We start from the raw sequence: 72089 nt of genomic DNA, 5'->3' as shown, positions 1-72089 counted from the left end.
CCCCGAAGTCTGGAGTCCAGAATGGCGCGTATCCTATACGCCGGGGACCCCCCAATGTCCAGCGGGGGGGGGGAACCTCCGGCACCTCACCTTCCTGCATGGGACCAGCCACCACCGGCCTGAGGAGAGACACATGAAACGAGGGGTTAATACGGTAGTAAGATGGAAGTTGTAATCGGTAACACACCTCGTTTATCCTCCTCAGGACTTTAAACGGCCCTACACACTGCGGGCCCAGCTTCCGGCAGGGCAAGCGGAGGGGCAGGTTTCTAGCCCAGAGCCAGACTCGATCCCCTGGTGCAAACACAGGGGTCTCACTGCGGTGCTGGTCAGCGCTCTTCTTTTGCAGTCCACTCGCCTTTGTGAGTGCGTCCTTGACGGCTCTCCAGGTGTCCTTCGAGCGCTGCACCCAATCCTCCACCGCAGGAGCCTCGGTCTGGCTCTGGTGCCATGGAGCCAGGACCGGCTGGTAGCCCAACATGCACTGGAACGGTGACATGTTGGTAGATGAGTGCCGTAGAGAATTTTGGGCTATTTCTGCCCATGGCACTTATCTCGCCCATTCTCTGGGCCGGTCCTGGCAATACGTCCTTAGAAACCTACCCACCTCTTGGTTCACCCTCTCCACCTGCCCATTACTCTCGGGGTGGAAACCCGAGGTCAGGCTGACCGAGACCCCCAAACGTTCCATGAATGCCCTCCAAACTCTGCACGTGAACTGGGGACCCCGATCAGAAACGATGTCCTCGGGCACCCCGTAGTGCCGGAAGACATGGGTAAACAGTGCCTCCGCAGTCTGCAGAGCCGTAGGGAGACCGGGCAACGGGATGAGACGACAGGACTTCGAGAACCGATCCACAACGACCAGGATAGTGGTGTTCCCCTGAGATACGGGAAGGTCAGTGAGGAAGTCCACTGACAAGTGTGACCACGGCCGCTGTGGAACGGGGAGGGGGTGTAATTTCCCTCTAGGCAGGTGTCGAGGAGCCTTGCTCTGAGCGCACACCGAGCAGGAGGAAACATAGAACTGCACGTCCTTACCCAAGGTGGGCCACCAGTACTTTCCCCTCAGGTTCCGCACTGTCCTCTCAATCCCAGGGTGACCCGAAGAGGGGAGATTATGGGCCCATCGAATCAATCGATCACGGAGACCAAGCGGTACGTACTGAACACCTGCCGGACACTGCGATGGTGCAGGTTCCGACCGTAACGCCCGCTCGATCTCCGCGTCCAGCTCCCATACCACCGGAGCTACCAAACACGACGCCGGAAGAATGGGAGCCGGATCGATGGCCCTCTCTTCGGTGTCATATAGGCGGGACAGTGCGTCGGCCTTCGTGTTCTGTGAACCTGGCTGATAAGAGATCGTGAACCGGAAACGGGTAAAGAACATGGCCCACCTGGCCTGACGCGGATTCAGTCTCCTAGCTGCCCGGATGTACTCGAGATTACGGTGGTCAGTCCAGATGAGGAAAGGGTGCTTAGCCCCCTCAAGCCAATGTCTCCACACCTTCAGAGCCTTGACCACAGCTAACAACTCCCTGTCCCCCACGTCATAGTTCTGCTCCGCCGGCCCCAGCTTCCTAGAAAAGAAAGCGCACGGGCGGAGTTTGGGTGGCGTGCCCGAGCGCTGTGATAGCACGGCCCCCACCCCAGTCTCGGACGCGTCCACCTCCACCCTTTTTCTTCACGAAAAAGAAACTCGAGGAGACGGGTGACATGGAGGGCCGTATATACCCCTGTCTCAGAGATTCCGTGACATATGTCTCCATAGCCAACGTCTCCTCCTGTGACAATGGGTACACATGACTCCTGGGAAGTGCAGCGTTTACCTGGAGATTTATCACGCAATCCCCTCGTCGATGAGGTGGTAATCGGGTCGCCCTCTTTTTACAGAAGGCGATAGCCAAATCGGCATATTCTGAGGGAATGCGCACTGTGGAAACCTGGTCTGGACTCTCCACCGTCGTCGCACCGATGGAAACTCCCTTACACCTGCCTGAGCACTCCTCTGACCACCCTCTGAGAACCCCCTGTCTGCACGAAATATTGGGATTGTGATTGGCCAGCTAGGGAATCCCCAGCACCACTGGAAACGCAGGAGAATCAATGAGGAAGAGACTAATCCGTTCCCCATGATCCCCCTGCGTTACCATGTCCAGTGGCACCGTGGCCTCCCTGACCAGTCCTGACCCTAATGGTCGGCTATCTAAGGAGTGCACGGGGAAAGGTTGGTCCAACGATACCAGGGGAATCCCTAGCCTTAATGCGAGCCCACGATCCATAAAGTTTCCAGCTGCGCCTGAATCGACTAGCGCCTTATGCTGGAAAGAGGGAGAAAACAAGGGGAAAGTTACTAAAACGAACATGTGACCAACAGGGGGCTCTGGGTGAGGTTGGTGCTTACTCACCTGAGATGGACGAGGAGTGCTCCGCCTGCCATCCCGATTCCCAGAGGAGCTCCCCCAGCACCGGTCGGTAGTGTGTCCTCTCCGACCACACTGGGGACAAGGGGAGCCTCCTCCTCCGGTTCCCCTGGACGCGGCCCCCCCTAGCTCCATAGGTATGGGAGCTGGAGGACCTGGAGGTGGAACCAACAGGGCACCGTCTGGACGCCCGCGCGCAGCCAGCAGATTGTCGAGACGAATGGACATGTCGATCAGTTCATCTAGTGACAGGGTAGTGTCCCGACAGGCTAGCTCACGGCGGACGTCCTCCCGGAGGCTACACCTATAGTGGTCCATCAGGGCCCTGTCGTTCCACCCCGCTCCAGCAGCCAAGGTCCGGAACTCCAGAGCAAAGTCCTGTGCGCTCCTCGTCTCCTGACGCAGGTGGAACAGCCGTTCACCCGCCGCCCGGCCTTCTGCTGGGTGGTCGAACACGGCCCGGAAACGGCGGGTGAACTCGGGGTAATGATCCCTTGCCGAGTCTGGGCCTAACCACACTGCGTTGGCCCACTCCAGGGCACGTCCCGTTAAGCAGGAGACGAGGACGCTTACGCTCTCCTCTCCCGAGGGAGCTGGATGAACGGTAGCCAGGTACAAATCCAACTGTAGCAGGAACCCCTGGCACCCAGCCGCCGCTCCATCGTACTCCCTGGGGAGAGCCAGGCGTAGGGCTCCGGGTCCGGACGTCGGTGGAGGGGTAGATGGTGGAGGGGGATTTGGTGCTGGGGATGCGGTAGGGAGGCCACTCCTCTCCCATCGGTCCATCCTTTCCATCATCTGCTCCATCGCTGAGCCGATTCGGTGGAGGATGGTGGTATGGTGAAGGACCCGTTCCTCCATCGATGGGAGAGGAGGGAAGGCTGCTCCTGCTGACTCCATAGCTGGTGCGGGATTCTGTCACAGTGTTGCTAGGAGTGGTGGTAGGAGTCAGGCGCAGAGAGCAGAGTTACAGAACTTCGTGTTTATTTTGAACAAAAAAAACAACACGATAAACGCCAACACAAACGGCGTGGGAAAATTGCCAAGTGCCCAAAACAGGTGCACAGCATGCAATTAATAATAAGTAATAAATCGCCAGCACATCCAACGATAAAATACAACCTGACGCTAAAATAATCCCGCACAACACTGGGCGGGCTAACCAGGCTTAAATAACCAAAATCAAAAGACCAAATGAGGGACAGGTGCAAACAATAAGACATACCAAACGAAAAGGAAAAAAGGATCAGCGGCGGCTAGTAGGTCGGCGACGACGACCGCCGAGCGCCGCCCGAGCAGGCAGGGGAGCCACCTTCGGTGGGATTCGTGACAGTTTGTTCTGTCTTCTATCAGTAACCTGTGATGTTTCAAAACCTTGTTCTGTCTTCTATCAGTAACCTGTGATGTCTCAAAACCTTGTTCTGTCTTCTATCAGTAACCTGTGATGTCTCAAAACCTTGTTCTGTCTTCTATCAGTAACCTGTGATGTCTCAAAACCTTGTTCTGTCTTCTATCAGTAACCTGTGCTGTCTCAAAACCTTGTTCTGTCTTCTATCAGTAACCTGTGATGTTTCAAAACATTGAGGAGCTACATTATACAGGTCCTGTACCATGTACCTTTATCTATTTATCCATCACTACAGAGACATACAGCATTCAGCCCACCATCACCACAGAGACATACGGCATTCAGCCCACCATCACCACAGAGACATACGGCATTCAGCCCACCATCACTACAGAGACATACAGCATTCAGCCCACCATCACCACAGAGACATACGGCATTCAGCCCACCATCACTACAGAGACATACAGCATTCAGCCCACCATCACCACAGAGACATACACTATTCACTGGAAGAGCAGTGTTATATAGACACACACATGCAGTACACATTTATACGCACACGTGCTCACACAATGTGTGCAAGCATATAATATAGTAATCCTAAATACACACAAACACACACACACATGGAAAGGAACAGTCATTCTGTTCACACTGGACTGGCAGGTGTATCAACATCCTGTCTTGGTACTGTAAGTGCCCACGTTCACCTCTCTGTTCTTCAAACCCTTTTTCTCCTAAAGCCTTCTCTTTGTTCTGGCCGCCTGTCACCAACCTATATTTATGTTTCCTCTAACGTCCATTTCTAAAGGCTGATGGGACAGCGTCACTTTGCCACCACGTGAAAGGCAGCTGCAAGAAGGGTCTTGCCACTTCCTAGGTCTGAGTGTAACAGAGACACATCCTTTCAGTGTCAGCCCGCTGTGCCTCATATCAGCAGGCTGCCCCAGCGGGTACAGTAACAGTATAGTATACTACACCTTCCAGTACACTTGTCAGAATGACCAACAGACAAACAGCATCCTGTAATGGATCTGGCATGTCATTCAGCCACAGGCAACACCTGGGCCACAGGGATCCTCAATGCAACAACACTTACCAGGCCCAACACCTGGGCCACAGGGATCCTCAATGCAACAACACTTACCAGGCCCAACACCTGGGCCACAGGGATCATCAGTACAACAACACTTACCAGGCCCAACACCTGGGCCACAGGGATCCTCAATACAACAACACTTACCAGGCCCAACACCTGGGCCACAGGGATCCTCAGTACAACAACACTTACCAGGCCCATCACCTGGGCCACAGGGATCCTCAATACAACAACACTTACCAGGCCCAACACCTGGGCCACAGGGATCCTCAGTACAACAACACTTACCAGGCCCATCACCTGGGCCACAGGGATCCTCAATACAACAACACTTACCAGACCCAACACCTGGGCCACAGGGATCCCCAATACAACAACACTTACCAAGCCCAACACCTGGGCCACAGGGATCCTCAATACAACAACACTTACCAGGCCCAACGCCTGGGCCACAGGGATCCTCAAAACAACAACACTTACCAGGCCAAACCCCTGGGCCACAGGGATCCTCAATACAACAACACTTACCAGGCCCGACACCTGGGCCACAGGGATCCTCCTTACTGTAACACTTACTTAGGCTATATGTCCACATAGTTTTTGTTGATACATTGTTAACAAAGTTACTTTTGACACAGTGACTCTCTGTGGTCACTAAAGGATCCCATGGCACTTATCGTAAGAGTAGAGTTGTTCACAATCTGGCCCTCATACCATCATGGCCACTTAATCATCCCCAGTTTCCAGTTGGTTCATTCATCCCCCTCCTCTCCCCCGTAACTATTCCCCAGGTCGTTGTTGTAAGAATGTGTTCTTAGTCAACTTACCTGATAAAATAAGGTTTAAATTAAAATAAATAATTGTACTTTTCTAAAATGGTAGGAAGGGAGAGATGGTGAGGGTGACAAAGAGGGGGAAAGAAGGAGGGAAAGAGGGGGAAAGAGAGTAACTAGAAGAGGGATAAGACCAGGCGCGAGCTGGGGTGAGTCCAGCGGAGGCCAAGTATAATTGAATGATCTTGTAGATGGCAAACTGGATACGGTGTCACTCATAATGACCCTTAACCCTGCATGGCTTAATCAGTCATTACCTTGTGTCAACTTCTCGGTGTAGCATTACCCCTCCCCCTCAGGTGTGCCAGCTAATCTCCTCCTGAGCTGATAAGAAGATAAGATAGACTTTCTCTCCTCCTGTCAGATAAACAGGTCGGCTAACCTGTTTCTCTGACAGCTGTGGACCAGTCAGTCTCAGCATGTTTGACATCTGTCAGACAGAAAGGGGCACTGGAAGGGTAGTGGAGTAGATGGGTAGAGAGGCCTCCAAATTTAAAGGGGCTTTTAGTGAATGGGGAGGACACTGTCTGTATGGATGTCTGCTTGGCTGGTGAGGGGATTAGCAGAGAGCAGGTATCGCTTAGCCTGTTTGCTCCTAGAGAGCAAGAAGCTGGTTCTTCCAAGAAGAGGCTGAACATAACACATTTGACTCATTGTATATGACTCACCCTGTCTCTCTCTCTTCACTCCTTCACAGCCCCACTATTACTGTTGTTCACTCTCCTTCACTCTCCATCAATTTAAATGGAAATGCTACAATTGAAAATCCCAGTATTAATGGTAGACACCCCCAAGCCCCTCTTTCTTTACCAAAGGAGGCAGAAATACCTCCAAGCAAGCAATTGAGGTGGGCTTGCCTTGCGTGTGAGGGAGGCAATCCATCCTCCTTACAGCCATTCGTATGGATAGTGGCTCCATGTTGAGTTTTAAAAGGATAGCGGGGCCAGTGGCCTAAATTATTGATGGCCCCCCTGCAGCCCCATGGCTGTGTTCCAACCATTGTGACAAGACTGTTTGGATATTGTGCAATTGCTTTACAGCTTGAAGTTAATAAGATCAAACACACCTCATATAGCAACCCGCTCTGGAGACGAGAAGGGCTGGGGGAGGGGGATTGAGGGGGTTGGGAAAGGGGAGGAGGGGGATTGAGAGGGGAATGAGAAAAAAGGGCAAAAAAGAAAAAGCAAAGAAAGAGAGGGAGAGAGAGGATGGGGGTTTGGCTTTGTGTGTCTATAGGGCTGACAAGTGTCTTGCTGGGCTCTCATGATCTAAACCTCCAAACCTCACAACGACAGCAGCAGCCTATCAGCCTAACCCACTGTAGCCATCAGCCGCCCTCGGAACACTGCAACTACCCACACTGCCTTTCCTCTGCTCCAGCTCCTACATTGATTAGACCAGTCAAACGGTTTCCTCTACGATGACGACCCGGTAACATACTCTGATGACATCTGACAGTCCCAGGCCAAGTCTGAAATTGCACCATATTCCCCATATAGTCCACTAATTTGTCCAGAGTCCACATGGGACTCTATATAGGGACTCTATAGGGAATATAGGGAACAAGGTACCAAGTTGGATGCACCCAAACCCATTTCCAAGGCCAAGTGCCTGTCCCATGTTCTTCCTCTCTCTGTCTGTCTTTCTGTCACCTGTGAGCTACATGTTTATCAGGTTATTAACCATTCGTTTAATAATACAGGGGTCTGTGATTCAGCTGGAGGAAACTGGGTGCATGCCAAAAGACAGACAAAGCCATATCGGCTCCACTCCAGCCACCACTCCAACCACCATGCCAACCGCCACTCCAACCACCACTCCAGCCACCACGCCAACCACCACTCCAACCACCAATCCAGCCACCACTCCAACCCCCACTCCAGACACCACTTCAACCACCTCTCCAGTCACCACTCTAGCCACCACTCCAACCACCACTTCAACCACCACTCCAACCACCACTACAGCCACCACTCCAGCACCACTTCAACCACCACTCCAACCACCACTCCAGCCACCTCTCCAACCACCACTACAGCCACCACTCCAGCACCACTTCAACCACCACTCCAGCCACCTCTCCAACCACCACTCCAATCACCACTACAGACACCACACCAGCACCACTTCAACCACCACTACAGCCACCACTCCAGCACCACTTCAACTACCACTCCAACCACCACTACAGCCACCACTCCAGCACCACTTCAACCACCACTCCAACCACCACTCCAGCCACCACTCCAACCACCACTCCAGCCACCACTCCAACCACCACTACAGCCACCACTCCAGCACCACTTCAACCACCACTCCAGCCACCTCTCCAACCACCACTCCAACCACCACTACAGACACCACACCAGCACCACTTCAACCACCACTTCAACCACCACTCCAGCCACCTCTCCAACCACCACTCCAACCACCACTACAGCCACCACTCCAGCACCACTTCAACCACAACTCCAGACACCTCTCCAGCCACCTCTCCAACCACCACTCTAACCACCACTACAGCACCACTTCAACCACCACTCCAGCCACCTCTCCAACCACCACTCCAACCACCACTACAGACACCACACCAGCACCACTTCAACCACCACTCCAACCACCACTTTAACCACCACTCCAGCCACCTCTCCAACCACCACTCCAACCACCACTACAGCCACCACTCCAGCACCACTTCAACCACAACTCCAGCCACCTCTCCAACCACCACTCCAACCACCACTACAGCCACCACTCCAGCACCACTTCAACCACCACTCCAGCCACCTCTCCAACCACCACTTCAGCCACCACTCTAGCCACCTCTTCAACCACCACTCCAGCCACCACTCTATCCACCTCTTCAACCACCACTCCAGCCACCTCTTCAACCACCACTCCAGCCACCACTACAGCCACCACTCCAGCCACCTCTTCAACCACCACTCCAGCCACCACTCCAGCCACCTCTTCAACCACCACTCCAGCCACCACTTCAGCCACTACTCCAACCACCACTTATAAGATCTACAGAAAATACAGAACTGCCAATGGGGGCGGTGTTGCTGTTTATATTCAGAACTACATTCCTGTAAAGCTTAAAGAAGATCTCATGTTAAATACTGTTGAAGTAATATGGCTACAGGTTCATATGCATCACCTAAAGCCCATTCTGGTGGGAAGCTGCTACAGACCAAGTGCTAACAGTCAGTATCTGGATAACATGTGTGAAATGCTTGATATTGTATGTGATATCAACAGGGAGGTGTATATTCTGGATTATTTAAATATTTAATTGTTTTCATCAACCTTCCCACTCAAGAGAAAGCTTCAAACTGTTACTAGTTCCTGCAACCTTGTTCAGGTTATCAGTCTACCTACCAGGGTAGTTACAAACAGCACAGGAATGAAATCATCAACATGTATTGATCACATCTTTACTAATGCTGTAGAAATGTGCTTTAAAGCAGTATCCAAATCCATTGAATGTAGTGATCACAATATAGTAGCCATATCTAGGAAAACCAAAGTTCCAAAGGCTGGGCCTATAGTTTAGAAGAGGTCAAACAATACGTTTTGTAGTGATTATTATGTAAATAATATTTTCTGCTCTGTGGTGTGTAATGAGGAGCAACCAAACGCTGCACTTGACACATTTATGAAATTGCTTATTGCAGTTACTAAAAAGCATGCACCCATTGGATTGATGAGGAATTGAAAAATGGTATGGTTGAGAGGGATGAGGCAAAAGGTATAGCAAATAAGTCTGGCAGCACAACCGATTGGCAAAGATACTGAAAAATTGAGAAATCATGTGACTAAACTAAACTAAATAAAAAATAAACTATACTATGAAACAAAAATAAACGTGTATGTCTTGTGTACAGTACTACGGCATGCTATTTTTCTGTTTCCTATTTTGCATGTTTGTTTGACATATTTCATGTGGAAGTGTTACGGAGCGTACAGAATGCTCCTGGTTTGGAACCTAGTTCCAGCATGTCAGCATCCTCTTCAGAACACAGCGAGGTAAACACAGCACCTCTGACATGGGGAATGGGGCCCTGTTAAGACATGGAGGTGTTCCATTCTCTTTCTCTTTCTCTTTCTCTTTCTCTTTCTCTTTCTCTTTCTCTTTCTCTTTCTCTTTCTCACACACACACACACACACACACACACACACACACACACACACACACACACACACACACACACACACGCGCGCGCGAGCGAGCGTGCACACACACACACACACACACACACACACACACACACACACACACACACACACACACACACACACACACACACACACAAAAACAGCCCAATAAATAAACAGCCAGAGGTGTATCTTCTTAGCCAACACTAGGTACTAGGGACAGAGGGTACCAGGGTATGTGCGAGGGGGGCATCAGACCCACCACTAAGCCCAAACCTCCCACGCTGCTCTGGGTCACCCCACAACCACAAACGTCCCTAGTTCCACTACCACACACACAGAAGAACACACAGACACAAATGCAGACACACCCCACACATGCACGCACGCGCACTCACACACGCCTCCAACCATGGTGGATGACATAACATGGCTTCAGTCTGCACCTCCCAACCGTGGTGGATAACACAACATGGCCTCAGTCTGCACCTCCCAACCGTGGTGGATAACACAAAATGGCCTCAGTCTGCACCTCCCAACCGTGGTGGATGACACAACATGGCCTCAGTCTGCACTAGAGCTCCTCTGACAATAATGAGATACTCTGACAGTAACTCCATTGAAGAGGAAAGGTACACCACAGGAAAAGTACTATAGATCCAATTGTGCAATGTCTGAGTGCATTAGGAACAACTATTTACTGTCTGGGTGCACTAGGAACAACTAGTTACTGTCTGAATACACTATGAACAAGTATTTACTGCCTGGGTGCACCAGGAACAACTATTTCCTGTCTGGGTGCTCAAGGAACAACTATTTACTGTCTGGGTGCACTATGAACAACTATTTACTGTCTGAGTGCACTAGGAACAACTATTTACTGTCTGAGTGCACTATGAACAACTATTTACTGTCTGGGTGCACTGGGAACAACTATTTACTGTCTGAGTGCACTAGGAACAACTATTTACTGTCTGAGTGCACTATGAACAACGATTTACTGTCTGGGTGCACTGGGAACAACTATTTACTGTCTGAGTGCACTAGGAATAACTATTTACTGTCTGAGTGCACTATGAATAACTATTTACTGTCTGAGTGCACTATGAACAACTATTTACTGTCTGGGTGCACCAGGAATAACTATTTACTGTCTGAATACACTAAGAACAAGTATTGACTGTCTGGGTGCACTAGGAACAACTAGTTACTGTCTGGGTGCTCAAGGAACAACTATTTACTGCCTGGGTGCACTATGAATAACTATTTACTGTCTGGGTATACTATAAACAACTATTTACTGTCTGAGTGCACTATGAACAACTATTTACTGTCTGAGTGCACTAGGAACAACTATTTACTGTCTGGGTGCACTAGGAACAACTATTTACTGTCTGAGTGCACTAGGAACAACTATTTACTGTCTGGGTGCACTATGAACAACTATTTACTGTCTGAGTGCACTAGGAACAACTATTTACTGTCTGGGTGCACTATGAACAACTATTTACTGTCTGAGTGCACTATGAACAACTATTTACTGTCTGAGTGCACTAGGAACAACTATTTACTGTCTGAGTGCACTAGGAACAACTATTTACTGTCTGAGTGCACTATGAACAACTATTTACTGTCTGAGTGCACTATGAACAACTATTTACTGTCTGAGTGCACTAGGAACAACTATTTACTGTCTGAGTGCACTAAAACAAATATTTACTGTCTGAGAGCAACTAAATGTGTAAACAACGGTTTACTAGCTTACTTATTGGAATTGCTAGACAGCTAAACTAGCACTTTGTGCATTTCATGTGGAAAGAACGACAGATCATTACTTTATTATGTTCTTTTGATGTGCAAAGACTCCATATTCTACATTTCATATTCTGACATTGACAATTTCATATTCTTTTCATATTTTCACATTTACATTCAAAAGATGAACTTATAAAGTTAGACAAAGTTTTGGTAAAATATATACTTTATTTCTTCATACAAAGAAATAGTATGAATGTTCAGCATTTCATTATTTAAAAACATTTCTTCCATTTTGCTCTTTCACTGTGTAAAATTCCTTTGATGTAAATAATACCACAAAATACTTGATGTACATGTTCTTTTTCATTTTTAAACATACAGAATCTGCTAAACCTTATGAACCATATTATATGCAGACGGGGTGGGAAAGACAAACAACACTAGCATTATATTTTGTAGATCTCTAAAAGGGTTGAATAAAACTCAACCAGAACGGATGCAGCAGCATGGATCGTGACCATGAGTAAAACTCAACCAGAACGGATGCAGCAGCATGGATCGTGACCATGACTGCAAGCTTTTGAGATAGGGTTTCATTTCAGACAGATCCTATTTACTATAAAGTGCACTATTTTTGACCAGAGCCCTGTAGGCCTTGGTCAAAAGTAGTGCACTAAATAAGGAATAGAGTGCCATTTGGGATGCAACCCTACTCTCTTAGTAACATGAATAACACCATAATTCCAATGCATTAGTGGGACTGTAAATGTAACAGAGGGCAACTGCCCCAGTCTCCTTTACTCCAACCGTTACAGGGAGAAACATTGACATTACTCAGATTCAGAATTTCCTGCTCTATACAAAGACCATTTTGAATGCTTTCAACAAACATTGCACTATAAGGAGAGAAGGGGAGGTTGAGGCGTTGTCCATATAGGCATGATAATTGAAAATAGGTGTAAATTCCTTGGTGGTAAAAGCCACTATGTGAATAAGGGACCAGTAAAATGCAAGGACAAGCCCTCATCTCCACTAATACCATCCACTGGTTTGAGATATAAATCAACCTTCAGAACTGGTTCCACACTGTTGAATTGAGACGGAGGCTGGGTATTTGAATTAGACTGGGTGGTTTAGAGGCGCAACATTTTCTTAAAACTTGAAAAAAGTACCATACTGTCACTTCTTTTTTTATATACTTTTCAATGGCCAATAGTCAGTGACAGACACTTTCAACTTTGCATTTGATTGGAGGGAATTTAATGTGTAGTATGTAGGGGAAAGGATGTGCATATTCACTCTGGGTCCCTCCACACTCAGCCGTTTTAGGCTTACCACCCAAATGGTCTCCTATTCCATATGGGCCCTGGTCACAAGTAGTACACTGTAGGGAATAGGGTGCATATTCAGCAGTCTTACAATCCAAAGAGGATAGGATGGCTTTGAAGTAGCCCTTACCTGCGAGAGTATGGGCAAGCATAACTAGACTGTTTCTCATATGAAGAAAGTTTTCAGAGTCCTACCTCAACTCATGCCAAGCATTCTCACTGCACCATGAAGACAATGGGTGTCCCAAATGGCACCCTATCCCCTTTATATTTCACTAGTTTTGACCAGGGATCACAAGGCTCTGGTCTAAAGTAGTGCACTCTATAGGGTAGTGTGCCATTTGGGATGCATTCAAGGACTATACTACAGTCCGCCCTGGATCCAGTATGTCCTCCCCTCTCTGTCTCTTCAACAAATCAAATGTCCCTCAGAGCAAGTTTGATTGTGTATGACCTTTGAACATTGGCTCTGAGCCAACAGTGTCTTGTAATGGGAGCAAGAGTATAGCGGAGAGGAGACCTGAATCAATGGGCCTCAGTAACGTTATTCCATTAACATCATGTCAACATGGAGCCATATCAATGTAATGCGGTCAGAAATAGGATTTAGACCTTTGGTGGATGGGCCATTCATTAGAACAGGCTATAGGAGCACTAGAAAAGGAAGGCCACACATTAAGCATGGCTGACACAATGAGCAGCAGTTAGGCCTATTGATCCACCTGTTATTAAGTGAAAGGGACATCAGATTAGCTGGTTAGGCCAATGACAGGGCAGGAGATCAGCTGGTTAGGCCAATGACAGGGCAGGAGATCAGCTGGTTAGGCCAATAGGACGGTAGGATAATAGGTTGTGTATGGGGGTAACCGGTGATAACTGAAATGTCCTAATTTCAATGAAACACAGTGTTTGAATGGATGGAACAGAAACCTATAGGAGTAGATAAGGAGAAATGCGGGGGGGAGGGTCTGATGATGGCTATTGAGGACGGGTCTGATGATGGCTATTGAGGAAGGGTTTGATGATGGCTATTGAGGATGGGTTTGATGATGACTATTGAGGAAGGGTTTGATGATGGCTATTGAGGATGGGTTTGATGATGACTATTGAGGAAGGGTTTGATGAAGGCTATTGAGGAAGGGTTTGATGATGACTATTGAGGAAGGGTTTGATGATGACTATTGATGAAGGGTATGATGATGGCTATTGAGGAAGGGTTTGATGATGACTATTGAGGAAGGGTTTGATGATGACTATTGAGGAAGGGTCTGATGATGGCTATTGAGGACAGGTTTGATGATGGCTATTGAGGAAGGGTTTGATGATGACTATTGAGGAAGGGTTTGATGAAGGCTATTGAGGAAGGGTTTGATGATGATTATTGAGGAAGGGTTTGATGATGACTATTGATGAAGGGTATGATGATGGCTATTGAGGAAGGGTTTGATGATGACTATTGAGGAAGGGTTTGATGATGACTATTGAGGAAGGGTCTGATGATGGCTATTGAGGACAGGTTTGATGATGGCTATTGAGGAAGGGTTTGATGATGACTATTGAGGAAGGGTTTGATGATGACTATTCAGGAAGGGTCTGATGAAGGCTATTGAGGAAGGGTTTGATGATGGCTATTGAGGAAGGGTTTGATGATGGCTATTGAGGATGGGTCTGATGATGACTATTGAGGAAGGGTTTGATGATGACTATTGAGGAAGGGTTTGATGATGACTATTGAGGAAGGGTTTGATGATGCTATTGAGGAAGGGTTTGATGATGACTATTGAGGAAGGGTTTGATGATGGCTATTGAGGATGGGTCTGATGATGACTATTGAGGATGGGTCTGATGATGACTATTGAGGAAGGGTTTGATGATGACTATTGAGGAAGGGTTTGATGATGACTATTGAGGAAGGGTTTGATGATGGCTATTGAGGATGGGTCTGATGATGACTATTGAGGATGGGTCTGATGATGGCTATTGAGGAAGGGTTTGATGATGACTATTAAGGAAGGGTCTGATGATGGCTATTGAGGACAGGTTTGATGATGGCTATTGAGGAAGGGTTTGATGATGACTATTGAGGAAGGGTTTGATGATGACTATTGAGGAAGGGTCTGATGAAGGCTATTGAGGAAGGGTTTGATGATGACTATTGAGGAAGGGTTTGATGATGCTATTGAGGAAGGGTTTGATGATGACTATTGAGGAAGGGTTTGATGATGACTATTGAGGAAGGGTTTGATGATGACTATTGAGGAAGGGTTTGATGATGCTATTGAGGAAGGGTTTGATGATGACTATTGAGGAAGGGTTTGATGATGGCTATTGAGGATGGGTCTGATGATGACTAATGAGGATGGGTCTGATGATGACTATTGAGGAAGGGTTTGATGATGACTATTGAGGAAGGGTTTGATGATGACTATTGAGGAAGGGTTTGATGATGGCTATTGAGGATGGGTCTGATGATGACTATTGAGGATGGGTCTGATGATGGCTATTGAGGAAGGGTTTGATGATGACTATTAAGGAAGGGTCTGATGATGGCTTTTGAGGAAGGGTTTGATGATGACTATTGAGGAAGGGTTTGATGATGGCTATTGAGGAAGGGTTTGATGAAGGCTATTGAGGAAGGGTTTGATGAAGGCTATTGAGGAAGGGTTTGATGAAGGCTATTGAGGAAGGGTTTGATGATGACTATCGAGGAAGGGTTTGATGAAGGCTATTGAGGAAGGGTTTGATGATGACTATTGAGGAAGGGTTTGATGATGGCTATTGAGGAAGGTTCTGATGATGGCTATTGAGGAAGGGTTTGATGATGACTATTGAGGAAGGGTTTGATGAAGGCTATTGAGGAAGGGTTTGATGATGGCTATTGAGGAAGGGTTTGATGATGGCTATTGATTATGAATGTTTAAATCAGAATGCACATGAATGGAGTATGCATTACTATACCCATAAAACAGGGCCTTAATCAATATCCCTCTATTCTTACTTAAACTATACTGTTAACATGAGGGACCATTTTAACTCTACTGAGTTGACATGAGGGACCATTATAACTCTACTGAGTTGACATGAGGGACCATTTTAACTCCACTGAGTTGACATGAAGGACCATTAAGTGAAGAATAAAGAAAAAAAACATTAAAGGTGGAATGTAAAAAATATAAAACAAAGTGTGGGCCAGATATTATGCATGTACATATATGGTTAGGCAGCTTAGTGAATTAATTGCTTAGAAATAAAAAATAAATTATTATAAAATAGATTTCTGTACATTTTACACACACGCACACATACATGTACATATATATATGCATATATATATATATATACATATATATATGCATATATATATATATACATATATATATATGCATATATATATATATATATATATATATATACATATATATATATATATATATATATATATATATATATATACACATATATATATACACACATATATATAGCAACATCTCCCATGTCTTATTTGCCATTCATTGAATTACAGAGAAGAAAATAAACAATGTGTTCTCCCAAATTCACATCCATCAATCCCAACCAAAGTTATGTCCCGTCATCTGGTAGAACTTCATGTTGAAAGGCCTGTAGAAGTCCCGTAGCCTCTGCACCACCTCTGGGTGGATGTTGGGGTGGGTCCGCCCTTTGGTTTTGCCCAGGCAGTGGGGCTTGCTGCTGCCCTCAGCCTTCTTGAGGCAGGGGAAGCCCTTGGTCTGGTTGAAGTAGAAGTGTTTGTCTGTGATGATCCTCTTGAGTCCCAGGAAGTCCTGCACCCGGCCCAGCTCTCCGGCCGGGTCGCTGATCAGACGCTCCCCGCTCACGAACAGAATCTGGCCCATGGGGAAGTACTGCAGCCAGTTGTCCAGGTGCTTGGCATAGATGCCGATCTGGATGGCGCTCCAGGATGTGTCGATAAGCCCCGTAGTCCTGTTTTTGAAGGTCAAGCTCTCGAAGGTGGGAATGTCTGGGTTCTTGGACAGCGTCTGTGTGTAGTCAGAGATGGCCCTGGTGATGGGGTCCCTCACCACCACAATCAGCTTGGTGTCCCGGGACATGACGGAGATCCGGGCTGGGGCCTCTCTGGTCACAAAGTAGCTGGGGGTCTTCTCCATGGTGATCTGGCCCTCCAGGGTCTTGGGCATCAGCTCCCTGAGCAGAAGGAGGACAGGGTTAAAAGAAAATCTATGACTCATGACTATTACAACTATGAAATATTACATTTTAAAGCAATCAGAGAGAGAGAGAGAGCGAGAGAGAGAGAGAGAGAGAGAGAGAGAGTGAGAGAGAGAGAGAGAGCATAATCTTGCATATAGTTATCAACCAGATGGAGAGCAGTGTTCTACAATCAATGAGCCAGTCAGTCAGAGAAGGCCACTTCTTACCTGGGCAATAGCAAACAGAGAAGTGCCCGGTCTCATCCCTCTGTCTGTCTATTTGTCTGGCTGTGCCAACTACCCTAATGGTCCAGTGAGGCTGGGCTAAGTCTAAATCCACCCTGCCTCTTCAAACCATTAACCACTTAGGCAGCAAAGCTTAATCTGCCTTTCACTGACTCAGCTAGAGCCCTCTGTGGCATGCCCATGGTGGAGTGCTGCTTCAACAACAAGACCTGGAGCAGTCTGAAAGGAGATGCGACATGTTTCAGACCAGCCAATGTTTCTAACAAGGCCCGGGCCAGGAAAGGGTGGCTGTGATAGGGGGAGAGAGACAGACATGTAAAACCTATAAAGTAAAACCTATAAGAACAACACATTTTGAATGAAAAGTGAATGTGCTCTCCACTGCGGTTTCGTGTTTCAGAAATGGTAGCCAATCATAGAGAGTGGATTATGGTGAGGCGATAAGAGGGGCTTTGAAGGACACCGGGACACAGATCCCATTTCCCTCACTGGTGGAGAACCCCTGGAGCCTCTGGCAGAAAACCCTGTATGTCTCTGATTTCTACATGTGATCACATGTGTTTCTGATACCCGCTAGCTGGAGGTGAGGTGGTCCTGCTATAAACAGGAGATTACAGGAACTAGTACTCCTGCTTATACATGCTCATTAACACACACACACACACACACACACACACACACACACACACACACACACACACACACACACACACACACACACACACACACACACACACACACACACACACACACACACACACACACACACAAACACACACACACACACACACACACACACACACACACACAGCCTTCATACAACCCTGCAGGACACATAGCCTTGATACAACCCTGCAGGACACACAGCATTGATACAACCTTGCAGGACACACAGCCTTCATACAACCCTGCAGGACACACAGCCTTCATACAACCTTGCAGGACACACAGCCTTCATACAACCCTGCAGGACACACAGCCTTCATACAACCCTGCAGGACACACAGCCTTGATACAACCCTGCAGGACACACAGCCTTGATACAACCCTGCAGGACACACAGCATTGATACAACCTTGCAGGACACACAGCCTTCATACAACCCTGCAGGACACACAGCCTTCATACAACCTTGCAGGACACACAGCCTTCATACAACCCTGCAGGACACACAGCCTTGATACAACCCTGCAGGACACACAGCCTTGATACAACCCTGCAGGACACACAGCCTTCATACAACCCTGCAGGACACACAGCCTTGATACAACCCTGCAGGACACACAGCCTTGATACAACCCTGCAGGACACACAGCCTTGATACAACCCTGCAGGACACACAGCCTTGATACAACCCTGCAGGACACACAGCCTTGATACAACCCTGCAGGACACACAGCCTTGATACAACCCTGCAGGACACACAACCTTGATACAACCCTGCAGGACACATACGCATAAATGGACACTAGAAGCATGATATTATCTTGTTTGAACCCTGATCAAGTGCAGCAGTGTGCAGTAACAGCAGCAGATTTTTCTGCTACAAGAAAAGGTTAACAAGTGAGTCAGAAACACCAATGGAAATACAACCCATATTAATCTGTTTATTTATTCCCCCCTCCCCCCATTTACTGTTCATTTTTTTTTTTTTTATTTCACCTTTATTTAACCAGGTAGGCAAGTTGAGAACAAGTTCTCATTTACAATTGCGACCTGGCCAAGATAAAGCAAAGCAGTTCGACAACATACAACAACACAGAGTTACACATGGAGTAAAACAAATATACAGTCATTAATACAGTAGAAAAATAAGTCTATGTACAATGTGAGCAAATGAGGTGAGATAAGGGAGGTAAAGGCAAAAAAAGGCCATGGTGGCAAAGTAAATACAATATAGCAAGTTAAAACACTGGAATGGTAGATTTGTAGTAGAAGAAAGTGCAAAGTAGAAAAAGAGTTAATGGGGAGCAAAATAAAATAAATAAAATAAATAAATACAGTAGGGGAAGCGGTAGTTGTTTGGGCTAAATTATAGATGGGCTATGTACAGGTGCAGTGATCTGTGAGCTGATCTGACAGCTGGTGCTTAAAGCTAGTGAGGGAGATAAGTGTTTCCAGTTTCAGAAATTATTGCAGTTCGTTCCAGTCATTGGCAGCAGAGAACTGGAAAGAGAGACGGCCAAAGGAGGAATTGGCTTTGGGGGTGACCAGAGAGATATACCTGCTGGAGCACGTGCTACGGGTGGGTGCTGCTATGGTGACCAGTGAGCGGAGATAAGGGGGACTTTACCTAGCAGGGTCTTGTAGATGACCTGGAGCCAGTGGGTTTGGCGACGATTATGAAGCGAAGGCCAGCCAACGAGAGCGTACAGGTCGCAGTGGTGGGTAGTATATGGGGCTTTGGTGACAAAACGGATGGCACTGTGATAGACTGCATCCAGTTTGTTGAGTAGGGTATTGGAGGCTATTTTGTAAATGACATCGCCAAAGTCGAGGATCGGTAGGATGGTCAGTTTTACGAGGGTATGTTTGGCAGCATGAGTGAAGGATGCTTTGTTGCGAAATAGGAAGCCAATTCTTGATTTAACTTTGGATTGGAAATGTTTTGATGTGAGTCTGGAAGGAGAGTTTACAGTCTAACCAGACACCTAGGTATTTGTAGTTGTCCACATATTCTAAGTCAGAACCGTACAGAGTAGTGATGCAGGACAGGCGGGCAGGTGCAGGCAGCGATCGGTTGAAGAGCATGCATTTAGTTTTACTTGTATTTAGGAGCAGTTGGAGGCCACGGAAGGAGAGTTGTATGGCATTGAAGCTCGTCTGGAGGGTTGTTAACACAGTGTCCAGAGAAGGGCCAGAAGTATACAGAATGGTGTCGTCTGCCTAGAGGTGGATCAGAGACTCACCAGCAGCAAGAGCAACATCATTGATGTATACAGAGAAAAGAGTTGGCCCAAGAATTGAACCCTGTGGCACCCCCATAGAGAATGCCAGAGGTCCGGACAACAGGCCCTCCGATTTGACACACTGAACTCTATCAGAGAAGTAGTTGGTGAACCAGGCGATGCAATCATTAGAGAAACCAAGGCTATTGAGTCTGCCGATGAGGATGTGGTGATTGACAGAGTCGAAAGCTTTGGCCAGGTCAATGAAAACGGCAGCACAGTATTGTTTCTTATCGATGGCGGTTACGATATCGTTTAGGACCTTGAGCGTAGCTGAGGTGCACCCATGACCAGCTCTGAAACCAGATTGCATACCGGAGAAGGTGCGGTGGGATTCGAAATGGTCGGTACTCTGTTTGTTGACTTGGGTTTCGAAGACCTTAGAAAGGCAGGGTAGAATGGATATAGGTCTATAGCAATTTGGGTCAAGAGTGTCCCCTCCTTTGAAGAGGGGGATAACAGCAGCTGCTTTCCAATCTATGGGAATCTCAGACGACACGAAAGAGAGGTTGAACAGGCTAGTAATAGGTGTTGCAATAATTTCGGCAGATAATTTTAGAAAGAAAGGGTCCATATTGTCTAGCCCGGCTGATTTGTAGGGGTCCAGATTTTGCAGCTCTTTCAGAACATCAGCTGAATGGATTTGGGAGAAGGAGAAATGGGGAAGGCTTGGGCGAGTAGCTGTGGGGGGTACAGTGCTGTTGACTGCAGTAGGGGTAGCCAGGTGGAAAGCATGGCCAGCCGTAGAAAAATGCTTATTGAAATTTTCAATTATAGTGGGTTTATCGGTGGTGACAGTGTTTCCTATCCTCAGTGCAGTTGGCAGTTGGGAGGAGGTGTTCTTATTCTCCATGGACTTTACAATGTCCCAGAACTTTTTTGAATTTGTGTTGCAGGAAGCAAATTTCTGCTTGAAAAAGCTAGCCTTAGCTTTTCTAACTGCCTGTGTATATTGGTTTCTAACTTCCCTGAAAAGTTGTATATCACAGAGGCTGTTTGATGCTAATGCAGAATGCCATAGGATGTTTTTGTGTTGGTTAACGGCAGTCAGGTCTGGGGAGAACCAAGGGCTATATCTGTTCCTGGTTCTAAATTTCTTGATTTCTAAATTTCTTTCATGTCCAGTTGTTGTTGGTTTTTGTCATTGTTTTGTTTTAATTTTTTTCATTTGCATTGGCAATGTAAACACGTTTCCCATGCCATTGGAGCCCTTTGAATTGTATTCAGATAACCCATGCAGGCAGGCTGTCAGGGTGCATACACTGACCGAGATAAGGGTTCCTGTTAGCCTATTGTCGCCTGAGTATCAGACTGTTTTGTTGTGCAGGGGCAGAGTTACACAGCATGATAAAAGGCCCTGCGCTGTGCAATCCCACAGTGAGTGTTTACACACCCGGACTGCTGTTAAGGTGACTACAAGCTTCACTCAGTTGATCTACATGTGTGTTTGTGTGCGGAGCGGGATTTTTGGAGCATTGGACACTTTTTGTTAACATGATATCCCCACCAGTCCCACTCCCATTCACGAGGTGGCAACGTTTTCTTGTTATGTCTTTTCATTTGGTGAAAGCAAGGAAGAGTTGCTTTCCCTTGCTAGTAGTAGCTAGCTGGCAACCTGGCTAGCTGGCTTTAGCCTGGCTAAAAACATAGCAAGCTAGCTAGCCTTTTTAGCTTCCCACATTCAGTCCATGTGAAATAATCAGATGTATAATTGTAAAACATACTTATATACTTGCCGGCTTGTGTATTCTCTGTCTAATTCTTTCTTACTTTCTCTCTCTCAGAGGACCTGAGCCCTAGGACCATGCCTCAGGACAACCTGGTCTGATGACTTCATGGGGTCCCCAGTCCACCTGGCCGTGCTGCTGCTCCAGTTTCAACTGTTCTGCCTGCGGCTATAGAACCCTGACCTGTTCACCGGACGTGCTACCTGTCCCAGACGTGCTGTTTTCAACTCTCTAGAGACAGCAGGAGTGGTAGAGATACTCTGAATGATCGGCTATGAAAAGCCAACTGACATTTACTCCTGAGGTGCTGACCTGTTGCACCCTCGATAACCACTGTGATTATTATTATTTGACCATGCTGGTCATCTATGAACATTTGAACATCTTGGCCATGTTCTGTTATAATCTCCACCCGGCATAGCCAGAAGAGGACTGGCCACCCCTCATAGCCTGGTTCCTCTCTAGGTTTCTTCCTAGGTTCTGGCCTTTCTAGGGAGTTTTTCCTAGCCACCGTGCTTCTACAACTGCATTGCTTGCTGTTTGGGGTTTTAGGCTGGGTTTCTGTACAGTACTTTGAGATATCAGCTGATGTAAGAAGGGCTTTATAAATACATTTGATTTGATATTCATTCCAATATCAGCTAAAAATAGAACATTGTGTTTTGGTCATGAAGAAAAAAAACACATGGATAGCTAGCTGGCTACAGCAGGTTCTAATTCATGGACATGTACTTCTGGTTAAGACTACTACAACTGATGGCTAATTCATGGACATGTACATCTGGCTAAGACTACAGCATCTCATGGCTAATTCATGGACATGTACTTCTGGCTAAGACTACTGCATCTTATGGCAAATTCATGGACATGTACCTCTGGCTAAGACTACTGCACCTCATTGCTAATTCATGGACATGTACTACTGGCTAAGGCTACTGCACCTCATGTCTAATTCATAGACATGTACTTCTGGCTAAAACTACTGCACCTCATGGCTAAAACTACTGCACCTCATTGCTAAAACTACTGCAGCTCATGGCTAAAACTGCTGCACCTCATTGCTAAAACTACTGCACCTCATTGCTAAAAGTACTGCACCCCATGGCTGATTCATGGACATGAACTACTGGCTAAAACTACTGCACCTCATTGCTAAAACTACAGCACCTCATGGCTGATTCATAGATATGAGCAATTGGCTAAGACTACTGCACCTCATGGCTGACTCATGGACATGAACTACTGGCTGGTCCCTTCAATGAACTACTAGACATGGTGTATAGTGCAAATTCCCTTTCTGAGAGAGAGTGCAAGTAAGAGAGGAAAGAGAGGGGGTGTTGGAGAGGGAAACAGAGAGCAAAACAGAGACCTCCAGCCAAATGTATGACCATATTAGAGACACATATTTCCCTCAGATTACACAGACCCACAAAGAATTTGAAAAAAAATCAAATTTTGATAAACTTCGATATCTATTGGGTGAAATACCACAGCGTGCCATCACAGCAGCAAGATGTGTGACCTGTTGCAACCAGATAAGGGCAACCAGTGAAGAACAAACAGTATTGTAAATACAACCCATATTTATGTTTATTTATTTTCAATTTTGTACTTTAACAATTTGCCCATCATTACAAAACTGTATGTAGATTTCATGTGACATTTGCGATGTCTTTATTGTTTTGGAACTTCTGTGAGTGTAATGTTTACTGTTAATTTGTATTGTTTATTTCACTTTTGTTTATTATCTACTTCACTTGCTTTGGTAATGTTAACATATGTTTCCCATGCCAATATAGCCCTTGAATGGAGAGAGGGGGCGTTAGAGAGGGGGGGGTAGAGAGGGAGAGAGAGTGATGAAATAAAAGAGACAAAGCCCAGGAGGGTGTGAGGTAACTAGTGAAATGGCAGATATGTGTAGTAGTTTCAACAGAGTATTTCAAGAGCCAGCCATTGATCTAATTCTGATTATAAACTGGGTGGTTTGAGCCTTGAATGCTGATTGGCTGACAGCCGTGTTATATCAGACCATTTACCATGGGTATGACAAAACATTTATTTTTACTGCTCTAATTACATTGGTGACCAGTTTATAATAGCAGTAAGGCACCTCAGGGGTTTGTGGTATATGGCCAATATACCACGACTAAGGGATGTATCCAGGCACTCCGCACAGCTCTTAGCCATGGTATATTGACAATGTACCACACCCCCTCGGGCCTTATTGCTTAATCATATGAGATTGATTGCTGACATATCAGAAGAGAAGAAAGCAGAGAGAAGAGAACCAAGGCTCCTTCCAAAAGCTCATTAACTGCCTATTGAAATCAAAAGAGATAGGGGGATGTACTGAATATCTCTCTGCAAGAGCATGACAGATCTCCCCTTAGTAAGCAGAACCATTATTAGATAGAGAAGTACAGGCCATACTGATTATATATATACACACACAGGTGAGCCCTTACACATACGCGCACGCACGCACACACACTCCAATCCACTGTTTCCTCAAGAGCGTTGATCCCACTTAAAGTGTTTATACAGCCTTCTAGAATGTCTTCAAAGAATATAAACCAAAGTCAGCCTTCAAATACAAAGGATTAGTCACTAATTCTCTGTAGAAATGATGGTGATACAGCCGGCAACCTTTTTGTCTTATGTAGTGCTAACATGCTGCATAAAGTGCCTAGAACCAAAACAACTCAGAACAACAGCTCTCATTCTAATGACAATGGGGCCTGGCGATATGAAGGGATAGGAAGAGAGATAGGGATAGGTCGGGATAAGGAAGGGATAGGGAAGGATAGGAAGGGATAGGGAAGGATATGAAGGGATGGGAAGGGATAGGGAGGGATATGGGAGGGACATGGGAAGGATAGGGAGGGATAGGGAGGGATCCTCCTGATTCCTGCTTACAAGCAAAAATTAAAGCAGGAAGCACCAGTGACTAGATCAATAAAAAAGTGGTCAGATGAAGCAGATGCTAAGCTACAGGACTGTTTTGCTAGCACAGACTGGAATATGTTGCGGGATTCCTCTGATGGCATTGAGGAGTACACCACATCAGTCATTAGCTTCATCAATAAGTGCATTGATGATGTCGTCTCCACAGTGACCGTACGTACATACCGCAACCAGAAGCCATGGGTTACAGGCAGCATCAGCACTGAGCTAAAGGCTAGAGCTGCCGCTTTCAAGGACCGGGACTCTAACACGGAAGCTTAATAGACATCCCGCTATGCCCTCTGACGAACCATCAAACAGGTAAAGCGTCAATACAGGACTAAGATTGAATCGTACTACACAGGCTCTGACGCTCGTCGGATGTGGCAGGGCTTGCAAACCATTACAGACTACAAAGGGAAGCACTGCCGAGAGCTGCGCAGTGACACGAGCTTACCAGACGAGCTAAACTACTTCTATGCTCGCTTCGAGGCAAATAACACTGAAAAATGCATGAGAGCACCAGCTGTTCCGGAAGACTGTGTGATCACGCTCTCCGCAGCCGATGTGAATAAGACCTTTAAACAGGTCAACATTCACAAGGCCGCAGGGCCAGACTGTGAGCATGCGCTGATCAACTGGCAAGTGTCTTCACTGACATTTTCAATCTCTCCCTATCCGAGTCTGTAATACCAACATGTTTTAAGAAGACCACCATAGTGCCTGTGCCCAAGAACACTAAGGTAACCTGCCTAAATGACTACCGATCCGTAGCACTCACGTCTGAAGCCATGAAGTGCTTTGAAAGGCTGGTCATAGCTCACATCAACACCATTATCCCAGAAACCCTAGACCCACTCCAATTTGCATACTGCCCCAACAGATCCACAGATGATGCAATCTCTATTACACTCCACACTGCCCTTTCCCACCTGGACAAAAATAAGACCTATGTGAGAATGTTATTCATATTGAGTACAGCTCAGCGTTCAACACCATAGTGCCCTCAAAGCTAATACAACAAGCTAAGGACCCTGAGACTAAACACCTCCCTCTGCAACTGGATCCTGGACTTCCTGACGGGCTGCCCCAAGGTGGTAAGGGTAGGTAACAACACATCCGCCATGCTGATCCTCAACATAGGGGCCCCTCAGGGGTGCTTTCTCAGTCCCCTCCTGTACTCCCAGTTCACACATGACTGCACGGTCAGGCACAACTCCAACAGCATCATTAAATTTGCCAATGAAAAAAACAGTGGTAGAGCTGATCACCAACAACGACGAGACAGCCTATAGGGAGGAGGACAGAGACCTGACCGTCTGGTGCCAGGATAACAACCTCTCCCTCAACCTGATTAAGACAAAGGAGATGAATGTGGACTACAGGAAAAAGAGAACCAAGCATGCCCCCATTCTCATCGATGGGTCTGCAGTTGAGCAGGTTGAGAGCTTCAAGTTCCTTGGTGTCCACATCACCAACAAACTAACATGGTCCAATCACACCAAGACAGTCGTGAAGAGGGCATGACAAAACCTTTTCCCCCTCAGGATACTGAAAAGATTTAGCATGGGTCCTCGGATCCTCAAAAGGTTCTACAGCTGCACCATCGAGAGCATCCTGGTTGGTTGCATCACTGCCTGGTATGGAAACTGCTTGGCCTCCGACCGCAAGGCACTATAGAGGGTAGTGTGAACGGTCCAGTACGTCATTTGGCCAAGCTTCCTGCCATCCAGGACCTCTATACCAGGTGGTGTCAGAAGAAGGCCCTAAAAATTGTCAAAGACTCCAGCCACCCTAGTCATAGATGGTTCTCTCTGCTAACACACCGCAATCGGTACCGGAGTCTCGCTATTGTTGTTTTACTGTTGCTCTTTAATTACTTCTTACTTTTATCTCTTATTCTTGTCCGTATTTTTTTAAACTGCATTGTTGGTTGGGTGCATGTAAGTAAGCATTTCACTGTAAGGTCTACACCTGTTGTTTTCCGCACATATGACTAATACAATTTGATTTGATTTGATATGAAGAGATAGGGAGGGGTATGAAGGGATAGGGAATGATAGGGAGGGGTATAGGACGGATATGGGAGGGATAGGAATGGATAGGGAGGATAGGGAGGGATAGGGAGAGGTAGAATGGGAAGGCAGATTGAGGTAGAATGTGCATGCTGATAGATTATACTGATTTAGGGAATCCCTTGTGAATCAATTGTTGGAGGTTGGGATGGCTGGAGGGATGGAGAAGGTAAAAGGAGGGTAGAGTTGGACAGAGAGAGTAGGAAGACAAGACCTGACAAATCCACCACAAGAGTAGAAGAGAAGGCCCCTCAATAAAAACATCCCCCTCTGACTTGACCCACTCATCTCTGAGAAGAGTGGCAAAGAATCAGAAAGGGAGTGAGTAGAATAGAAGAGAAGAGGAGGAGGGATATCAGTTCAGTGGGAAGAGTAGCTCTTGTGGGGAACAATGCCTATTATGCTCAATTTGATTTATGAGGTAGTTCTGTCAGCAAACCGGCAATTGTGTGACAACGAGCCCCTCTTTTTCCCTGCTTTCCTTTCAAAACGAGGGCATTGTCCTTTGGCGGCGGGGTGAACAGGGCAGTGGCCAGGCCATGGGGGCGGGGGTGGAGGGTGGAGGGGGCTGGGTGCCTATTGAGGACTGAGTGGAAGCACGTCTCGATCACTCTCAGCTTTGAGTGAGAGGAGCTTTTGGAGAGCTCTGGAGTGGAACGTGTGCCTAGAGGTTCCCCCTGGAACACTTGGCTGCCCCCTAGGTTCCAGGAGCTCTAGGAGGGTTCCACTGTCTCTCTCTGCTCTGTCTCACATGGGAGAAATGTCTTTACACTAAACAACTAACATCTATTCATGCTTTAGTATGATATATGTTGCCAATCAAATTGTACTATTATTTTTCTATTCTCTTCTCTCGCTCTCTCTCTCTCTCTCAGATGAACACGAGAGGAGAGATGTAGCTACAACGTCGTCTGCTAAAATACAAATACTTGTCTTTCCTTCGCGGTTTAAGATAGGCATCTTCAGCCCCACTTGTTCCTTGACTGGACACAGAGTTTGGAGAATGTTGTGAATTAGACCTATTTAACCCCTGTTCTAGACAACTCGCTGACAATTAAGTCTGGGCTCAAAGTAGTCTATTAAGTATTCTATTGGTGCCCCTCTCTCTGTTCTGAATATAGAAGAATCCTTCTGCATTGTTCGACTCTGAGGACACATTAAAGTTGGCTGTTTTCCTATACACCATTTATTACGGCATGGATAATGAATGGTCCATTCTACAAAGGAAAGTGTATTATATTTGACCGTTTTTTTTATAAGAACTAATTTCAACAAATTTAACAGCTTGAAGCCTCTATAGGGTGCTGAAAGAAAGGTACTACAGTTTGTTTGTAATGGCCCAGCTTGTCTGTCTGTGAAATGGGATTGAAATTAGTAGTTTATGTAACAGTTTATGTAACACACACCACCGACTGAGCAGACAGGCAGGCAAGCTCAACTCTCCTGGATCACTGCATACATATTTTCAAAGCAGTGTTGAGACACACACAGAAGCCAGATGTTTTGAAATATACCCCGATGAACCTGGAGTCTGACATTATATTTAACTGCAGAGCAAGGTTGCGGCTATAAATTCTAAATAATAAGAGGAAATAAGAGGATAGGAGAGGACAGGAGAGGAGGAGATAAGAGGAGAGGAGATAAGAGGATAGGAGAGGAGAGAAGATGATAAGAGGAGAGGATAGGAGGGGAGGAGCTAAGTGGCGAGGAGAGGATGAGGAGATCAGAGGAGAGGAGGAGAAATGAGGAGAGGAGGGGAGAGAAGAGGAGGAGATAAGAGGACAGAAGACGAGGAGAGGAGAGGAGAGGAGAGGAGAGGAGAGGAGAGGAGAGGAGAGGAGAGGAGAGGAGAGGAGAGGAGAGGAGAGGAGAGGAGAGGAGAGGAGAGGAGAGGAGGAGATAAGAGGACAGGAGAAGAGAGGGGAAGATAAGAGGAGAGGAGGAGATAGGAGAGGAGGAGATAGGAGAGGAGGAGATAAGAGGACAGGAAAGGGAAGGAGAAGATAAGAGGAGAGGAGAGGAAAGGAGGTGAGGACAGGAGAGGAGGGGAGGAGATAAGAGAAGAGGAGCAAAGGGGAGATAAGAAGAGAGGATGGTAGGTTCTGGTACATGGCCATTTAGTGTTTCCTGGCATCATTTCCAGTTTGAAGAGATCCAGGGATCTCCTCTTAACCTAAGGGGCAGGAGATTGCATGCGTGGATTGCCTGTGTTCGCACTTACATCCGTGCGTTCTCTTGATTGTGTGTGTAGTCTCTATTTGTTAGTGAGTAAATGACTGACTGGCTGCCTGACCGGCTGGCTGGCTGACTGCCTGGCTGACTGTGTGATGAACCCTATTTGATACTAAAGCACCATTAAGCCTTGAGAAGGGGCCCGTCTTCAGACTGTCAGGATGCTTTCCATCCAGGCCTGGAGCTACACATTAATAGACCTCGCTGAATAAATGGTGTCACTGGATCCCTGTAAGATGTCGGGTTGGATGGTGGAACAGGCACAAACAATCACACCACATACAGACACAAGCCCCTGGAAGAGGCTGTCTGAGCGGTCGACTGAAGAGGAGAGATGAATAATGTAGACAGGCGTAGCCTCACAGATACACTGACACACTGACCTGGCTGGCTGGCTGGCTGGCAGAGCCCAGCCTCTTTCAAACCTCTACCGCATACCAGGAGTCAGACTCTCAGAACATCGTAGGAAAGAATTGACCTTCGGCTCCAACGTTAACAAACAATGAACCTGAACAGCCCCACACATCACTGAAATCACAGGGAGAAATATGCCAACAAAGGGCATTCTTATCTAAGCATGTTCACTCTTAATGTCTATCTGGTTTTAGTTCAGGCTAAGGACCAGCCAGGGAAGAGTAAATCAAGAGAAAGTAACCGACACATACAGAGTGAGGGATTGTATCTCAGGCAAAGTCAAAAAGACACACCAACACAGTATTACTGTACCCACCAGCTTTATATACTTGGTTGCACTACAAATGGTACACTATTCCTTATATAGTGCACTTTGGACTAGATCCCTATGGGCCCTGGTTAGAAGTAGTGCACTTTATAGGGAATAGGGTGCTATTTGGAATGCATGCACAACACAACAGTCTCTGTTTTTACCATGAAAACACTTAACTGAGGATAGAGTGCTCCAGAAGCCTTTCTCACAACCACAGTGGTTCCTTTGTGGTGGGTTACCATCCCCACAGCATGACACACACAAATCACTCAATTCAATAACTCACCATTTGCTACACGGTCTGTTTCAGGTATATTTTTTGCTAATCAGCACCTCTGGAAGGAAAAATAACAGTAAGAAATTGGCACTGTTCTAATCTGAGGGAGTTACAGGCCTGAGGCCATGCAGGGTGAGTGACATCACTGAGTGTTAATAAAAGGACTGTGGTAAGGAGAGGCAGCCCTCCATGTGGTATAAATAAAACAGTGAGGATGGTGGGGGAGTAGGGGGGTGGGGGAGCATGGTGGTGGGGGAGTAGCAGGGTGGGGGAGCAGGAGACATCGGTGGGTGATGGGGGAGTAGCGGGGTGGGGGAGTAGGGGAGTGGAGGAGTAGGGGAGTGGGGGAATATCGGGTGGGGAAGTAGGGGAATGGGGAGTAGAGGAATGGGGGAGTAGCGCGGTGGGCGAGTGGGGGAATCGGGGAGTAGGGGAATGGTGGGGGAGTAGGGGAATAGGGTGGTGGGGGAGTAGGGGAGTGGTGGGAGAATAGGGTGGTGGGGGAGTAGGGGAGTGGTGGAGTGGTGAAGTAGGGGAGAGGTGGAGTAGGGGAGTAGTGGAGGAATAAGGTGGTGAGGGAGTAGGGGAATGGGGGAATAGGGTGGTGGGGGAGTATGGGAGTAGTGGAGTGGGGGAGTAGGAGATGGGGGAGTAAGGAAGTAGGGGAGTGTGGAAGCAGGGGAGTGGTGGGGGAGAACGGGAGTGGGGGATTAGGGAAATGGGAAGTGGTGGAGTAGGGGAGTGGTGGGGGAGTGGGGGAGTATGGGAGTGGTAGGGGAATAGGGTGGTGGGGGAGTGGTGGAGTAGGGGAGTGGTGGGGGAATAGGGTGGTGGGGGAGTGGGGGTGGTGGAGTGGGGGAGTAGGGGAGTGAAGGGGGAATAGGGTGGTGGGGGAGTGGGGGGTGGTGGAGTGGGGGACTGTGGAGGTAGGGGAGTGGTGGGGGAATAGGGTGGTGAGGGAGAGGTGGGGGAATAGGGTGGTGGGGGAGTAGGGGAGTTTTGGGGGAATAGGGTAGTGGGAGAGTAGGGGAGTGTGGAAGTAGGGGAGTGTGGAAGTAGGTGAGTGATGAAGTAGGGGAGTGTGGAAGTAGGGGAGTGGTGGAGTAGGGGAATGGGAGAGTAAGGGGGTGTGGGAGTAGGGGAGTGTGGAAGTAGGGGAGTGTGGAAGTATGGGAGTGTTGGGGATTAGGGTGGTGGGTGTGGTAGGGAAGTGGGGGAGTAGGGGAGTGGTGGAATAGGGGAGTGGTGGGGGAATAGGGTGGTGGGGGAATAGGGTGGTGGGGGAGTGGGGGAGAGGTGGGGGAATAGGGAGGTGGGGGAGTAGGGGGGAATAGGGTAGTGGTGGAGTAGGGGAATGGGAGAGTAAGGGGGTGTGGGAGTAGGGGAGTGGGAGACTAATGGGGTGTGGGAGTAGGGGAGTGTGGAAGTAGGGGAGTGTGGAAGTAGGGAGTGGTGGGGGATTAGGGTGGTGGGTCTGGTAGGGAAGTGGGGGAGTAGTGGAGTGTTGGAGTAGGGGAGTGGTGGGGGAATAGGGTGGTGGGGCCATTGGATGGGGCCACAGTGTCTCCTGACCCCTACTGTCTCATCCTCCAGTATTTATGCTGCAGTAGTTTATGTGTCGGGGGGGCTAGGGTCAATCTGTTATATCTGTCCTGTGTGAACTTAAGTATGCTCTCTCTAATTCTCTCTTTCTTTCTTTCTCTCTCTCTCGGGGGTCCTGAGCCCTAGGACCATGCCTCAGGACTACCTGGCATGATGACTCCTTGCTGTCCCCAGTCCACCACCTGGCCGTGCTGCTTCTCCAGTTTCAACTGTTCTGCCTGCGGCTATGGAACCCTGACCTGTTCACCGGACGTGCTACCTGTCCCAGACATGCTGTTTTCAACTCTCTAGAGACAGCAGGAACGGTAGAGATACTCCCAATGAACGGCTATGAAAAGCCAACTGACATTTAATCCTGAGGTGCTGACCTGTTGCACCCTCGACAACTACTGTGATTATTATTATTTGACCATGCTGGTCATTTATGAACATTTGAACATCTTGGCCATGTTCTGTTATAATCTCCACCCGGCACAGCCAGAAGAGGACTGGCCACCCCTTATAGCCTGGTTCCTCTCTATGTTTCTTCCTAGGTTTTGGCCTTTCTAGGGAGTTTTTCCTAGCCACCGTGCTTCTACACCTGCATTGCTTGCTGTTTGGGGTTTTAGGCTGGGTTTCTGTACAGCACTTTGAGATATCAGCTGATGTAAGGGCAATATAAATACATTTGATTTGATTTGATTTGGGGGGAGTGGGGGAATAGGTGGTGGGTGAGTAGGGGGCTGGTGGGGAATAGGGTAGTGGGGGAGTAAGGGAGTAGGGATATAAAGTGCCCCCTTCACTTCCTCCTCTCATGCATGCTTTACACATTCTGCACACCTAGGATGTGTCCCAAATGGCCCCCTATTCCCTAAATAGTTCACTATTTTTGACCAGGACTGTCCCAAATGGCCACCTATTCTCTATGTAGCTCACTGTTTTTGATCAGGGCCCATAGGCACTAGAGAATAGGATACCATTTGGGATGCAACCCTTGTCTCTACCTTGAGCGGTTGCCATTTACAGAAGTGGTTTTCTACTGAAGCAGGAGGAATGAGGACTAGCTATGCTAAAAGGGTCCTTCTACTTCACAATTCCTTTCAGAACGGAGGTCCTATTTGGTTCCTTGGGTAAGACAACGTTCACCTCATCACTTTGATTGACATGTGATACAAAATAAGGTATACCTGACACTGCAATAGTGAGCCATGCCAACAAGTAAATCTACTCTGAGCGCAGACATTTCCTCTACACATACACACCAGTGGCGGTCGGTGCCATTTAACCTCTTATGACTAGGGGGCAGTATTTTCACGGCTGGATAAAAAACATACCCGATTTAATCTGATTATTAGTCCTGCCCAGAAACTAGAATATGCATATAATTATTAGCTTTGGATAGAAAACACTCCAAAGTTTCTAAAACTGTTTGAATGGTGTCTGTGAGTATAACAGAACTCCTATGGCAGGCAAAAACCTGAGAAGGTTCTGTTCAGGAAGTACCCTGTCTGAACATTTCTTGCCCTTGTTGATTCTCTCTATCTATTACAAAGGATCTCTGCTCTTACATGACACTTCCCACGTCTCCAATGGGCTCTCAGAGCCCGGGAAAAACAGGAATGACGTAATTCAAAGCCCTGGCTGAAGCACACGAGAGCAAAAGCTAAGTGGGCAATCAGTGGAGAAATGCTTAGGCTCGCGACCTGCCCCGCCCCCGTCTTTCGGTTTTTCCCTCAGTTTACAGACATGCAGATTCCCGGTCGGAATATTATCGCTTTTCTACGAGATAAATTGCATAAAAATTGGTTTTAAACAGCGGTTGACATGCTTCGAAGTACGGTAATGGAATATTTAGACATTTTTTGTCACGTTCTGCGCCATGCTCGACACCGTGACTTACCATTGGGATAGTGTCTTGAACGCACTAACAAAACGTCGTTGATGGAACATAACGATGGATTATTTGGGACCAAACCAACATTTGTTATTGAAGTAGAAGTCCTGGGAGTGCATTCTGACGAAGAACAGGAAAGGTAAGACCATTTTTCTTATAGGAAATGTGATTTTGGTGAAGGCTAAACTGGTTGGGTGTCTAAATAGCTAGCCCTGTGATGCCGGGCTATGTACTTAGAATATTGCAAAATGTGCTTCATCCGAAAAGCTATTTTAAAATCGGACATTTCGAGTGCATAGAGGAGTTCTGTATCTATAATTCTTAAAATAATTGTTATGCTTTTTGTGAACGTTTATCGTGAGTAATTTAGTAAATTCACCGGAAGTGTTCGGTGGGAATGCTAGTTCTGAACGTCACATGCTAATGTAAAAAGCTGGTTTTTGATATAAATATGAACTTCATTGAACAGACATGCATGTATTGTATAACATAATGTCCTAGGTGTGTCATCTGATGAAGATAATCAAAGGTTAGTGCTGCATTTAGCTGTGGTTTTGTTTTTTGTGACATTATATGCTAGCTTGAAAAATGGGTGTCTGATTATTTCTGGCTGGGTACTCTGCTGACATAATCTAATGTTTTGCTTTCGCTGTAAAGCCTTTTTGAAATCGGACAGTGTGGTTAGATTAACGAGAGTCTTGTCTTTAAATAGCTGTAAAATAGTCATATGTTTGAAAAGTGGAAGTTTTCGGATTTTAGAGGAGTTTGTATTTCGCGCCCCGCCCATCATTGGATATTGGAGCAGACGTTCCGCTAGCGGAACATCTAGATGTAAGAGTTAAGATGGGCATGGCCTTATTTCTATTACAGCATGTTGGATGACTGTCATTCATATTCCATTCACCCAGTTCAATGTAACATTGATAGGTTTAGTCTACTACATGATACTCAAATGTTCCCTGTACCCATCATGAAGGTGCTACAACCTAGCCTATGAATGAAAATTTCCAATGTAGGCGCACAGATCGAGATAAATTTGGTAAATCAAGGTGACAGTCACTGACACATTCAATAACTCCTTGCACAATCTTGTCTGCATCTACCTGATCTAGGGTGTAATCATTAGTCCAACAGTTGCAAATGTGAGTTTCTATTGGACAAATTCAGGTATGTTTATCCCTGTTTCATTCTGTTCTGATACGTTTTTCGAAAGTATCGGTGGAATTAATACACCCCTGATTACACACAAACACAGTTCACTTGCATAGCAGCCCAAAAAAAATAGCATGATCACTTATTTTTTTTATATATATACTGTGCATTCGGAAAGAATTCAGACCCCTTGACTTTTTCCACATTTTGGTAGGTTACAGACTTATTTTAAAACTGATTAAAAAAAGTTAAAAATTGCCTCATCAATCTAGCTATAATGACAAAGCAAAAACTGGATTTTAAAAATATTTGCTAATTTATAATAAAAAAAAAAAAATGAAATATCACATTTACATAAATATTCAGACCCTTTACTCAGTACTTTGTTGAAGCACCATTGGCAGTGATTACAGCCTCGAGTCTTCTTGGGTATGACACTACAAGCTAGGCACACCTGTATTTGGGGAGTTTCTCCCATTCTTCTCTGTAGATCCTCTCAAGATCTGTTAGGTAGGATGGGGAGTGTTGCTGCACAGCTATTTTCCGGTCTCTCCAGAGATGTTCGATCGGGTTCAAGTCTCTGGCTGGGCTACTCAAGGACATTCAGAGACTTGTCCCGAAGCCACTCCTGCATTGTCTTGGCTGTGTGCTTAGGGTCATTGTCCTGTTGGAAGGTGAACCTTCGCCCCAGTCTGAGGTCCTGAGTTCTCTGGAGAAGGTTTTCATCAAGGATCTCTCTGTACTTTGCTCTGTTCATCTTTGCATCAATCCTGATTAGTCTCCCAGTCCCTGCAGCTGAAAAACATCCCCACACCATGATGCTGCCACCACCATGCCACCAGCATGTAGGGATGGTGCAAGGTTTCCCCCAGAAGTGAAGCTTGGAGGATTCTGTGTTCTTGGGGACCTTCAATGCTGGAGAAATGTTTTGGTACCCTTCCACAGATCTGTGCCTCGACACAATCCTGTCTCAAATCAAATCAAAACGTATAACACATGCACCAAATACAACAGGTGTAGACCTTACTATGAAATGCTTACTTACAGGCCCTTGCAGTTCAAGAAGAGTTAAGAAAATATTTGCTAAATAAAATAAAATACAAATAAAAAGTAACACAATAAAAATAACGATGCTATATACAGGGTACCTGCATAGATAATAAACAGTGAGTAGCAGCAGTGTAAAAACTAAAGGGGGGGCGTGTCAATGTAAATAGTCGTGGGTGAACAGGGAATACAGGAGGGGACTAAGCACGCACCCCTGAGGGGCACCAGTGCTGAGGATCAGCGTGGCAGATGTGTTGTTGCCTACACTTACCATCTGGGGGCGGCCCGTCAGGAAGTCCAGGATCCAGTTGCAGAGGGAGGTGTTTAGTCCCATGGTCCTTAGCTTAGTTATGAGCTTTGTGGGCACTATGGTGTTAAACACTGAGCTGTAGTCAAGGAACAGCATTCTCATATAGGTGTTCCTTTTGTCCAGGTGGGAAAGGGCAGTGTGGAGTGCGATTGAGATTGCGTCATCTGTGGATCTGTTGGGGAGGTATGCGAATTGGAGTGGGTCTAGGGTTTCCGGGATGATGGTGTTGATGTGAGCCATCAAAGCACTTCATGACTACTGACGTGATTGCTATGGGGCAGTAATAATTTAGGCAGGTTACCATCGCTTCCTTGGGCACAGGGACTATGGTGGTCTGCTTGAAACATGTAGGTATTACAGAATCGGTCAGGGAGAGGTTGAAAATGTCAGTGAAGACACTTGCCAGTTGGTCCGTGCATGCTTTGAGTACATTTCCTGGTAATCGTTCTCAGAGCTCTACAGGCTACTCCTTCGACCTTGTGGCTTGGTTTTTGTTCTGACATGCACTGTCAACTGTGGGACTTTGGATAGACAGGTGTGTGCCTTTCCAAATCATGTACAATACATTTAATTTATCACAGGTGGACTCCAATCAAGTTGTAGAAACATCTCAAGGATGATCAATGGAAAGAGTATGCACCTGAGCTCATTTTCGAGTCACATAGCAAAGGGTCTGAATACTTGTGTAAATAAGGTATTTATGTTTTTTTAACTGTTTTTGCTTTGTCATTATGGGGTATTGTGTGTAGATTGTTGAGTATTTTTATTTATTTAATCTATTTTAGAATAAGACTGTAATGTATCAATGTGGAAAAAGTCAAGTGGTCTGAATACTTCCCGAAGGCAGAGTAATTCCTTCTCGCAACTATCTACGCGCTCTCCTCTCACCTTTTCCCTCTCACACTCCCTCATCAGCTGTCTGTGACCAGGCAAAAAAATAAATCAAAGCCAAACCTTCATATCATGACCACTAAGCGCTACACACAGCCTACATCGTTGTCAAGTCATAGTCAAAATAACTGCTAGAACAAATGTGTTCGTAAACCCCCTATGATCATGCAGCCCAATTTACAGTCAGAAAGCAGTTCAGCAGGCCCCGATGGCATTAAATTAATAAAACCAAAAGCTTACCTTGACTTGGAAGAGTTCCAGTGTTGGATAGCCATAGCCAGCTTGATAACATCCCTCTCTGTGAGTTGGCTGCATTTGCTAGCTATGTGAAAGTAAAAAATAATACAACCAAATCACTCTCTCTGGTCTAGATACAGCCCTGGCTCTCTGGTCTGGATACAGCCCTGGCTCTCTGGTCTGGAAACAGCCCTGGCTTTCTGGTCTGGATATAGCCCTGGCTCTCTGGTCTGGATACAGCCCTGGCTCTCTGGTATGGATACAGCCCTGGCTCTCTGGTCTGGAAACAGCCCTGGCTCTCTGGTCTGGATACAGCCCTGGCTCTCTGGTCTGGATACAGCCCTGGCTCTCTGGTATGGATACAGCCCTGGCTCTCTGGTCTGGATACAGCCCTGGCTCTCTGGTCTGGATACAGCCCTGGCTCTCTGGTCTGGATACAACCCTGAATCGCTGGTCTATAAACAGCCATGACGCTGTTTATAGACCATGAAACAGACTATAGAGGAACATACATGTCACCATCCCCATTACAGACAGACAGACAGACAGACAGACAGACAGACAGACAGACAGACAGACAGACAGACAGACAGACAGACAGACAGACAGACAGACAGACAGACAGACAGACAGACAGACAGACTGACTGACTGACTGACTGACTGACTGACTGACTGACTGACTGACTGACTGACTGACTGACTGACTGACTGACTGACTGACTGACTGACTGACTGACTGACTGACTGACTACTGGTCAAAAGTTTTAGAACACCTACTCAATCTAGGGTTTTTATTTATTTTTACTACTTTCTACATTGTAGAATAATAGTGAACACATCAAAACTATGAAATAACACATATGGAATCCTGTAGCAATCAAAAAAGTGTTAAACAAATCAAAATATATTTTATATTTGAGATTATTCAAATAGCCACCCTTTGCCTTGATGACAGATTTGTACACTCTTGGCATTCTCTCAACCAGCTTCATGAGGTAGTCACATGGAATGCATTTCAATTAACAGATGTGCATTCTTAAAAAGTTAATTTGTGGAATTTCTTTCCTTCTTAATGCATTTGTGTTGTGAAAAGATAGGGGTGGTATACAGAATATAGCCCTATTTGGTAAAAGACCAAGTCAATGTTATGGCAAGAACAGTTCAAATTAGCAAAGAGAAATGACTGTCCATCATTACTTCTTCTTCAGGCTAGGGTCTATTTTTCTCAATTTCCGTCTGACTGACGTGCCCAAAGTAAACTGCCTGTTGCTCAGGCCCTGAAGCCAGGATATGCAATAATTGGTACCATTGGAAAGAAAACACTCTGAAGTTTGTAGAAATTTTAAAATAATGCAGGAGACTATAACACAATAGATAAGGTAGGAGAAAATCCAATGAAAAACCAACCAGAATAAAAAGAATTGAGAGCCCATGCTCTTCCAATGGAACGTCTAGGGAAATAATAAAATCTAGCTCCCAGTATGCAATTCCTATGGCTTCCACTGGGTGTCAGTAGTCTTTGTTCAAGGTTTCAGGCTTGTTTCTTCCAAAACGAGTAAGAAATATGAGTTTTACTACAGGGACACAGACTTGGAAATGCGTATATGCGTGCGTGATGAAGAGGACGCTCACCTGCTACAGTGAGGGAAAAAAGTATTTGATCCCCTGCTGATTTTGTACGTTTGCCAACTGACAAAGAAATTATCAGTCTATAATTTTAATGGTAGGTTTATTTGAACAGTGAGAGACAGAATAATAACAACAAAAAATCAAGAAAAACGAATGTCAAAAATGTTATAAATTGATTTGCATTTTAACGAGGGAAATAAGTATTTGACACCCTCTCAATCAGAAATATTTCTGGCTCCCAGGTGTCTTTTATACAGGTAACGAGCTGAGATTAGGAGCACACTCTTAAAGGGAGTGCTCCTAATCTCAGCGTGTTACCTATATAAAAATAACTGTCCACAGAAGCAATCAATCAATCAGATTCCAAACTCTCCACCATGGCCAAGACCAAAGAGCTCTCCAAGGATGTCAGGGACAAGATTTTAGACCTACACAAGGCTGGAATGGGCTACAAGACCATCGCCAAGCAGCTTGGTGAGAAGGTGACAACAGTTGGTGCGATTATTCGCAAATGGAAGAAACACAAAAGAACTGTCAATCTCCCTCGGCCTGGGGCTCCATGCAAGATGTCACCTTATGGAGTTGCAATGATCATGAGAACGGTGAGGAATCAGCCCAGAACTACACGGGAGGATCTTGTCAATGATCTCAAGGCAGCTGGGACCATAGTCACCAAGAAAACAATTGGTAACACACTACGCCGTGAAGGACTGAAATCCTGCAGCGCCCGCAAGGTCCCCCTGCTCAAGAAAGCACATATACTGAAGTTTGAAGTTTGCCAGTGAACATCTGAATGATTCAGAGGACAACTGGGTGAAAGTGTTGTGGTCAGATGAGACCAAAATGGAGCTCTTTAGCATCAACTCAACTCGCCGTGTTTGGAGGAGGAGGAATGTTGCCTATGACCCCAAGAACACCATCCCCACCGTCAAACATGGAGGTGGAAACATTATGCTTTGGGGGTGTTTTTCTGCTAAGGGGCCAGGACAACTTCACCGCATCAAAGGGACAATGGACGTCGCCACGTACCATCATATCTTGGGTGTGAACCTCCTTCCCTCAGCCAGGGCATTGAAAATGGGTCGTGAATGGGTATTCCAGCATGACAATGACCCAAAACACATGGCCAAGGCAACAAAGAAGTGGCTCAAGAAGAAGCACATTAAGGTCCTGGAGTGGCCTAGCCAGTCTCCAGACCTTAATCCCATAGAAAATCTGTGGAGGGAGCTGAAGGTTCGAGTTGCCAAACGTCAGCCTCGAAACCGTAATGACTTGGAGAAGATCTGCAAAGAGTGGGACAAAATCCCTCCTGAGATGTGTGCAAACCTGGTGGCCAACTACAAGCAACGTCTGAACTCTGTGATTGCCAACAAGGGTTTTGCCACCAAGTACTAAGTCATGTTTTGCAGAGGGGTTGGCAATCACAGAGGTCAGACGTTTCTTGTAGTTGGCCACCAGGTTTGCACACATCTCAGGAGGGATTTTGTCCCACTCTTTGCAGATCTTCTCCAAGTCATTACGGTTTCGAGGCTGACTTATTTCCCTCAATAAAATGCAAATAATTTTATAACATTTTTGAGATGCGTTTTTCTGGATTTTTTTATTGTTATTCTGTCTATCACTCCTCGAATAAACCTACCATTAAAATTATAGACTGATAATTTCTTTGTCAGTGGGCAAACGTACATAATCAGCAGGGGATCAAATACTTTTTTCCCTCACTGTAATATCGCTTTCCTATTGAACATACCTCTTTCCGTACTAAATGTTATAGTTTAATTACATTTAGGGTATCTGAGGATTAAATACAAACATATTTAGGGGTACATTTTCTGATTCCTGTCTTGGCATGTTGAACGAGTGGATTACTCAAATCGATGGTGCCAACTAAACAGACTTTTTGGAATATAAAGAAGGATTTTATCTAACAAAACGACACTACATGTTATAGCTGGGACCATTTGGATGACAAATCAGAGGAAGATTTTCAAAAAGTAAGTGAATACTTAATCGCTATTTCTGAATTTATGAAACCTGTGCCGGTGGAAAAATATTTTGATGTGGGGCGCCGTCCTCAAAACAATCGCGTGGCAGGCTTTCACTGTAAAGCCTACTGTAAATCGGACAGTGCAGTTAGATTAACAAGAATTTAAGCTTTTAACCAATATAAGACAATTGTATGTACCTAAATGTTTAATATCCATAACTTTTACGATTATTTATTTGAATTGCGTGCCCTCCAGTTTCACCGGAAGTTGTCCCGCTAGCGGGACGCCTAGCCTTAGTTAATGAATGTCAGTCAATACGGAACATTTCAAGAACTTTGAACGTTTCTTCAAGTGCAGTGCAAAAAACATCAAGCGCTATAATGAAACTGGTTCTCATGAGGTCCGCCAAAGGAATGGAAGACGCAGAGTTATCTCTGCTGCAGAGGATAAGTTCATTAGAGTTAGCAGTCTCAGAAATTGCAGCCCAAATAAATGATTCACAGAGTTCAAGTAACAGATACATTTCAACATCAATTGCTCAGAGGAGACCGTGTGAATCAGACCTTCATGGTCGATTTGCTGCAAGAAAACCACTACTAAAGGACATCAATAATAAGAAGAGACTTGCTTGGGCCAAGAAACACCAGCAATGTACATTAGACCAGTGGAAATTTGTTCTTTGGTCTGGAGCCCAAATTTGAGATATTTTAGTTCCAACCGCCGTGTCTTTGTAAGACGAAGCGTGGGTGAACAGATGCATGTATATTTTTCACCGTAAAGCATGGAGGAGGAGGTGTGATGGTGCTTTACTGGTGACACAGTGTGTGATTTATTTAGATTTCAAGGCACACTTAACCAGCATGGCTACCACAGCATTCTGCAGCGATACGCCATCCCATCTGGTTTGGGCTTAGTGGGACTAACATTTGTTTTTCAACAGGACAATGACCCATCACACCTCCAGGCTGTATAAGGGCTATTTTACCAAGAAGGAGAGTGATGGAGTGCTGCATCAGATGACCTGGCCTCCACAATAACCCGACCTCAACCAAAGTAAGATGGTTTGGGATGAGTCGGACCGCAGAGTGAAGGAAAAGCAGCCAACAAGTGCTCAGGATATGTGGGAACACCTTCAAGACAGTGTGAAGCTGGTTGAGAGAATGCCACGAGTGTGCAAAGGGTGGCTATTTGAAGAATCTCAAGTATAAAATATATTTTGATTTGTTTAACACTTTGTTCATTAAAGAATGATTCCATATGTGTTATTTCATAGTTTTGATGTGTTCACTATTATTCTACAATGTAGAAAATAGTAAAAATAAAGAAAAACCCTTGAATGAGTAGATGTTCTAAAAATTTGACCGGTAGAGTACACACACACACACACACACACACACACACACACACACACACACACACACACACACACACACACACGTATATATACACACTCGCTACTCTTCATCCTGTTTGAATTGGCTGACATCCATAACTGCCTGAGCACTTTTTAAAGGCAGGTGAGCTACAAAACGAGGGGCTTTCCTCCTTGTCAGTCAGTGTACAGGGATCCATATTCATATGTGTGTGTGTGTGTGTGTGTGTGTGTGTGTGTGTGTGTGTGTGTGTGTGTGTGTGTGTGTGTGTGTGTGTGTGTGTGTGTGTGTGTGTGTGTGTGTGTGTGTGTGTGTGTGTTCACCATGACATGTCTCTCCTCCATTACTCCCAGACAGTACAGCTGTGGTGTGGGTTAATGGTGTACAAATTCCTCAAGACAAGAAGTCTCTCTGGCTAACATATAATTAGTGTTGTGTGGCAATAGTAACACAAGTGACAATTAAGCTGTTCATTTGTGAGGAGAATAATGACAGCAGTGTTGTTGTGCTCTTGGATCCTCAGGCAGTTTTAAAGCTCGGTCTTGGATGATAGCCTAGATAATGTCTGCTATGATATCTCAGTGCATCCCGAAGACAAGATAAATTGTGGTTAAGTATAGTGAGATGGTCGGGGCACACGTTGATAACTAACTGCTGCAAGTTCCAGTTATCGGCCAGCGTTGATGTCCAAGATGGAGCGAGGTTTCAGGGTTTCATTATTTCATTTGTATGTCGGATAACCGTCGGCAGCACGATGACAAATGTTTTCTTTTCGCCCTCCGCTGTCTCTAGCGAGGGCCTCATGGTTCGCAGCGAAACATGATCCGCCCACACTCCATGCCAGAAAGACCAAAAAAAATCTAAGTTGTGAAAAAGACATTTGAGAAATGGGTCCTGCCAACAAAATATGTGAGCCTTGGCCAGAACACTTTACAGTTTGTTTTCACAAGACTTTTCAACTGTTATACAGTACTTCTTCACTGTCTTTTTACCTCACGTACGTCTTGCTGTGCTTTTCTGTGCTCAGTTCCACAGGATAATAAGAACCTGTTGTCTCACTATATGATAGTTTATTTTTCTCACACAATTATTTAGGAAACTCAAACTATTCCTGCCAAAGTTAGTCCAGTCCTGTGTCTCAGGGGTCTTCAACCTTTCCTTGCCCAGTGACCCCCTCGCAGGCAAACCGGCAACCCAGGGACATTAGCAAAAAAAGAAAAGGCCTTCCCACTGGGGAGCCAGAACCAACCAATAAGAATTAGTTTTTGCCCAAAAATGGGTTTTATTACAGACAGAAGTACTCCTCACATTCATCAGCTGTCCGGGTGGCTGGTCTCAGACAATCCTGCAGGTGAAGAAGCCGGATGTGGAGGTCCTGGGCTGGCGTGGTTACATGTGGTCTGCGCTTGTGAAGCTGGTTGGACGTACTGCCAAATTCTCTAACGCTGGTAGAGAAATTAATTAATATTAAATTCTCTGGCAACAGCTCTGGTGAACATTCTTACAGTCAGCATGTCAATTGCACACTCCCTCAAAACTTGAGACATCTATGGCATCGTGTTTTGTGACCAAAACATGATTATTTTAGAGTGCCGTTTTATTGTCCCTAGCACAAGGTGCACCTGTTTATTCAACTTCTTGATATGCCACACCTGTCAGGTGGTCCCGTGTGGCTCAGTTGGTAGATCATGAGGCTTGCAATAGCAGGGTTGTGGGTTCAATTCCCACGGGGGACAAGTCAGTTGCTCTGGATAAGTGTCTGCTACATTTATTAAATGTAAAATTATCTTGGCAAAGGAGATACGCTCACTAAAGTGGATGTAAAAGAGAAATACGCTTTTTGTGTGTATGGAACATTTCTGGCATCTTTTATTTCATCTCATGAAACATGGGACCAATACTTTACATGTTGCGTTTATATTTTTTGTTTAGTGTAAACCACCGGTCAAAAGTTTTAGAACACCTACTCATTCAAGAGTTTTTCTTTATTTTTACTACTTTCTACATTGTAGAATAATAGTGAAGAAATCAAAACTATGAAATAACACATATGGAATCATGTAGTAACCAAAAAAGTGTTAAACAGATCAAAATATATTTGAGATTTGAGATTATTCAAATAGCCACCCTTTGCCTTGATGACAGATTTGTACACTCTTGGAATTCCCTCAACCAGCTTCATGAGGTAGTCACCTAGAATGCATTTCAATGAACAGGTGTGCCTTGTTCAAAGTTAATTTGGGGGATTTCTTTCCTTCTTAACCTGTTTAGGATAGGGGGCAGTATTTTCACGGCCGGATAAAAAACGTACCTAATATAATCTGGTTATTACTCCTGCCCAGAAACTAGAATATGCATATAATTGTTTGATTTGGATAGAAAACACCCTAAAGTTTCTAAAACTGTTTGAATGGTGTCTGTGAGTATAACAGAACTCATACGGCAGGCCAAAACCTGAGAAGATTCTATACAGGAAGTGCCCTCTCTGACCATTTCTTGGCCTTCTATAGCCTCTTTATCGAAAACAGAGGATCTCTGCTGTAACGTGACATTTTCTAAGGCTCCCATAGGCTCTCAGAAGACGCCAGAACGGGGAATGATGACTATGCAGTCCCTGGCTGAAAAACAGTAGCGCATTTGGATAGTGGTCGATCTGAGAACAATGAAACGGGCGTGCGCGTGCACGTGAAGAGTCCATTTTACATTTTCAGTCTTTGCATGAAAACGACGTCTCCCGGTCGGAATATTATCGCTATTTTACAAGAAAAATCGAATAAAAGTTGATTTTAAACAGCGTTTAACATGCTTCGAAGTACGGTAATGGAATATTTCAAATTTTTTTGTCACGATACGCGCCGGCGCGTCACCCTTCGGATAGTGTCTTGAACGCAAGAACAAAACGCAGCTATTTGGCTATAACAATGGATTATTTGGAACCAAAACAACATTGGGTGTAAAGTAGAAGTCCTGGGAGTGCATTCTGACGAAGAACAGCAAAGGTAATCCAATGTTTCTTATAGTAAATCTGAGTTTGGTGAGTGCCAAACTTGGTGGGTGTCAAAATAGCTAGCCATGATGGCGGGCTATCTACTCAGAATATTGCAAAATGTACTTTCACCGAAAAGCTATTTTAAAATCTGACATAGCGATTGCATAAAGGAGTTCTGTATCTATAATTCTTAAAATAATTGTTATGTTTTTTGTGAACGTCTATCGTGAGTAATTTCGTAAATTCACAGGAAGTTTCAGTGGGTATGCTAGTTCTGAACATCACATGCTAATGTAAAAAGCTGTTTTTTGATATAAATATGAACTTGATTGAAAAAAACATGCATGTATTGTATAACATAATGTCCTAGGAGTGTCATCTGGTGAAGATCATCAAAGGTTAGTGCTGCATTTAGCTGTGGTTTTGGTTTTTGTGACATTATATGCTAGCTTGAAAAATGGGTGTGTGATTATTTCTGGCTGGGTATTCTCCTGACATAATCTAATGTTTTGCTTTCGTTGTAAAGCCTTTTTGAAATCGGACAATGTGGTTAGATAAAGGAGAGTCTTTTCTTTAAAATGGTGTAAAATAGTCATATGTTTGAAAAATTGAAGTTTTAGGATTTTTGAGGAGTTTGTAATTCGCGCCACGCCCTATCATTGGATATTGGAGGCTCCAGACTCTGGCGGCTCCAGACTGGCGGGCGGCTCTGGCGGCTCCAGACTGGCGGGCGGCTCTGGCGGCTCCAGACTGGCGTGGCTGGGCTGACGCACTAGAAGCCTGATGCGTGGGGCTGGTACTGGACATGCCAGCCTGGAGACACGCACCTCAAGGCTAGTGCGTGTAGCGGGAAACACTGGACCGTAGAGGCGCACTGGCGGTCTCGAGCGCAGGACTGGCATCACCCCTACTGGCTGGATGCCCACTTTCCCCTGGCACATGCGGGGCACTGGTACTCCGCGTACCGGCCTGAAAATACCCGGCCTCGCCACAGCACCCATCACCCCAAAGCACGGGACCTGTCCAGTATGTCTCTGCCCTAAAAGGGTACGGGGAGCTGGCCTGGGGCTCCATCCTCGCCCAGCCAAACTACCCTTGTGCCCTCCCCCAAAAAATTATTGGGGCTGCCTCTCGGGCTCCCTTACCAGCCGTGTTCCCCGGTCCTCACCAGATTTCCTCCGCTGCTTGGTCCTTTTAAGGTGGATTGTTCTGTCACAGGTGTAGCCGTGTTGAATCGACCAAAACGCAGCCGGGATGTGAATACTCATCTTTATATTTATTTTGAATAAAGCATACACGGGAAAACAATAAACAAGAACGACTAGTGACAATCTCACAGGCTATACATTCACTAGCAGTGCCAAATATTCAACAACCCACAAAAACCAGGTGACAAACACACTCCTAATATATGACTCCCAATCAGGAACAACGATAACCAGCTGTCCCTGATCGGGAGCCACACAGACCAACATAGAAACAGAAATACTAGACAAACACATACCCAGTACTTCTGCCACGTCCTGACCACAATACTAAACAACTACTCCCTCTGCTGGTCAAGACGTGACAGCCATCCCATCTGGTTTGGGCATAGTGGGGCTATCATTTGTTTTTCAACAGGACAATGACCCAATACACCTCCAGGCTCTGTAAGGGCTATTTTACCAAGAAGGAGAGTGATGGAGTGCTGCATCAGATAACCTGGCCTCCACAATCCCCTGACCTCAACCAAATTCAGATGGTTTGGGATGAGTCTGACCACAGCGTGAAGGAAAATCAGCCAACAAGTGCTCAGTATATGTGGAAACTCGTTCAAGACTGTTGGAAATGCATTCCAGGTGAAGCTGGTTGAGAGAATGCCAAGAGTGTGCAAAGCTGTCATCAAGGCAAGGGTGACTTTTTGAATAATCTCAAAAATAGAAATGTATTTTTATTTGTTTAATTTAACACTTTTTTGGTTACTACATGATTCCATATGTGTTATTTCATAGCTTTGATGTCTTCACTATTATTATACGATGTAGAAAATAGCAAAAATAAAGAAAAATCCTTGAATGAGTAGGTGTTCTAAAACTTTTGACCGGTAGTGTATATATCATCATTTCATTTCTCGCGGACCCCAGGTTGAATACCCCTGCTGTATCTAATTTGTGTATTTATTTTATTCAAATTGTTCTGGTGGGGGTTTGCAGAGGTAAAGGTGCATACCTTGCTGCTCAGTAAATCAACATTGTCCCGGGATTTGTCCAACAATTCAGCAAAGCTCCACTCAACTCTGCTCTCTCTTACAGGAACAACCTGCATATTAACTTCAAACAGTCCAACTGAACACACAGAGAGGGAATCTGGTCCAGGTTAGAACAATTTCTTACATGCATGTGGCCATGCAGGGTGAGTGACATCACTGAGTGTTAATAAAAGGACTGTGGTAAGCAGAGGCAGCCCTCCATGTGGTATAAATAAAACAGTGAGGATGGTGGGGGAGTAGGGGGGTGGGGGAGAACGGTGGTGGGGGAGTAGGGGAGTGGAGGGGTGGGGATAGAATGTGCCCCCTTCACTTCCTCCTCTCATTTATGCTTTACACATTTTGCCCACCTAGGATCTGTCCCAAATGTCCACCTATTCCCTATGTAGCTCACATGATTGACATGTGATACAAAATAAGGTATACCTGACACTGCAATAGTGAGCCATGCCAACAAGTAAATCTACTCTGCGCAGACATTTCCTCTACATATACACACCAGTGGCGGTCGGTGCCATTTAAGATGGGCATGGCCTTATTTCTATTATAGCATGTTGGATTACTGTCATTCATATTCCATTCACCCAGTTCAATGTAACATTGATAGGTTTAGTCTACTACATGATACTAAAATGTTCCCTGTACCCATCATGAGGGTGCTAAACCTAGCCTATGAATGAAAATGTACAGGTCGAGAGAATTTTCAATAACTCTTTTCACAATCTTGTCTGCATCTAGCTGATCAAGGGTGTAATCATTAATCCAACAGTTGCAAATGTGAGTTTTATAGGACAAATTCAGGTATGTTTATCCCTGTTTCATTCCGTTTGCTTTCATTTAAGGAACGTTTTTCAACAGAATCAGTTTTCAATATGGTCCAAGTTAAAACGATTTCTCTGAACTTTTAATTTTAGATGTTCAGTTTGGAAAACTGCTATAGTGTAGCTTCACAACTGTTTAGGGAAAGAATGCTAACCTCACCCAGCGCTATAGTGTAGCTTTAAAACTGTTTAGGGAAAGAATGCTAACTCCACCCAGTGCTATAGCGTAGCTTTACAACTGTTTAGGGAAAGAATGCTAACATCACCCAGCGCTATAGTGTAGCTTTACAACTGTTTAGGGAAAGAATGCTAACTCCACCCAGTGCTATAGCGTAGCTTTACAACTGTTTAGGGAAAGAATGCTAACTCCACCAAGTGCTATAGTGTAGCTTTACAACACTGCATGGGAAGAATGCTAACTCCACCCAGCACTATAGTGTAGCTTTAAAACTGTTTAGGGAAAGAATGCTAACATCACCCAGTGCTATAGTGTAGCTTTACAACTGTTTAGGGAAAGAATGCTAACTCCACCCAGCACTATAGTGTAGCTTTAAAACTGTTTAGGGAAAGAATGCTAACATCACCCAGTGCTATAGTGTAGCTTTACAACTGTTTAGGGAAAGAATGCTAACTCCACCCAGCGCTATAGTGTAGCTTTACAACTGTTTGGGGAAAGAATGCTAACATCCCCCAGTGCTATATTGTAGCTTTACAACTGTTTAGGGAAAGAATGCTAACTCCACCCAGTGCTATAGTGTAGCTTACAACTGTTTAGGGAAAGAATGCTAACTCCGCCATGTGCTATAGTGTAGCTTTACAACACTGCATGGGAAGAATGCTAACTCCACCCAGTGCATTGATCAGGAAATAAAGGAAAGCAGAAGATAGAGACAATACAGAGAGTGGAAGAGCGAGAGAGAGAGAGAGAGAGAGAGAGAGAGAGAGAGAGAGAGAGGAAGAGCGAGAGAGAGAGAGCCAATCGGAGTTTGGCCCCTGGGTTTGATTGGCTGGGTTGCCTTGGAGCTGAGCTGTTCTCCTCTGAGGCCCATTCACTATCGAGAGAGAGATAGAGACAGCAACACAATTAGACCCAGCCAAATCATGAGAAAACAAAAAGATAATTACTTGAAACATTGGAAAGAATTTACAAAAAAACAGAGCAAACTAGAATGCTCTTTGGCCCTAAACAGAGAGTACACAGTGGCTGAATATCTGACCACTGTGACTGACCCAAACTTAAGGAAAGCTTTGACTACGTACAGACTCAGTGAGCATAGCCTTGTTATTGAGAAAGGCCGCCATAAAATGTGGAAACTAAGCTGCACATCCTAACCTCCTGCCAAATATTTGACAATATTAGAGACACATATTTCCCTCAGATTACACAGACCCACAAAGAATTTGAAAACAAATCAAATGTTGATAAACTCCCATATCGATTGAGTGAAATACAACAGTGTGCTATCATAGCAGCAAGATGTGTGACCCGTTGCCACAAGAAAAGGGCAACCAGTGAAGAACAAACACCATTGTAAATAAAACCTATATTTATGTTTATTCATTTTCCCTTTTGTACTTTAAATATGTGCACATGATTACAACACTGCATATAGACATAATGACATTTGAAATGTCTCTAATCTTTTGCAATTTTTGTGAGTGTAGTGTTTACTGTTCATTTTTTATTGTTTATTTCACTTTTGTTTATTATCTATTTCACTTGCTTTGGCAATGTAAATATATGTTTCCCATGCCAAATAAAAGGCCCTTGAATTGAATTGAGAGAGAGAGACCAAGAGAGAGCGAGAGAAATCACTCAGACCTCCTAATGAGGTGTGCTCTTTTATGGTCGAGGGTAAATAGAACACATCCTAGTCCCTGCTACCTAACTCTCACTTTCCCTCTCACAGCCCCAGCCCCTACCCCATCCTCATTCCCTGCCAATACTCAACCGCACCCTAATGGTTACCTCTGGGACTTAATACCTGGGACAAGTCGAGGTTTACTGTCATCTCCTTCTCCTCCTCCTCCACTCCCACCCCTTTCTCACCTACCACTCTCGTCTCTTAATATCTGGGGGAGCAAGCCAACAGAACACTGACTGACCATGGTGTTGGAAGGAAAGCTGTGTAAGAAAGAGGCTAATGAATAACAAAGCATATAGGAAAGCTTATGTGTTTTTCTCTCTAACTCCAAGCCCCTGGGCTCTTTTTAATGTGCCAAACAGTGTTTATTTAGCAGCAATGAATGACCATTAACTCAGGAGGGAGGTCCGATATTGCTCTGACATGTGTTCCCACATCCAAATAATCACCTCGTTAAATACTGCCCAATTCACCAACGCCACAGAGGGAGGGTCTGTTCAAGGAGAGAGAGAGGGGAAGAACATCACTACCTCAGAAGACCATAGCTTATCTTCTTCTTCGATTATTTCTTCTTCTCCCTTTCCATCCTTGCCTCCCTCATCTAGCTTTGACTCCAGTCCCGGGGGGAATACATAAATGATTTCTCAAGAAACAGACAGACAAACAAGTGTCTGCTCTCCTCATCCAGAGTGAATGAATGAGCGCAAACAATAGTCAGAGTTTTTAAAACGTTATTTGCTGTGTGTGTGTTTGAGTGCGTGCATGCGACACAGAGTTCCTGTCAGGCTCAGTGTCCTTTATCCATAGTTCCAGCAGGAGGTTCCTGCCTGTGGCGGCCATCTTCTTCCCAATGTTGTGGTCAGTCCTCAATAGGCTCTCACATGGGCCACCAGGCCACCGCAATGCTGCACTAGCTAGCTGCCACTCCCCTCTCCCCAGGTCACCCCTTTCACAATTAGCCGGTGGTAATTTGGGGATGAAAGCTCAAAGCTGCCTTTCTCCAGCATCCAGCCCCCTCCTCCACCCCTATTCTAGCCTCCATTCAGTAGGGCCATGCCGGCTTAGGCAGCGGGAGCGAGGGCCTCTTCTCCCCTTCTGTGCTGACCAAAGGGCTCTCTGGGTCATTGAGGCCTGCAGGGAGACCCGCCCAGTATCGGGCGGACAGAGCACAACATGTGACACTATTCTTATTTGCCAATAGACGGAGTGCACAGCTGGAGAATGGAGAAAAGACATTCTGAAAAGAGAGGATGGGTTATTTTGGGGTGGAGGGGAGAATGGGGGGGGGGGGCAGTCAGGGTTGAGGGTTGAAGCCTGACCACAAAGAAAATAATCCGCTCTCATTTGGGACCACGGGAAGTTTACCCAACACTGAGGAATGGTTTCGAGCTACTTGTTTTTATGTTTGCGGCTTTCGCTCTTTGAGGAGGGGATGTCAACCTGCTGTCAGCGGTACGGTTGGCTGGTCGGCCATGTTGGCCCCTGAGGAGGGGAGCTGTGGAGGGAGGGAAGGCCAGGATGTAGGATACAGGAAGCCATCAGAGCGCCAAAGTATCAGACCGTCGCAGAGTCAACATTCCTATCTAGCTATAACTACAACGTAATAGCAGCCGTTTCCAGTTTGGGGTTTCACAGAATATTTCAGCTACTTCATCAGACAAATCCCTTACAGCAGCCCAGTCCAGCAGCCCTGTAAGGTCCAGCAGCCCTGTAGGGTCCAGCAGCCCTGTAGGGTCCAGCAGCCCTGTAAGGTCCAGCAGCCCTGTAGGGTCCAGCAGCCCTGTAAGGTCCAGCAGCCCTGTAAGGTCCAGCAGCCCTGTAGGGTCCAGCAGCCCTGTAGGGTCCAGCAGCCCTGTAAGGTCCAGCAGCCCTGTAGGGTCCAGCAGCCCTGTAGGGTCCAGCAGCCCTGTAGGGTCCAGCAGCCCTGTAAGGTCCAGCAGCCCTGTAGGGTCCAGCAGCCCTGTAGGGTCCAGCAGCCCTGTAAGGTCCAGCAGCCCTGTAGGGTCCAGCAGCCCTGTAAGGTCCAGCAGCCCTGTAGGGTCCAGCAGCCCTGTAGGGTCCAGCAGCCCTGTAAGGTCCAGCAGCCCTGTAGGGTCCAGCAGCCCTGTAAGGTCCAGCAGCCCTGTAGGGTCCAGCAGCCCTGTATGGTTCAGCAGCGTTTTCCTGCTCTGCAGATGGTCAAGCACATAGAGCCTGTCAGTCAGCAGCAGCCACACTGGCTTCCAGTCAAAGGCCCTTAACCCATCTAACCCTTCTACACGCTTCACCTACAATCAGGCCAGACTAATCAATACACACTACTCCCTAAGGACACAGGGACAAGGCTTTGTGTCATCTGTGTGTGTTTGGTGTCTGTCTGTGTGTGTTGACCATTCTTTTGACTGGAGAAGAAAATTATAGTGTTTCACAGCTGCGTCTCAAAGACTTTCCTCATCACAGGAAAAGACTTAAACTGGTTGACTGACTCCATCATTCTCCATTTACAGTAGTTTCTATTTTTTTGGACAACACTCACATTCCTTCCAGACTTTTGCGTTCGATCATATTAGTTTTAACTTTGCCAGCGTGGCATTAAAACCAGGTGGCCTTTCTGCCATTCTGCCTGCCAGAGAGAAAAGGGTGAGGAATTTCTGCCATTCTGCCTGCCAGAGAAAAAAAGGAAAGATATTTCTGCCATTCTGCCTGCCATAGAGAAAAGGGAGAGGTCTTTCCGCCATTCTGCCTGCCAGAGAGAAAGGGGAGAGAACTTTCTGCCATTCTGCCTGCCAGTGAGGAGGAAGAGGTCTTTCTGCCATTCTGCCTGCCAGAGAGAAAAGGGAGAGGTCTTTCTGCCATTCTGCCTGCCAGAGAGAGTAGGGAGAGGTCAGTAGAGAGTACAGTATGTGTTGGGTCACCTACATGTAAACAGGAGTGCTCCTGTGGTGAAGAGATAAAGAAGAGACATCCAAGCAGAACTCTCCTTGACATGGACATGAGCCCCTGTCTGGTCTCTGGACGCAGGGGGCAGGATAGGCCGGCCCATAGATAACTATCAACTCACCAACTTCCACAACCATCTCCAGTTTGATAGCGTAACAGGATTTTTCCACTATGAAGCCCCCTTTTGAACAATGCTCCACTTGTCCCTTTGTTGTGGTGAAGTTTCTAAGCAGGCCCTAACTAGCTAACCAAGCTAGCTGCCATTAAGTGTTTACTTCTTTTGTTCTTTATCATGGGGTGGAGGGAAACAAAGGTTCAACGGCCCAAAAAGACACCCCGCTCAGGGACGGCGCCATTTCAGTCCAACTAGTCCTTCAACAGAAGGCTGAAGCATAACCTTTGATCAACCACTGCAAACAAAACAGCAGCCAGATTAACTTGGTATTGTTGAGAAAGCCCATCCACATTTCAATGATCAATAATGACTTATGTCTGAGTTATGTATATTTATTTAATACATCACATGAATGGATTGTAATCTCTATATGGGAATGGCATTACTACAACACTCCTTCCGAGGCCTCCAACTGCTTTTAAATGCAAGTAAAACATAGTGCTCTTCAACCGATTGCTGCCAGCACCCTCCTGCCCGACTAGCATCACTACTCTGGACGGTTCTGACTTGTGGACAACTACACATACCTAGGTGTCTGGTTAGACTGTAAACTCTCCTTCCAGATTCACATTAAGCATCTCCAATCCAAAATTAAATCTAGAATCGGCTTCCTACTTCGCAACAAAGCCTCCTTCACTCATGCTGCCAAACATACCCTCGTAAAACTGACTATCCTACCGATCCTTGACTTCGGCGATGTCATTTACAAAATAGCCTCCAACACTCTACTCAGCATACTGGATGTAGTCTATCACAGAGCCATCCGTTTTGTCACCAAAGCCCCCATATACTACCCACCACTGCGACCTGTATGCTCTCATTGGCTGGCCCTCACTACATATTCGTCTCCAAACCTACTGGCTCCAGGTCATCTATAAATCTATGCTAGGTAAAGCCCCACCTTATCTCAGCTCACTGGTCACCAAAGCAACACCCACATGTATCACGCGCTCCAGCAGGTATATTTCACTCGTCATCCCCAAAGCCAACACTTCCTTTGGCTGCCTTTTCTTCCAGTTCTCTGCTGCCATTGACTGGAACGAATTGCTAAAATCACTGAAGCTGGAGTCTTATATCTCCCTCTCTAACTTTAAGCATCAGCTGTCAGAGCAGCTTACCGATCACTGTACCTGTACACAGCCAATCTGTAAATAGCACACACAACTACCTCATCCCCATATTGTTTTTTATCCTCTTGCTCTTTTGCACCCCAGTATCTCTACTTGCACATCATCATCATCTGCACATCTATCACTCCAGTGTTAATACTAAATTGTAATTCGCCTCCATGGTCTATTTATTGCCTTACCTCCCTACTCTTCTACATTTGCACACACCGTATATAGATTTTTTTATTGTGTTGTTGACTGTACGTTTGTTTATGTGTAACTCTGTGCTGTTGTATTTGTCGCACTGCTTTGCTTTATCTTGGCCAGGTCGCAGTTGTAAATGAGAACTTGTTCTCAACTGGCCTACCTGGTTAAATAAAATATAACTTACATATAATGGTGAACTAAGGGCCATTTTGTAATGCAGGGCCATTATATAGATGTTTACACCACGTCAGCTCTCCATGGTGGTGTCATTGTTCTGAGTATACAGGTTCCAGAGAGGTTCAAACAGCCCTCATTCCCTAATGTATAATAATAAACGTGACAGTTAACAAGTGTCATAAGTACACTCATTAACCACAGACAGTAACGGTCAACAAAGGAACATTGCACATTCCCCAAGAGCTCCAAATCAAGGGAAGAATCCACTTTATTTTCAAGACCAAAAAGTTTGAATGCCAGAAACTCAATATAAACTTTTGTTCAGACAAAGCTCAACTATTATTTTTCTTATAGGCAGAGGCTGGGGACATTATGCAGAAGTACAGATTGATCTTTCCTCAGTTATTCACACAAGAGTGACAGATTCCATATCTAGAGCTTGAAAGTTAGAAGGGGCCTTGTGGCTATAAGTGTTCAGAACTACTTGTTAAATCATAAAAACACTTTTTGGGAGGAGCCGTGAAAGAGCACAGTACAGCACTGCATAGAGCTGACAAGCAGCTAAGATGAAAGCCCACGACACGTTAGCAAACCACAGAACCGGTAATTATAAATCAAAGCCCCTTCATGATCAATACATCTGTATGGAATGTGAACACAGAAAGAGAAGCACCACATACCACCAACTGTCATCAACTTGACAAATGTAGACTAAGGTGTATATAAAATCTACATGTCATTTGGATGAGGAAACAAAAACTTTGACATGACAGAAGAAACAGTAAAAAGGTAGGAAATAGAGAGTGAAAAGTGTGAAGAATGAATTGTGAGCAGCTAATGGAAACAGTCCAACTGAATGGACCTAACAGTACCTCTAGAACTAATGAATCCACATTCAGGTTCAGTTCCAGGAGGTAGAACCATAGAATTAGAATACAAATTGAATACGATCTCTACGTGTAGAACACCATGTTCTGTTCTAAAAAGTATAACACTGAGAAAATCTCTCTCTCTAGTTGGAGGAATTCCAAGGCTAAATTTAGGTGTCCATGGGCTCGCAGAGACAAAGATGGTACAAACTAGCCAGAGAATAAGAGTGGAAGGCAAATGAACATCATGGCATTACACAATCACTTTACACTATTGTAAAACGCTTTATAAATGACCCACACATCTCTTTCGTTGATCTTCTCCTTGAAGAAAAAAAAAGAAACCGGTGGCCAGATATAGACATCTGTGATTGCATGAGAGGAGTCACTACAGCACACTAAAAACATGAGACGCTTTCTGACAAACTGGGTGAGATCGAAAAGCTCAGCTGAACTTTTCAGTCAGTTGAACAGATTGTGGGTGTGTGTGTGGATGTGTTTAACTATTCTTGTGGGGACGAGAAGTCTCCACAAGAATAGTAAACTAACAAAAATGTGATCAACTGGGGACATTTTGTTAGTCCCCACGAGGTCAAAAGCTATTTCTAGGGGTTTAGGTTTAAGGTTAGAATTTTTTGGGGGGGTTAGAATTATGTTAAGGGTTAGGAGCTAGGATTAGATTTAGGGTAAGAGTACGGGTTAGGGTTAGGAGCTAGGGTTAGTTTTAGGGTTAGGAGCTAGGGTTAGGTTTAGGGTTAAGGTTAGGTTTTTGGGTTAAGGTTAGGGTAAGAGTACCGGTTAGGGTTAGAGGTTAAGGAAAATAGGATTTTAAATGGGACTGAATTGTGTGTCCCCACAAGGTTAGCTGAACAAGTGTGTGTATGTACTAAACAGCAATTTGACCACAGATCTAACTGTGTTCCAATGTTGTTAATATTGTCCCATCAAATGATAAGTCTAAAGAGATAGAAACAGATAGGGGTTTATGGGCCCAGATAAACCACAGCCAGGAGCCCAGATAAAACACAGCCAGGAGCCCAGATAAAACACTACTAGGAGACCAGAAAAAACACAGCCAGGAGTAGATAAAACGCAGGTGCATTTGTGTTTATTTTATCTGTTCCTGACATGGTGCCCGCCAGCGTCATATTTTCTCTGTAAACAGCGGTCAGAGAGAGGGTTGCAACCATAGAATTAGAATACTAGAATGGCCATGAACCTTCTTATGATGGGATAAAGGTCAGCCATTTTGGTCGGGGAGTTGGTCAACCATGGTTTGCCAGTCCTGTGATAAGATAGTGTAGAATTGATCTGCACTGTATGTTTGTTAACTAGCTAGCCAGCCTGTTTTAGGGGAATGATTACATACATTTTTCAAATTAGCTGCCAATATGCCAACATTCCATTCAAACAATGCAGTCAATCCACAGCCGTACACTGGCTGAAATCAGTTGATGATTGGACTGAGACAAGTTGTAAATGCAACAACTACTGATACTGTATCATAAAAGCATTCACAACTTTCCAAGAGAACAAAATGTTGACATTTATGGTCTGTTTACATATATTTCAGAGGCTTTTGTATACAGAAAATGTGTATAAAACCTGTATAAACTGTATTTATAACTTTGTGACAATATTTTACATTGACAATAATTATATTACACAATTTCTGATATATCCCATGCCTTTCTTTTATTTTCGTGTTTAAGAAAAATCTGTATTATGTCTCTACTGCCATTCATTCCAATTAAACTGGTTTTGATTTCTCCCTGACCAATGTGGCTGCCAATTTCTTTCCATTCTGGAACTTTGAGGGTTTATGACATTGCCCCTCTAATTTAGGGTGCGTTAGTAAATTCCCTCTGGCTATCTACCCTGACTTCAGAGCACTCTCATATGAGTGTACCGAGCCCAGAATAACTGATGAATTTACGAACGTTCAACACATGTTGAATATGACCAGTAAACGTCGGCAAAAAAAGCTCATTAAATTGTTGTCAGCAGCACAGTTACAGTCGCCAACGCTCTGAATTTATGAACACCCAGAGCGCAGTCTGAGTGCACTCTGGCACTCCAGATTGAATTTACGAACACACCCGCAACACCGATCCACCGTTGCCATTGTCCACATTTACCGTTATCACCAACTGTTCAATGTTCCCTATTACCCGTGGATGTTCTTTCTAAAATGATGCAATTGTGACGAGGAGATTGGGTTAATGGACAATGTAAATAAAATGATAGAACTAGCCCTATTTGAATAACGTATTTCAGCCAAAGTGTGCACAGTTTAATAAAGCCTACTTGTAAACTATGTCTATCAATGCAAATTCAAAAGCTCAAATTGGATCCCACCCTGAATAATACATTGGGCGGCAGAAAGTGTTTTTATTTTTAATCAAATCCATATAGCCCATCACCCCCTCTAAACACCCAGGTTTCTCATGCCGCTTTTTCTTTCATTTCATTGCTTTAGTTGGGGCCCTCAACCAGCTCGCAAATTTAACAGCCCGGCTCTTCACACCACACTGCACCAAATCCGGTTATTCAGAGGGGCATGCAATCCAGAAGTGTTTTTATCAACTTGTCAGATAAGCTATTAGTTGTGCTCCGCGTCCAGGGAAAAGAGAGGAAGAGACTCTCCCTAAGCTAAAACAATGTCCCCGGGGTCAAGGCGACAAAGAAACCATCCACTATGCTCTCGGATTTTGCTGCAAAGACCTTCAAGTTTTTTTCGGCTACGTTTCACTTAAATTAAATTGACATATTTAATCCATTGACTTCATTATTTTAAAGTGTTGCTTTGACTAATTTAATTAGGTAAGATGATTAGGCTACATAATTTTCCATTTATATTGATTTGATATGAGTTGCAATTGCCGAGTCGTCGTTGACTATAGTGGCCTATTAAAAAACACGTCTAAATTATATTACTAAACCAAGCGCCATCAATTGAGTAGGCCCTAGTTCTTTTATAGGTCGAGTCAAGAGAATGCAACGCGAGGTAGAGTCCTCATTATTTCTGGTAGAAGTCACACTTGCTCTACACGTTGTTTAATAATGTTTAATTATGCATGAATAATATAGGAGAGGGAGGGACAGTGTGGGTCATGTATTTCCAAATATTGATCAAGGTACTGTCGGTGGGATTTTGTATTAATTTATTATTTAATTAATTCTGGCATAAATGTTTTATTCTTTATACTAGAGTAGCCTACTTAGCCTAGTATATTAGGCCTCCTCCCACTCATTGTCTGTTCAAATGTAAATGGCTGGTGTAAAGGTACCATCTTAAAACACGTTTGAATAATTTTGGTTTGATTGATGTTCTCAGAGAAGCTCAGTGCTATTGTGTTATAGAGTAATTACTGTTCCATTCGAGTGCATGTATTATGTATTTGTATTGAAGGAGAGAGCTAGGACAAATCCGCTTAGTTTAGAATTTATTTAAGATTAACATCATTTCTTCAAACTCAAATAGGACTAACTAAAATAATAAGTATAGCCTGACATTGCATATTTATTTACATTGAAATGTGTAGATATAAAAAACATTTAATTAATAATTGGAGTAATCAAGCACATCTTACTTCAAATACATTAGGCCTATACTTTCTCGATCTTGAATTCATTACATTCCACATTAGACCACAACTTGCACATTGCCTAACCTTTTCAGCGTTGTAGTATAAGAAACGCATGTATAACTAGCTTGTATTCATTCCAATTATTTATTTATATTCAAAGGTTAACCTCAACAGCGCTGAAAAGTAACCCGTTAACTTGCAATGTTGCACTGTGTCCAATAGAGACCACTGCACAACGTGGAAACCGCACAGCCCATAGCTTAACCTATGTGGCTGTGACCGTGCATTGATTCATTATTCAGGCATAGTCTAGCCTACTACCGGAACATGGTGAAAGATGAATACAGAAATATGAATTTGTTCTCACTAATGCTATTCAATGACCCTACAGTTTTACTCAGGTTTGAATACTGGATGATCATATGTCCCCACGTTGATGCCAAGACTGCTTGGATTTTGGAAAAGCACCCTACTAACAAATATACAGAACAAAACATCGATTGAAATAATAGTAAACAACTGTATCTTAGAAAGATATTCTATCGGCCTAAATATGGTCAATGACATTATCTCTAAACATTTATTTAGAATACATTTATGTGGCAAATAGAGATTAAGATATGAGCAAGGCCTATGCATTATGGAGCTAACTAAATTGAGTTTTGGGACATATTTAGTTCTATTTGATACATTATTTATACAAATCGTATTTTGTAAAAACGCACAGATATAATTCGCCTGAATTGTGCTATCGAATCCTTTATACATGCATTGTTTAATTTTATAATGATTATAACTTTGTAATAAATAGGATAATCAAACTTTTCCTGTGATTGAAATACATTGTCAACTATACCACTAAGTCGATATTCGAATGTTTGAATGCGAAGAAACCCGTCACAGTTTGCAATCCAATATGTTGTTTGTGGAAGATATAGGCAACGAAACGAAAAGCAATAGGCTGCTATGGACAACTATTGGAAGTTGAGCTCTAATAACTGGATGGATAGCTAGGACTGTCATGCCTATTCCCTCACCGTTTCTTGTATAGCGCTGGTTGATCTATGGGAATCATTGATGTACGTCTGATAGCCTATCTTTAATGCACATCGAACGTGAGAGCATACAATGTTGATTTATTTACCTGTACCACTCCAGTCCGTTCTCGTAGTTGCGGTCGAAGAAGTGCGGCTCGGCTCCCACCGCTCTGATGTCTGGGTGTACGCGGAGGAACTCGAGTAGCGCGCGCGTCCCTCCTTTCTTTACCCCGATGATGATCGCCTGCGGCAGTTTCTTGCTCCCCAAGTCGTTGGAGAAACTTGACATCGCACCGGGTTCAGGAGCTCTCTGCCCCTCACCCCCCATCTCACCCCAGTCCTCAACTCCTCTGTACGCGTCTATCTCTTTATTGAGCAGGTCTCTGGAGGAGGTCCGGACGGATGGTTCGTCGTAATCGGATTCTATATCCACCCAGGGTGGGAGTCTAGGGAGTAGTCTGGACATGAGGTCCGCTCTGGCGTTATTCTCGGTCCTTTTACCTACCACGGACCCCGTCCCAGTCTCCTTTCCCCGGTTATTGTCCACGACCAAACTTGGCATGGGGGCACAGTAGCCCACGCAGGAGTAAAGCATATATACCCAGAGTAAAAACATGATGCCGAACAGAAATAATTTCTTTTTAACCGGGCTGAATGAGAACGCATACAGATTGTGAGAAATCTGGCTATATTCCATAAGCCTTTAGGTTGCATACCATATTGCAGCAACACATATTGCCAAAACCACTCACTCTCGATTGTACCTCAAGTATCCTCGCCATTCACCTAAAACGAAAAAAAGAATAAACCAAGCAAATAATCTAAAGCGGATGATGTATCCACGAATGCAAAGTCATTGCATGCTATAATTGTTATTCACCAGAGCCACGGGAAATAATTCGAAAATTGATAGGAACGACTGGTGCACTTCAGTGGTGCTACTCCAAGCCCCAGCCGTCTCTCTCCACAAGCACCACCGTCGCCAAACCTTTCTTCAAACTGTTAGTTTGAGGGCTTCCTCCGAGGACTAGACATTTACAGCGCGAAAGGGCGTACCGGTACTTCTGATTGACAATCACCATGGCCAATTGACGCAGGCAAGCTAATTAACAAGCTAAACTGACCTATCACAGGAGATTGTGGGAGGGCGCTCGCGTGGGATCCTCGTTGAGATCATTAAGTAAGCGATAGTCAACGAGCGGCTAAGCGTTCTATGGAAAACAATGAACGGCTTGGAACAGACCTTCCAGAGAACGCATGGAGCCCCGACTTGATCATCCTTTTTATACCAAGGCTATAATTTAATAAATGTGCTGCTAGAAATTAGTTAATTTGCCGGTAGAAATGTGTTCAACATTAACTGAAGTAGCTGGCAAGTTTTCTAGATAACTACAGTAGTTGCCGTGGTAACCAAACCATCAGTCCTGACTTGCTATTATGAACATCAAATTCAACAATGCCAATAATGTTTTTAATTCGACTTTTGCTTTCAAAAGCAGCTCAAACAAAAAATGTAAAAAATAACTATAGCCATTAAATTCTACTATGCAAATATAATGTGCCTTATTTATGCAATTAGGCCCGAGGGGATGTGGTATATGGGCAATATACCACGGATAAGGGCTGGTATATTGGCCATATATCACAAACCCCGAGGTGCCATATTGCTATTTTAAACTGTTTACCAAATAAGTGTTTTGTCATACCCTTGGTATACGGTCTGATATACCATGGTTGTCAGACAATCAGCATTCAGAGCTCGAACCACCCAGTTTATAAAGGGAAATAATGCACGCTCTAGAATGCCCTTCAAGCCATTCAGAAACAAGTATTCAACAATGCCATGGTATATTTAAGCAATAAGGCCCGAGGGGGTGTGTTATATGACCAATATATCAAGGCTAAGGACTGTTCTTAACCACGACAATGCAGAGTGCCTGGATACAATCCTTAGCCCTATACCACAAATCCCTGAGGTGCCTTATTGCTTTTATAAACGGGTTACCAACATAATTAGAACAGTAAAAGTAAATGTTTTGTCATTCAGCCCGGTGGTCTGATATACGATGGCTTTCAGCCAAATCAGCATTCAGGGCTCGAATCACCCAGTTTATAATGTCTGTTTACCACGGCTGTCAGCCAATCAACATTCAGGGCTCGAACCACCCGGTTTATAAATGCTCTTATTGGATGAAGAGACATTATGGATTCTAACCACTAAGGAAATTCTAAAGAGTTCAAATTATTTTTGCCGAAGCAACTGTGAAGTCCACCAGCTGTGCTATTCCCTTTTTATCTTTGAGCATTATTTAATGTGTATATGAACACATTGGATTGGATAGGGTAGTCTGCTCTGGTTCTGTGTCATATATCCTACAGGCCTACGGTAATACATGATTTATTATGCATAACTATGAAGTTACAGTTATGACCCATCTTGTCTTCTCAAACTCAATATCAACTGATATAATTGTTGCTGGCACAGATCTTCTGTATTGCCAAACATATAGGCCATATAGGCTGCATATAAGTCAAATAGGCTGCATTATACGTTAAATATTTCCTTCCATATTTTCAAGGAGAAAAACAGTTCGATTATTGTGCTTGCAAGTAATTTCAGATGAAGAAAGTAGCGGTGGTTATCAAAGGAGAGTAAATAGCCTTAGCCACTTGATTATTCTTCTTAATTTTTTTACACTGAACGTAAGTAGCCATTAATTACATATTAATATTAATAATGGTTCATACCTTTATTATTGATAACAATACATTCATTATCAGCAGTTGCATGACAACGACACGATTTAAAAAATATATATATATTATGTTACTATTATTATGATCGAAATCGACACAGTAATTCATTTTGATTTATGTAAGTGTTGTAGGAAAAACATTTTCTTCATTCGTTGAGGACTTTGGCCTATCCGTTTGTTATTTGTTAATGTTAAACTACGTTTTTATGCCAACGGCAAATACCCCATGTTGGCCTAAATTCAATGTAAATACTCAGAGAAATGTCGACTTTAAATGAAAACTGTGTGTGCTGGAACTTTCGATCCAGTTTACCAACAAGTCCCCAAACGTTATGCTCGCTCTGATAAGGTGGCTATTCATGATTAAATAAACGCATTTGAATACCTGTTGAGAACTTTTTCACTCTCACATGGATATGAATGTTATAATGTGGATTAAACATGTTTTACGTTTTTGGAGCAACATATGAATGCTCATTCATGAAGGTAAATTTTTGTTTATTATTTCTTACTGCATATGAACTCATAAGCCTCATGAACTGGTGAACATGTTCTTCTTAAATAAATTAGACAAACGTTTGGTAAATAAATCAAGTATTTTTTCGTAAATTGTAGTAGCCTAGTAGCCAACAGACCTCTGCCAGCGCCTGCCCAACAGCCTACAAACTGATGCATGGTACATGAAAACTAAACCCATTTTCCGAGGACAAAAAACGATTCTTTTTTAGCATGATCGTGTTAGCAATATTTTCAAACCATCAAAAAGGACAAAACATCAACAAGATCTTAGGAGGCCTAAATTACAGCAATATTTTAACACAACTTTGCAAGGCAGACGTAAGTCAATTACAACCCTAACATTGTTTAATTTAACTTCAAAGGACATCTAACTTCACATGAATTAGGGGTCCTAGCACCGACGTTACTGGAAAATAATACTGTTATTGTAGGAGTTATTTTACTTATTATTATTAAAATGAATAACTGATAAACCAAATGATAAAACAACGACTGCCAAAAAAGACTAGCCGACTTGAGCCTGAACATTTAACAAAGACACTTCACATTTCAAAGATATCAGTAATGTTAATGCTATATAATTTACAGGCCACCCTGAAAAGACAGTTCAAATCCGCGCGGGGACACGGCCAGATGTTACCGTCAAGAATCAACTCAGTCCTCCTTCGGGAGCGGGGCTCGGTCGGGATTCGGGATACACATCGAGTGTACAAAACATTAAGCACACCTTCAGGACAGCCTCAAGTAGTTGGGGCATGCACTCTACAAGGTGTCGAAAGCGTTCCACGGGGATGCAGACCAATGCTGGCTTCAATGTTTCCCACAGTTGTGTCAATTTGGCTGGACGTTCTTTGGTTGGTGGACCATTCTTGATACACACCGGAAACTTTTGAGCATGAAAAACACGGCAGGGTTGCAGTTCTTGACGCACAAACCGGTGTACCTGGAACCTACTACCATACCTTGTTCAAAGGCACTTAAGTATTTTGCCTTTCACATTCAACCTCAATGCAACACATACACAATCCATGTCTCATTGTCTGAAAGAATATAACTCCTTCTTTAACCTATCTCCTCCCCTCATCTACACTCATTGAAGTGGATTTAAAAAGTGACATCAGTAAGGGACCACAGCTTTCATCTGGATTCCCCTGGTCAGCCTGTCATGGAAAGAGAGTGAATGTGAAAGACAAAATACTTAAGTGCCTTTGAACAAGGTATGGTAGTAGGTTCCAGGTACACCGGTTTGTGCGTCAAGAACTGCAACCCTGCCGTGTTTTTCATGCTCAAAAGTTTCCGGTGTGTATCAGGGTATGGTAGTAGGTTCCAGGTACACCAGTTTGTAATGTTTTGTCCACTGAGTAAATCTTCTGTTAATGGTAGCCTATAGCTACACAATCACACTCAATTCGTGCAAATATGTACAACAAATATTTCAGCAGATTTTGTGCATTTCTGTATGACTTTTTGTGCTAATTAATTTGTAGGAAAATACCCCTCCAAAATGTATTTTTTTTTATTTGTATTTAACCTTTATTTAACTTGGCAAGTCAGTTAAGAACAACTTGTTATTTACAATGATGGCCTACCCCGGCCAAACCCAGAGGATGCTGGACCAATTGTGTGTCACCCTATGGGATTCCCAATCACGCCCGGATGTGATACAGCCTGGATTCAAACCAGGGACTGTAGTGACACTTCTCGCACAGAGATCCAATGCCTTAGACTACTGCACCATTCACAGGAAAAACAAAAATTCGGGGGCAAACTTCCGGAACAACATTTCTAAAGTTATTAGAGCAATGCATTTCGGGCAATGGTGTTCTACACTGCCTTTTTTTGTGTCCCACATTTATTTATATAAAAAAACAAACGTGCTAACTCAATATTGTTATTATATTATTGTATGGCTGTGAAACCCATAGCCTAATGGCTTCAGACTGAGCATTTCTCACCATTTATTTACGGAGAGCAATTTCCATTTTATAACAGGGAGTGTACATTTATTTACAGTAGTGTTGATTAATTATTGCTTTCTTCAGTGGAAATACAGAATATGTATAAAAATGCCAAATATACCAAATGCTAAATCAAGCAGAGATTTAACACTATTTAGGCATGTTATTCATAACTGAAACGTGCAAACTACAAACATTTAACCAGTTAAAGATAATGAAGACATGTTCTGAACACCTCCAAAACATTGGTCATGTGGTTTGGTAAGAAGAATGCCCCTCTCCCCACAGGTGTGATTACTACCTTTGAGGGTTTAGAGCTTGAGGTAGTCACCTCATACAAGTACTTGGGAGTATGGCTAGATGATACACTGTCCTTCTCTCAGCACATATCAAAGCTGCAGGCTAAAGTTAAATCTAGACTTGGTTTCCCCTATCATAATCGCTGCTCTTTCACCCCAGCTGCCAAACTAACCCTGATTCAGATAACCATCCTACCCATGCTAGATTACGGAGACATAATTTATAGATCGGCAGGTAAGGGTGCTCTCGAGCGGCTAGATGTTCTTTACCATTTGGCCATCCGAATGTGCTAGAAGGCCAGCATCCCGGAGTCGCCTCTTCACTGTTGACATTGAGACTGGTGTTTTGCTGGTACTATTTAATGTAGCAGCCAGTTGAGGACTGTTTCTCAAACTAGACACTCTAATGTACTTGTCCTCTTGCTCAGTTGTGCACCGGGGCCTCCCACTCCTCTTTCTATTCTGGTTAGAGACAGTTGGTGCTGTTCTGTGAAGGGAGTAGCACACAGCGTTGTACGAGATCTTCAGTTTCTTGGCAATTTCTTGCATGGAATAGTCTTCATTTCTCAGAACAAGAAGAGACTGATGAGTTTCAGAAGAAAGATCATTGTTTCTGGCCATTTTCAGCTGTGCTAACATAATTGCAAAAGGGTTTTCTAATGATCAATTAGCCTTTTAAAATGATACACTTGGATTAGCTAACACAATGTGCCATTGGAAGACAGGAGTGATGATTGCTGATAATGGGCCTCTGTACGCCTATGTAGATATTCCATTAATAATCAGCCGTTTCCAGCTACAATAGTCATTTACAACATTAACAATGTCTACACTGTATTTCTGATCAATTTGATGTTATTTTAATGGGATTAAAAAATAATGATTTCAAAAACAAGGACAAAGACTTTTGCATTTTGGTTGGCCGTCATTGTCAATAAGAATTTGTTCTTAACTGACTTGCCTAGTTAAATAAAGCTTACATAAAATACAATAAAACATGTTACTTAAGGTGTCAATAAGAATTTGTTCTTAACTGACTTGCCTAGTTAAATAAAGCTTACATAAAATACAATAAAACATGTTACTTAAGGTGGCGATAAACACCATCTTTCCCACTAGCTGGATATCTAGTTTGGAAAACAATAATCCACATCTGAGTCGCTCGGAAGAGTCAGATTTGAACCAGTTTATCAGAGTTTAACATGTGTAACAGTAGGATGTAGTACACAGACATTAACTTTCTAACACACCATAGCTGCTCTTTGGCCCAAAGTTGGATCAACAAGTGTGGGTGTATCCTTCTTTTCTCTCCTCAATCCCCCATTTACCAACATATTCAGTTTGAACAGCTCGTCATACACCCACTGCTTCATCGTGAAACATAAGATGAGGTATCAGTACTGTGTGTGTGTGTGTGTGTGTGTGTGTGAGTTTGAGAGAGAGAGATCCATAGGATCTAGTATCATGACTGTGTGTTGGAGAGGACCATAGGATCCAGCAGACAGAGGCGGTCAGTGTGTGTGTGTGTGTGTGTGTGTGTGTGTGTGTGTGTACATTGTGTGTGTCCTCCAGGTGTAGGTGATGCTGAGCCTCTTCAGGGGGGTGTAACAGCAGGTGTAGAGGGAGATGTTGAGGGCCCCCAAGGGCCCTGTTAGAGGGTTCACAGCCAGGGTCAACACAATGATACCAGGGGCCCCACAGGCTAAGGCAAAGCCCACCGCATGGAGAGGACTGAGGGAGAGAGAGAGAAAGGATAGAGGGAGAGGGTAGGACAAAATGAGGGAAGTACAGAAAGAGGGACGGGCCACAGAGGGACGGGCCACAGGGACTGGCCACAGGGACGGGCCACAGGGCCTGGCCACAGGGACTGGCCACAGGGACTGGCCACACACTCAGACAGTTTGCGGCGGCACGGCGCATAGTCTGACAACAGGGGCTTAGAGGAGAGCCCATGTGATCAGCATTTGTCAGGGATAAAAGTGGCCCTGCAAGACAAAGAGTGTGGCTACGTGGCTGTAGGCATTACACACATCCAGAGATCAAACCCTCCTCAGCCATAACCACAGAGACTCCGGCTTTTAACCGGATGAACACTTCCTCCTTCTCTCTCTGGCTTTTATTGAAAGCCGCTAGCTAGAGACTGGTTCAAATACATTGTAAATTGGGGGGGGGGGAGGTTTGGAGATTAAAATCTTGACCAAACGCAGTAGGCCTTCAGAAGAGAAAACTGGGCTTTTATTTTCTGTCGAGTTTAGGAGATAGTGTATTAATGGGACTACTGGTGTTATTTCTGTTTTATGTGACCGTGGTGGTGGTGTGTGGCGTGTGTGTGTGTGTAGGCTGGGTTTGGGTTATCTCTGTGTCGGTCGAAGTACGGAATGTGTCACGCGGCCTGAGGGGGGTTATCTGGCTTTTGTTTACAGTTTATTTATTTTGTACTTTTACCCCTTTATCTCCCCAATTTCTTGGAATCCAATTGGTCGTTACAGTCAACTCCCGTACGGACTCGGGAGAGGCGAAGGTCAATATCCTAATATGGGCATATCAACTTCCTAACACACCATAGCTGCTCTTTGGCCCATGCATCCTCCGAGAGCCATGCGTCCTCTGAAACACGACCCTGCCAATCAGCACTGCTTCTTGACACACTGCTCGATTAACCCGGAAGACAGCCACACCAATGTTTTGGAGGAAACACCTGCCGACACCTGCCGACCATGTCAACGTCCGGCCCTCCAAAAGGAGTCGCTAGGGTTCGATGAGACAAGAACATCCTGACTGGCCAAACCCACTCCTAACTCAGACAATTGTTCGTCGCCTCATGGATCTCCTGGTCGGCTGCGACAGAGCCTGGTATCGAACACGGATCTGCAGTGAAGCCTCAACACTAATGCAGTGCCTTAGACTGCTGCACCACTCGGGGGGCCCTCTTTGTTTACAGTTTGACACTGTCCCAGTCATAACGCGGTCAGCCAGGTGGGTAAAGTCAGCACTAAACACTAAGGCCATGTATCTGAAGCTGGCTGGCTATCAGAGGGAACTTACTCTCCACAACTGGGGGATTAAAAGGTCTTCACCAAGTTCTAAGTTATTCAAGCTAGAGTGAGAGAATGAAGAGACGATGAGGATTTATAGAGGAACATAAGTTCAAGGGGTGTCTCAGAGTGATGAGGGGTGGTTAGTGTCAGGCATCCAGGCTTTTCCAATTAGATCAATGAAAAGGGCTACACTAAGGAATGTGTCTGTGTTCAATTGAAATGAGATCAAGAGTGTGAGGTGCTAGAGGAGACGGTGATGAGATGAGCCGTCTCTCCCTCTCTCGCCCCCGTCTCTCTCTCTCTCCCCCTGTCTCTCCCCGTCTCTCTCTCTCTCCCGTGCCCCCCCCCCCCCCCGCCTCCGTCTCTCTCTGAATTGGTTATGTTCCAGAACCACCACATGGTTCAACATAACACCACAATAGAGAACGACTCAATTTAATTGAAAGATTAGAGGGAGAGGAGAGCTCTGACAAGATGTCCAGAAAGTTTATCAAAGATATCCACCAGTATGCTTGGCTTCAATGAGCATATTTTATCATCGGAGCTAAGCTTGAGCTGGGTACAGTGAGCCTCATTGAGAGAGAGCGGATGGAGAGAGAGAGAGAGAGAGAAAGAGAGAGAGAGAGCAGATGGGGAGAGAGAGAGAGTGGGTGGGGAGAGAGAGAGCGGATGGAGAGAGAGAGAGAGAGCGGATGGAGAGAGAGAGAGAGCGGATAGAGAGAGAGAGAGAGAGCAGATGGAGAGAGAAAGGGAGAGAGAGAGCGGATGGGGAGAGAGAGAGAGAGAGAGTGGATGGAGAGAGAGAGAGAGCGGATGGAGAGAGAGAGAGAGAGAGGATGGAGAGAGAAAGAGAGAGAGAGAGCGGATGGGGAGAGAGAGAGAGAGCGGATGGAGAGAGAGCGGATGGAGAGAGAGAGAGAGAGCGGATGGAGAGAGAGAGCGGATGGAGAGAGAGAGCGGATGGAGAGAAAGAGCGGATGGAGAGAGAAAGAGTGGATGGAGAGAGAGCGAATGGATAGAGAGAGAGAGAGGGTGGAGAAAGAGAATGTGAGATGCTGAGGGCTTGTTTGACAGCGACTGTAACGGTTGTCTAGGCCACAAATAGCACCTTATTCCCTATATAGTGCACTACTTAGGCTATGGTCATATTCCCTATGTAGGAAATGGGGTGCCATTTGGGACCCAGTTGTAGCTATCCAGCTGGTCCACAGGTTACGTGTGTGTCACACACATTACTCAGTCACGTCAACAACAGGAGGTACGGACACAGCCAAGCTGTGTTTGGAGAACAGTCTACATCCTGAATCACCAAATCAACAAGAGGAGTGTCCTTTAAACAACACGTCCCATGAGGATTCCACTGTGGACATGACGAGATAGGGCCAGGTCAGGGTTCAACACAGTTGTTATGGTAGGAGTATTCTCATTTACCCTGAAGTTCCCCTAGAGTATAGGGATCATCAACTAGATTCAGCCGGGGAACCTTTTGTTCTTGAGCGGATGGTCAGGAGGACAGAACATAATTACTAAGAATTTGTAGACTGCAAATTTACCCACAACAAGCTCAAACATGGTCCAGTGTGCTTCAGTTGGTAGAGCATGGCGCTTGCAACTCCATGGTTGTGAGTACGATTCCCACGGTGGACCAGTATGGGAAAAAAGTATGAAAATGTATTCCTTCACTACTGTAAGTCGGTCTCTGGATAAGAGCACCTGCTAAAAATGACTAAAGAAAGTCACATTTGACTAAAACCTAATCATTTCAAGTCTTGCTTACATTTGTATACAATCACATATCTCTCTAATTTGTGTGGGAATACTTTGGAACAGATTTTCCAAATTAAAATCACTTGAAGCTGATTTGGTGGTGTTTTTACCCTTTTTTCTGTCCCCCCACCAGTTGGGGAACCCTGCCCTATGCTGTGTGTGCATGTAGTCTACCATGCTTCAGAACCAGCACAATAATTAGGCTTCTAGCTTCTAGGTGGCAGGTAGCCTAGCGGTTAAGAGTGTTTGGCCAGTAACCAAAAGGTTGCTGGTTTGAATCCCTGAGCTGACTAGGTGAAACATCTGTCGATGTGCCATTGAGCAAGGCAGCAATCTGCATGTCTCCTGGCCAATGTTCTGAGCTCCCTGGGACTGCCATGCAGAAATATCATTACATGGAGAGAAGCACGACATTGAATTTCACTCAACTTTCTAAAGCAGTGGTCACCAACCGGTCGATTGTCAAACATTTTCTGTAAAAAACAAGCCTTGTTTTCCTATTTTTTATTTTATTTGTCTAGGGCTGTTGGCGGTAGATGCACCCGATTCAGCTGCCCTGCACGCCGGTAGGCGAACTGTTGCCATTTTTATCCATTTCATGTGTCAGAAGGTACAAACTCTGTCTTCCCGGCAAGCCCAGAAAGCAAATTAAGTGCACTATAGGCCTACCGCTGGCCAATGGGATGGCTCAGATGACCGTGTCTACAGTAACGTAGCAGACATAAAAGAAAGCTACAGCAAAGTTGATACTGTGAGATTTCAAAACGTTTAAAACTATGACTAGAGAGACTCAATTAATACAACAAAGAGATGCTGTTTTTAGGAATGAGTTCATGTTAAGTTCTTACTTAAAACTTTTATAAGTGAAATGCACATTCTTCCCATTTCCACTCAGCGCTACAACAAGCAGTGCAGCAGTGCAGTAGTTAATGAGTAAGAAAGTGTATCTATAGGCATTGTTATTAATATCAAGAAATATTTATATTTCTCTGGTCATAGGAGTAACAATATGAATTTGTGCATGAGGCAGAAATAATGTGTTGCGACTCAAGTTTTGCAATCAGCTGGAAGATGGTGTCCATTTTTGGTCAGTGTCAGTGGAGGAAAGGGAGAGCGTAGGGATGTTGAGAGGTTGACCATCAAGTCTGCTGCTCTCTCCCTCCACTGTGACTGACCATCATATCCATCAGCCCAGTAAAATACAAATAAAAAGCAAATTATTTAAATGTATGTTCACTCAGCTGTTCTTCACAAGTAATACAACGGGATCTATTACTTGTGTGATCATACAGTATAGCCTACCTCAAATGTTGAAATATATATATT

The 72089-nt window shown here is 44.8% G+C and overlaps 1 protein-coding gene across 1 annotated transcript; it reads right to left on the bottom strand.

The window, feature by feature from the left end:
* Positions 1-16466: 16466 nt before the first annotated feature.
* Positions 16467-61445, bottom strand: LOC115152876 (heparan sulfate glucosamine 3-O-sulfotransferase 3B1). Its single transcript, XM_029697766.1, has 2 exons — positions 60534-61445; positions 16467-17136 (listed from the first exon to the last, which is right to left on the bottom strand). Exons 1-2 carry the CDS (start codon positions 61121-61123, stop codon positions 16518-16520), a joined length of 1209 nt encoding a protein of 402 aa, XP_029553626.1. The 5' UTR covers positions 61124-61445; the 3' UTR covers positions 16467-16517.
* Positions 61446-72089: the final 10644 nt, after the last annotated feature.

The sequence above is a fragment of the Salmo trutta genome, chromosome 18, assembly GCF_901001165.1.
Source record: "Salmo trutta chromosome 18, fSalTru1.1, whole genome shotgun sequence".
NCBI classification, from domain to species: Eukaryota; Metazoa; Chordata; class Actinopteri; order Salmoniformes; family Salmonidae; genus Salmo; species Salmo trutta.
Note: the sequence above shows the minus strand (reverse complement) of the source record. Positions and strands in the feature narration are given on the sequence as shown.

Bases quoted from the DNA above. Each gene is read 5' to 3' on its own strand.
- LOC115152876 (XM_029697766.1), bottom strand. From the start codon at position 61,123: ATGGAATATAGCCAGATTTCTCACAATCTGTATGCGTTCTCATTCAGC. The intron at 17,137-60,533 runs GTAAATAAATCA...CCTTCTGCTCAG, and splicing joins AACGGACTGGAGTGGTACAG to GGAGCTGATGCCCAAGACCC.